The 60,609-nt window shown below is 32.1% G+C and overlaps 3 protein-coding genes across 3 annotated transcripts; 2 read left to right on the top strand and 1 right to left on the bottom strand.

The window, feature by feature from the left end:
- Positions 1–10,927: 10,927 nt before the first annotated feature.
- On the bottom strand, positions 10,928–24,749 carry LOC132739177 (alpha- and gamma-adaptin-binding protein p34-like). Its single transcript, XM_060726834.1, has 9 exons — positions 24,629–24,749; positions 22,908–23,098; positions 22,411–22,510; positions 21,735–21,830; positions 18,637–18,717; positions 17,350–17,706; positions 16,578–16,685; positions 15,457–15,506; positions 10,928–11,315 (listed from the first exon to the last, which is right to left on the bottom strand). Exons 1-9 carry the CDS (start codon positions 24,735–24,737, stop codon positions 11,244–11,246), a joined length of 1,164 nt encoding a protein of 387 aa, XP_060582817.1. The 5' UTR covers positions 24,738–24,749; the 3' UTR covers positions 10,928–11,243.
- A 37-nt stretch (positions 24,750–24,786) lies between these two features.
- Positions 24,787–44,687, top strand: LOC132739183 (IQ motif-containing protein H-like). Its single transcript, XM_060726848.1, has 3 exons — positions 24,787–24,944; positions 42,760–42,873; positions 44,517–44,687. Exons 1-3 carry the CDS (start codon positions 24,891–24,893, stop codon positions 44,685–44,687), a joined length of 339 nt encoding a protein of 112 aa, XP_060582831.1. The 5' UTR covers positions 24,787–24,890.
- Positions 44,688–45,249: 562 nt separating this feature from the next.
- On the top strand, positions 45,250–59,044 carry LOC132739167 (IQ domain-containing protein H-like). The gene is made up of 6 exons (XM_060726822.1): positions 45,250–45,390; positions 52,043–52,075; positions 53,864–53,941; positions 56,581–56,752; positions 57,213–57,445; positions 58,378–59,044. Exons 1-6 carry the CDS (start codon positions 45,334–45,336, stop codon positions 58,414–58,416), a joined length of 612 nt encoding a protein of 203 aa, XP_060582805.1. The 5' UTR covers positions 45,250–45,333; the 3' UTR covers positions 58,417–59,044.
- Positions 59,045–60,609: the final 1,565 nt, after the last annotated feature.

Below are 60,609 nucleotides of genomic sequence, written 5' to 3'. Positions count from 1 at the left end.
TTTTTTATACAATTTGTTAAGATATTAATGCGTTGCAGAATAATTTCCCAAACATAAACCAGGAGCATAATTATGCTCAGTCTGGTTTTTGGCCAACCTATCAACAGTCTCGTTGAAAATGGACAGTGTTTTGAGAATGTTGAAGGCTGTAAATGTTTAGAAGGAAAATATTACCTTTGAAATGGTAAAATACACAATCATATACAAATAATTATGTACAAATAATTATGTATAATTATGACAGGCAAGCTGATTTTATCACCAGTCAAATGAGTGCATATCAGAATCTTCACGGGTCAAAACCTGAGGACTCGGGTCAAACGAACACCCTACAACAGTCTCTTTTCTACATTCTTTCCATAGGAACTCGAGAACGGGACCGCAGATTGCGACGCATATTTTCGATCGTGTAACGGTTTTTAAAAACGTTTCTGCTACGTCTAAATATCTTTTAGTATTATCCGAGTATATGGCCTCAAAAAATATGTTATCAATTGAACCCAATCTGTCTCTTTTAAAACTGGTCAAATTTTACGGTATTATAAACAAGAGGTGTCGGTAGGACAACAACGCTCGACTATTCTTAGTGCTTGATAGTAAAAAAAAGCCTTGATTAAAAGGTAAAATTTTCTAAGTAAAGAAAAAGGCAAATTTTTTCTTTAAATCCATATTACAGTTATAGGCCTTGGAGAGAGTCCTATTATGCTCTCAAAGAAGAGTATAAAATTTCAACATGTTTCAAAGCCTTATGTCAATGAATTTTGAAAATATTTGAGGTATTACAAAAACTTTAACGTAAATTCTAAGTCGAAAAAGGGGGATAATTCTGTCAAAATGCTTGATAGAGTTACCTCCTCCTGTCTACATGTTGGGGTCATGATGGTGAATAAGTGTGCAAAGTTTCAAAGCCATATGTCAATGGACTTTGAAAATATTTGAGGTATTACAAAAACTTTAACATAAATTCAAAGTCGAAAAAGGGGCATAATTCTGTCAAAATGCTTGATAAAGTTACCTCCTCCTGTCTACAGGTTGGGGTAATGATGGTGAACAAGTGAGCACAGTTTCAAAGCCATATCAAGGGGCAGGACGTGAAGTGGTTGCACACTTTGTTCAAGCGAGCGAATTGGTTGCAAACTTGACAAAATGGCGAAAAACGGCGTGATTTTTTGAAACGGGTGAACGAATTTTTGCCAGGCAAGTGGGTTTCTTTGTTATTTTGAAGTTCATTAGTATGTCTATTCCATAATGCAATATATATGCCACACTCGGCTTAAGGTTTCAGCATCCTAGATTCTGTTTTGACGAAGTTATTGAAGATATAAACTGATCATGTAGATATTTTGAAATTTGACATATGATTGTTCTGGCCGGTTTTTCTCCTAATTTATTCAAATTTGGAAGTTTTGAACTGCATTTAACAATAACAAAATGTGTTTCTGTCAATGCTGTACAAACGGTTTAGTTCGCAAGTCCGAAGATAACGTTCAATACACAAAAATATCTTGTTCAAGCACATCTTTTTTCACTATATCATAAATTTGACTGATTTTTAAATTAGCAGATTATATCAAATTGAGATTAGATAATTAAAGACCACCCGCTCGCATAATATGAAAAGATCTTCAAAGGTCGGATAACTAATATGTAAAGCCGGTATGGATTCGGATTTATGCGCTGCAATATGCGGTCCTGTTCCAGAGTTCCTATGATTCTTTCGTGACCAGAGACCGTCGATTTGCAGCCTCTTCTTAGGTGGATCAACATAACAATTTTTTATTTTGTTAATTTGCTGTTAAAGTTTTAGTTAATTCACCTTTAGCAATTAAATATTATTTAAGATCACACAGCTGTCAAATTATAGGTAAGGCAAACACATTTAATTGCTTGATGGAGTTATAACATAATAAATATTTAGCATTTCTGTAATTGAGAATTCGTTGCTTTAGGATTGGGCCGCAACACATCTATTGACACTGAGGCTAAGGCTCCCACATTTACAATTTTTTGTAAACGTTTACACGATTCAGGGCTCTCAGTAGGGTCAGAATTTCACGAGTCAAAGACTCTTTGGCAAAAATTTTCATGAGTCAAATAATTTTTTTCTAGTGTCATTTGACTACATGTATCATTTTTATGTTACAAAAATAACTGTATTCGAGGTCATTTTTGGAGATTCCAAAGTCTAAATTGACAGAAAAAAATGCCTAATTATAAAATGGTCTATACCCCCGCCACCTAAAAAACAAAACAAAAAATCAAATAAAACAAAAACATGAATTGCTGTGTAAGAATAAAAACTAAGCAGCAGCTTTTCTGATTAAATGTATAAAAAAAAAAAAATATTCTGCTATATCATATTAATTTTAAATACCAAAATGTACCAGGAATATTTATAAGAAATTGCACAGGTACTTCAAGTAAATGAAAGACGTATTATAAACCTTCAGAAGCAATCAATAATTGACACCTCAAGTATGTAATTCTTATCAGTTGTGTAGAGCTATTTTTAGCGCTGTCAAATTGCAGCCACTGAATTGTCGTGCTTCAGTGCACAGGGTATAAAACAATTGCCGTGTGTAAAGCATTTTATACACATTCTTATACTGCCTTGTTGACATTTTTTATGAGTGTGATTTGAACACATGTAGGATTTGATAGATAATTAGGGGTGGATTTAAGGTAATTATTATTGCATAGCTGAAAATCCCATGTGGAAAATTGACTCTTGAGCAGATTTTATCACGTGTCAAATATGTGCATTTCCCGATTTTCACGAGTCAAAACCCGGATCCCCGTGTCAATCGAGAGCCCTGCGATTGCTAAGAACCGAAACGATACCGTTTAAACGATGATACTTCTATGTACTATACTACACCATGTATTCGAGTCGGCAAATGATGACATATTTTCTATTTTTAATACATGTACAAATAAATAATGTCCAGTGCTCATCAGGATTGTGTCGGCACACATTTTCTGCATTGTATCCCCATTTCGCTCTTTTGAAAGATCAAAGGAAAATCAACTTTACCAAAAATGTATTATGCCACAAGCGATTATTGCATGGTGATGCTGTGCGGAGGGTTATTAACACCCATTTTCCATTTTTACTTTGGAATAAACCAATTGGAATTGATAAAAGCCGTGATTACAGGCAATGATTAAGATATTTCGCAAGACAATATGGTCATTTCGATTAAACGGTAAAAAATATCGTAAACGTTTAGGAATGAAAATCGAAACGAATCCGTTTAAACGTTTAACAGTGGGGGCCTTAACTGAGGCCCAGGTACTTGGTTACTTTAAGAAAAATCAGTAACACTGTTTACGTAACCTTGTATTTTTTTAACATGGATGATGGAGTGGAATCAAAATTTTATCAAGCTTTCGAAAAGACATCGCCAAATCTTCTTTCTTATTCCAGCAGAAAACTTCATACTTAACCGTTTTAAAATAAAACTTATCATACATTACCCTGCTTAGGGACACTGATCTTTGACAAAGTCGGGAAAACATTTTCTGTGGGGTTGTCCAAAAAGTTAAATTTGAGACCGGTGTAGTCGTTCAATTTACACGCTCGTGAAAATTGGTAACTTCCGTTTATCATGGCAGCATTCATCAAATACAGAATTGGACTGATAAATAGAGCTGTCATTGTACTTCGAGACAATGATAATTTCCTTATGAAATGTTCATTCATGAGATTTAAGTTCACAGATTCAGTAGATAATGATTTATTTCTTGAAGACAAATTTGAAGAGGAAATAAGCCGTAAAACTCAAACTAAAAAACCATTGACAAAAAGGTAGCCAGTCAGTTTATACTCCACCAATCCTCACTCTTAACCATTCTTTATTTCTTGGACTGTTCTCTTATATGAAAATGGTGATTTACATTGGCCTCCACTTACCACTATAAAAATGATCTGTCCATAGGAGAATTGATTACTGAACATCCCCTCCCCAGTAAAATTAAGGCCCAATCTAAAGACATTCTTGAAAAGGGAAGACAAAAATGACATTTAGATCACCTTTACCACCCCATGTACTTATTAGAGAGTACAAATAAAAGATTTAATAGTATTGATATTTACTATTTAATAAACTTATGACCATTAGATTTATCCATTTTCAAATAAAAAAGTACTTTTTATAACAGAATTGAAATTGCAATTAAAATGGCATTTTGTTGGTCCAGTCTGGACTCTTGCTAAAATCTTGTTTATGTTTTCTGCCATAAGATCTTGACATTTTAGTGCTCTCATTTAAACTGCAATAGTATTTCATTCGCAGTAACAGTTCATTGTTATTTGTTACTAATCTGATTTATATTTCCAGTGAACTCTTGAAAAAACAAAGAACGTATGTAAAGAATAAAATTATTGTGAAGAAATTGGGGAAATTTTTCATGGGCCAAAAGGGAAACCTTAAATTCTGACTTGGGCAGCAAAGGTCGGCAGATTTCCAATACTTACAAAGAAAGATTCCAATATTATTGGACACCAGAAAATGCTTTAATCAGAGTTTTCCAAGTTCCTGTAATGCAATCAAAGCAATTTTACGGTAATGAACTTTTTACCTCCAAATAAAAGTTTTGGAGTAAAAGATGTTTATCTCAAACTGGATACAGTTGCAAAGAAAAAACGGGAAATTGATTGAAGGAAGCCCGGTGGATTCAAAAATTGGGGTAAAATGAATTGAAATCAGAGGAAAAAAATATGAAAAAGGGAGAGGTTAATTTGCAGAAGAATAGAATTTTAAAATTTATTTTTAACTGTTTAAAAAATGTTTTCTGAAACTAAAGATCGATTTAAAATTTCTCATCCCCATCTTTTCGGTTGTCCCAAAGTTGTTTTTCTGCAATGTTAACAGGTTTTAAGGGAAGATGATCCCCAGAAAGAAAGAGACCTATAGTAAAAAGGGTAGCCCTATTAAACTTTTGTTTTTAAACCATTTTTTTTAAAATTTTTTTAATTACTGATGATTGTGAAATATCTTTTGGGTAAAAAGTTTATATTTTTAAAAGGAAAAAAACGCTAAACTAATTTGCTTTTTTGTTTTGATGTGGGTTTTTGGCCGTTAACTCTTTTTCCCAAAATTGAAAAATTTAATTTGCTCACCCCATTTTGCCCCGAAGGGATTTTTTTTAATTTTGTGCAAAATGACCCAAAAAAATAAAAACCACTTTTAAAAACATTTTTTCCAAAATAAAAATTTTTAAAAAGGTTTAAAAAATTTTTTTTCTTTAAAAAATCAAAGGGTAATTCCCCTCTAATTTTTTTTGAAATTTTTTTCTGTTTTTAATTTTGCTAATATTTACTTTTTAAGGGAAAGGTAAAAAAATTTAAAATTTTTTAGGGGTTTTTTTGGCTTTGAGACTTAAGTGCAGCTCCTTAGATTAACAATATTTTCAAGGATTTGAACTTCTATATTTAATATAATTTTGAAATCTTCAACATTTCGATTCTTTTCTATCCAACCAGGTCACTGCTTGAAAGTGAGAAAATTAGTTATATAGTAAATGCCGCCGGATCTAAATCATTTCCCATACCAGAACCGCAAAATTTACAAAAAACTCTTCTAGATGTAGCAGAGGAAAGGAGACCAAAGACTAGAGGTATATTAAGTGCAATTCTTGACGACTATAAAAAAGACAAGGAATTTGTGAAAGAGAATAAAGAAACAAACTATATTGATTTTGAAGATCCCAAGTATATAGATTTGTTAAAAGACCTTTCACAGATAGCTTCTAAGGAATTCCAGGATTTACTTGAAGCAAGAACTCGTGAACAGTTTTCAGATCAAGACGATATTCAAGATACTGGTGGCATGTTTCTGGAGAACCACACTGATACGGAGTTAGTCCAATATAGAGATAACAAATTCACACAAAACTCCAAAATTTATACGGATAGGAGTCCAAATAAATTCAAAGATCGGTATCAAAAGTTTTCTAAAGATTCAAAGAATGTTAATGATAAGAGGGGAAAATACACACATAGTAAGGAAAATTCTTATGAACAAAGAAAGTTTAATAGAAAATATGAAAGGAAATGAAAAAAAAAATGCTAATGAAAGACAATTTTTCAACATTACTGTATTAACAAGTGTTATTGACTGGCAATTCTGCATATCTTTTGTTTTATTTTATTAAAGTTCAAAGGAAAATATTTTGGATTGTATGATGTGTTGCTTTCAATGAGTAACTGTTATTGTTTCATTTATTACCCTCTAAACCTCTTTGTACATATTGATCATACCTCATAGAAATGATCTTAATGGTTTCAGCTTGACCCGTTTTCTTCCAGGACCAAAAGTTTTAAGTGATTAACATTTTTCATCTATGCAGTCCATCCATGCTCTGTACAGTTGATTGGTATTTTTGTGCCCCACTAAAGGGTGGACAGTGGACATTTAAATTTGCCCTTGCCCATACTTACCTTGCATCCCTCCATTCCCATGCTGTGCCACATGTAGCTCTAAAACTGCTTGAGCTAGTCAACATTGGAGCGTTCACCTGTGGATTAATTCAATTTTGTTGAAGTTATTGCCCTTGACATAGTAAAAAATGGCAATATACTCGCAGCCTTGTCTGTTCATTGTGCTTTTCCAGAGCATAACTTGAAAACCCTTGGAGATAGTGTGTTTAAAACTTCACACAGTGGTAGAGGGCATTGAGGCAGAGTGCAGTGTCAAAGAAACATAACTCTGTTTTTGCCGTTTTTTAATTATCTCACCTTTTTAGAAAAATCTTGTAAGAGATATCAGCATGAAACTTTGTAGGTAGATAGATCTCAAAAGGTTATATGTGCAGCGGACAAGAACCGTAACTCTGCCTTGACTTATTTTGGAGTAATTGCCCTTTGTTCATTTTTACACTTTGAACATTGTCTGGAACATAACTCGGAAACCATAAATAGTATCAACAAGAAACTTTGTAGGTAGATAGATCTAATTGGGTAGATGTGCTGTTTACAAGAACCGTAAATCTGCCTTGCTAAGTTTTCGAGTTATTGCCCTTTGTTTATTTTTACACTTTGATTTTTGTCCGGGACAAAAACAACACTCCAGAGCAATTGACGTAAGCAAAAAATGAGCCATTGTAAAATGAACGCTACATACTTTAAAAAATGCTCCAGTAAATTGTTTTAGTCTACAGGATCTTCTTCACAGCAATATATGGCTCAAAGCTCTTACAGAAGGCTAATGATAGGAAAAGGCCTGCGTAAAATGGTCGATATTTGACCGGCCGATTAGTTCTTTAACTGTATAAAATCTAAGATATTAACGTAAAATGACTTTATATTCTAGTGCAAACCGTTAGTACAGCAATTGTTTTTATTCCTTTACAGATTCAATTTTGTATAAGTTTGGAGGGTCGTCCTAACATAAGCCCTAAACACAAGCAGTATATCCAGGAGTTTCTGGCATGGCATGGCTGTTTAAAAGCGCAAGTGGTTGAAATCAATAACCTTTACCACTCGGCCCACAGAGGCCCCAAAAAACCTCATTTGAGTCCCTTTAACAGCTCTACATGCATGTGCTAAATTGAGCTTAAAATAGGTACAAGATAATCATTTGTGTACAAAGAATATAACAAGAAACGAACATAATATTACTTTCCTTTTTATTCCACATTTATATAAAATAATAAGTTATATGTAAAAAAATGCATAAATAAAACTTCTATTTTATAGCTAGATATACATCGAGAATAAACTTGACCCTTAACCTGCTGAATTTGTGTAATGGAATTGCCCTAAGATTTTAATTTGGAACAGTCCCATTTCAAAGTTCAAGGGATTTCAGTACCAAAATACAAAATTGGACTACCAAACAGTATAAGAACCTGGATAGACTGCAGGGAAGTCCTGGCTGACCTCGCTCTACACTGGTGGCACAGGATATTCACTTCCGGTTCCAGCAGGTCAAAGGTTTGAAGTTGCACTAAGTTTTCAAAATGATAATATCACAGTTAAGATACCATGTGTGAAACTTTGCCATACAACATTATTGTAAGTTACTGAATACCTATGCAACTGAATAATTTAACATGAAATATTCAAAGATAAAACAACAAGAAAGAACAAGAGGGCCATGATGGCCCTGAGGTCGCTCACCTGTATATAGCCCCCCCGCCCCCCCCCGCCCCCCCCCCCACACCCATAAGAAGATGTTTCGTGCTAAACATCTAAGCTCTAGCTCATTGGGCTTTTTAAAAGAAGATTTTTTTAAGTTTTTACTATACACATATAGATAAAAACAAGGACACCCCTGGGGCCGGGCCAGTTTTGACCCCAGGGCTTTAATTGAACAAACTTTGTAGACACTCACTAGAAGATGTTTCATGCTTAATATCTAAACTCTAGCTATTTGGGTTTTTTCAAAGAAGATTTTAAGTTTTTGCTATACACATATAAGGAAAGTCAATGACCCCCGGGGCGGGGCCAATTTTGACCCAAGGGCTTTTATTTGAACAAACTTTGTAGACACTCACTAGAAGATGTTTCATGCTTAATATCTAAACTCTAGCTATTTGGGTTATTTCAAAGAAGATTTTTTAAGTTTTTGCTATACACATATAAGGAAAATCAATGACCCCCTGGGGCGGGGCCAATTTTGACCCACGGGCTTTTATTTGAACAAACTTGGTAGACAATTATTAGAACATGTTTGATGCTAAATATCTTAGCTCTAGCTCTTTGAGTTCTTTAAATGAAGATTTTTTAAGTTTTTACTATATGCATATAGGGAAAATCAATGACCCCCTGGGGTGGGGCCAATTTTGACCCCAGGGCTTTTATTTGAACAAACTTGGTAGACACCCATAAGAAGATGTTTCATGCTAAACATCTAAGCTCTAGCTCATTGGGCTTTTTAAAAGAAGATTTTTTTAAGTTTTTACTATACACATATAGTTAAAAACAATGAAACCCCTGGGGCGGGGCCAGTTTTGACCCCAGGGCTTTTATTTGAACAAACTTTGTAGACACTTACAAGAAGATGTTTCATGCTAAAAATCTAAACTCTAGCTATTTGGGTTTTTTCAAAGAAGATTTTTTTAAGTTTTTGCTATACACATATAAGGAAAATCAATGACCCCCGGGGCGGGGCCAATTTTGACCCCAGGTCTTTTATTTGAACAAACTTTGTAGACACTCACTTGAAGATGTTTGATGCTAAATATCTTAGCTCTAGCTATTTGGGTTTTTTCAAAAAAGATTTTTTAAGTTTTTGCTATACACATATAAGGAAAATCAATGACCCCCTGGGGCGGGGCAATTTTGTCCCCAGGGCTTTCATTTGAACAAACTTGGTAGACACTTATTAGAACATGTTTGATGCTAAATATCTTAGCTCTAGCTCTTTGAGTTCTTTAAAAGAAGATTTTTTTAGTTTTTACTATATGCATATAGGGAAAATCAATGACCCCTGGGGCGGGGCCAATTTTGACCCCAGGGCTTTTATTTGAACAAACTTGGTAGACACTCATTAGAACATGTTTCATGCTAAATATCTTAGCTCTAGCTCTTTGGGTTCTTTCAAAGAAGATTTTAAGTTTTTGCTATACACATATAAGGAAAATCAATGACCCCCGGGGTGGGGCCAATTTTGACCCAAGGGCTTTTATTTGAGCAAACTTTGTAGACACTCACTAGAAGATGTTTCATGCTTAATATCTAAACTCTAGCTATTTGGGTTTTTTCAAAGAAGATTTTTTAAGTTTTTGCTATACACATATAAGGAAAATCAATGACCCCCGGGGCTGGGCCAATTTTGACCCCAGGGCTTTTATTTGAACAAACTTGGTAGACACTTATTAGTACATGTTTGATGCTAAATATCTTAGCTCTAGCTCTTTGAGTTCTTTAAATGAAGATTTTTTAAGTTTTTACTATATGCATATAGGGAAAATCAATGACCCCCTGGGGCAGGGCCAACTTTGACCCCAGGGCTTTTATTTGAACAAACTTGGTAGACACTCATTAGAACATGTTTCATGCTAAATATCTTAGCTCTAGCTCTTTGGGTTCTTTAAAAGAAGATATTTTAAGTTTTTACTATATGCAATATAGGGAAAATCAATGACCCCCTGGGGCGGGGCCAATTTTGACCCCAAGGCTTTTATTTGAACAAACTTGGTAGACACTCACTAGAAGATGTTTCATGCCAAATATCTAAGCTCTAGCTCTTAGGCTTTTTTAAAAGAAGATATTTAAAGTTTTTTCTTTCGGTTGCCATGGCAACCAGAGTTCTGCATGGAATTAAATTCTTTGAACAATTTTTAAAGGTGAACACCAAAGGAACATTCCTGTGAAGTTTGGATGAAATTGGCCTAGTGGTTTATGAGGAGATGTCATTTAAAGTAAAAGTTTACGGACGCCGGCCGGACGCCGGACGAAAAGCAATCACAAAAGCTCACCCTGTCACTTTGTGACAGGTGAGCTAAAAAATTATTTGAATTTACCAAGCACAAAAATATATATCAGATCCAGGAATGTTTTACTACATTAAACAGATTGGCTTTTATTATTACATTCATTTTATTCAAGTTAATATAACAGAGAAATATTACCTTGGTCTTTGGACAAAACAAAACAACTTTTGATGTCATGTTTGTAAATTTCTAGATTTGAATGAATCTGACTTTTTGTCTGCAGCTTCATTATTATTACAAGACAAGGTGTATCACAACAATTCTGGTTATCCAAATTGTTGATGCTGTATTTATCCTTTATAATACAATAATGACAAAGTCATAATTCAATGTCAAGCTCACCTATTTCACTGAATGTTTATTTTTATTGTCCAGGTCACCTGTTTCATCTAAAAGTTAATTATTTACTGTCAAGGTCACATAATTATGTCACTGAATGTTTATTTTTTGTCAAGGTCACCTGTTTCATTGAAAGTTAATTATTTACTGAAAGTATTTCTCTTTTTTTTTTCAAGGTCACCTATTTCACTGAAAAATCACCCTTTCAAGGACAACTGCATTTACGTGTTCTTCACCAATGGTTCCACACCTATATTATCAAAAGACATTTTTTGAACTGCTGATGATACCTATTTTATTAAAAGGTTATTTTTTCACTGTCAATGACACCTGTTTCACTGAATGGTTATTCCTTACTGTAAGGTCACCTATATTTAAAAGAATGGTCATCCATCACTTTCAAGGTCACAATTCTCAAAGGAAGGTCAACCATCACTTTCAAGGTCCCAATTCTCAAAGGAAGGTCAACCATCACTGTCAAGGTCGCCAATTTCATCTTCATCACCTCCCATTGCTCTCCAGAATGCTATGGCAACCTAATAATAAATACAAAGGATTTATTAAATTCATACTTATTGCCAATTAAGAATTATGAATACAACTAAGAGCAGCGAGATAAGCAATTGTTTCTTTGTTCATCTGTTTTTTTTTTCTCACTAATTTTAACACAATATTATCTCTGCAGTCATTCCACCTAACAGACTATCCAGGATATTTACCACCCAATTACTCTGCAAGTGACCGCCTACCATGATTTCTTAATCTATAGTGCAAGACAAATGACCACAAGAGCACCGCTAGGCGGATCATTAAATGCCCGAAAGTACTTTTTCTTTAAGTAAGGATGAAGCATTTGTAAAACATGGGAATTAAATACAGTATTACCTCCTCAGGAACCTTCAGTTGTTTTCAAAGCACCACCACCAAGTTATTATCGTGTAAGTAAAAATGCTACAACAGATGAAGGAAAAGAAGCCAGGGTATAAAGCTGTTAATCCTATAAAATTTAACAGCTGTAGGTTGATTAATACTTGAGTTATTGAGCGAAAACTGTTTCCAGTTTTAAGAAAATAGTAACCTTGATCTTTGACCTTGTGACCCCAAAATCACTAAGGGTCTCCTATCCAATATGGACAATCATCCTATGAAGTTTGAATACTGTAGGCCAAATGGACCTTAAGTTATGCTCCAGAAACCATTTTCAGTAGCTAATAGTGACTTTGACCTTGTGACTCCAAAATCAATAGGGGTCTTCTATCCAATATGGACAATCATCCTATGAAGTTTGAATACTGTGGACCAAATGAAACTTAAGTTATGCTACGGAAACCATTTTCAGTTTTATGGTAATGATGACCTTGACCTTTGACCCCATAATCAATAGGGGTCTTCTACCAAATATGGACAATCATCCTATGAGGTTTGAAAACTGTGGGCCAAATGGAACTTAAGTTATGCTCCGGAAACCATTTTCAGTTTTAGGGTAATAGTGACCTTGTGACCCCAAAATCAATAGGGGTCTTCTACCCAATATGGAAAATCATCCTATGAAGTTTAAACTGTGGGCCAAATGGAACTTAATTTATGCTCCGGAAACCATTTTCAGTATTAAGCTAATGGTGACCTTGACCTTTGACCTTGTGACCCCAAAATCAATAGGGGTCTTCTACCCAATATGGACAATCATCCTACGGTGTTTGAATACTGTGGGCCAAATGGAACTTAAGTTATGCTCCCGAAACCATTTTCAGTTTTAGGGTAATAGTAACCTTGACCTTTGACCTTGTGACCCCAAAACCAATAGGGGTCTTCTACCCAATATGGGCAATCATCTTATGAAGTTTGAATTCTGTGGGCCAAACGGAACTTAAGTTATGCTCCGGAAACCAAATTGCTAACGGACAGACGGACGCCAGGTGGTATAACATAATATGCCCGAAATTCTTTCGGGCATATAATAAGACTTGATGTCAAAGATCAATTGTCAAGTATAAATTAAGCCTTGCATTAAAGATCAAACCAGCAGCTCCTGGAATTCCAATCCATTGCTCTCCCTAATGAGCTAAGTTGACAATCATGTCATATAAAGTCTATTGACTTTAAGTACCACATAATAATCCTTAAACTGTCAGACATTCCTTCATAAACCGGTTACATAATTATATTTTGCAACAAAAATTTGATATGGTATGACTACAGATACATGCTGATTTTTATTTTGGTTTGGTTTGGTTTTAAATTGCGAGTCCAACAAACACTTTAAAAAGGTGACATGGCAAATTTCCAGATTTTCTGGTGAAGGACTACCCCTGGTGCCCCTCTGAACATTATTCAAAGCAATAGTGGGCATCTGAATATAACCACAGATATTCTATAAATTAGCTGTATAAGGTCTTCTCATGAAAGAATTTAAAAACTCACACAGGTATTGAAACCGTAGCAGTGTAGGTAAAAGTGGTTTGAAATCAACAATCTTGACCGCTTGGACACTGAAGCACATGCTGATAATACGTCGCCTTAGTGCAGAAACAGGTTAACAGTATTAAACCATATAAGAAGTTAACCCATTCCTGCACTAAGGTGACAAGTACTGACATTTGAAAGTTACAGATACTTTCTTCAGAAATTTGACAATGCAATTCTTTTAATGAAAGGCAGGTTATTTGAGAAAATATATTTCACATCTACTATTTACTATTTTCAAAAGGGCTTTATTTGTTTATTTAGCTATAAGTAACGATAGTACTTTATATTAACAAGATATGTTTGTAAAACATGTATGCCCCCTATCAGCAGCCAATTAGTCATGTGATAAGGTTATTATGCATGACTTCTGACCCAGTGATCAAACAATTAATAAGGGTTATCAAGTATCTACTGGTCATGACCTTAACCTTTGACCCCTTGACCCAAAACTCTATAGGGGTCATCTGCTGGTCACGACCAATCATCATACAAAGTTTGAAGTTCCTAGGCCTAAGCGTTTTTAATTAATTGATCGGAAACCGTTTTTATCTTCAAGGTCAATGTGACCTTGACCTTTGACCCCTTGACCCCAAAATCAAAAGGTCATCTGCTGGTCATGACCAATCACCATACCAAGTTTGAAGTTCCTAGGCCTAAGCGTTCTTAAGTTATTGATCAGAAACCTTTTTTACTTACAAGGTCAATGTGACCTTGACCTTTGACCCCTTGACCCAAAACTCAATAGGGGTCATCTGCTGGTCACGACCAATTATCATACAAAGTTTGAAGTTCCTAGGCCTAAGCTTTTTTAGTTAATTGATCGGAAACCGTTTTTACCTACAAGGTCAATGTGACCTTGACCTTTGACCCCTTGACCCCATAATCAATAGGTCATCTGCTGGTCATGAACAATCACCATACCAAGTTCGAAGTTCCTAGGCCTCAGGGTTCTTAAGTTATTGATTTCAAAGCATATGACCTACAAGGTCAATGTGACCTTGCCCTTTGACCCCTTAACCCCAAAATCAATAGGGGTCATCTGCTGGTCATGACCAATCACCATACCAAGTTTGAAGTTCCTAGGCCTTAGGGTTCTTTAGTTATTTATAGGAAACAATTTTTACTTACAAGATCAATGCGACCTTGACCTTTGACCCCTTAACCCCAAAATTAATAGAGGTCATCGGCTGGTCATGACCAATCACCATACCAAGTTTGAAGTTCCTATGCCTTAGGGTTCTTTCGTTATTGATCAGAAACCGTTTTTACCCAATAGGTCAATGTGACCTTGACCTTTGACCCCTTGACCCCAAAATCAATAGGGGTCATCTAATGATCATGATCAATCACCATACCAAGTTTGAAGTTCCTAGGCCTTAAAGTTCTTAAGTTATTGATCGGAAACCGTTTTTGCTTTCAAGGTCAATGTGACCTTGACCTTTGACCCCTTGACCCCAAAGTCAATAGGGGTCATCTACTGATCATGACCAATCACCATACCAAGTTTGAAGTTCCTAGGCCTTAAGGTTCTTTAAGTATTGATCGGAAACCGTTTTTACTTACAACGTCAATGTGACCTTGACCTTTGACCCCTTGACCCCAAAATCAATAGGGGTCATCTACTGATCATGACCAATCACCATACCAAGTTTGAAGTTCCTAGGCCTTAAGGTTCTTTAGTTATTGATCGGAAACCGTTTTTGCTTACAAGGTCAATGTGACCTTGACCTTTGACCCCTTGACCCCAAAATCAATAGGGGTCATCTACTGATCATGACCAATCACCATACCAAGTTTGAAGTTCCTAGGCCTTAAGGTTCTTTAGTTATTGATCAGAAACCGTTTTTGCTTACAAGGTCAATGTGAGCGTGACCTTTGACCCCTTGACCCCAAAATCAATAGGGGTCATCTACTGATCATGACCAATCAACATACCAAGTTTGAAGTTCCTAGGCCTTAAGGTTCTTAAGTTATTGATCGGAAACCGTTTTTGCTTACAAGGTCAATGTGACCTTGACCTTTGACCCCTTGACCCCAAAATCAATAGGGGTCATCTACTGGTCATGACCAATCACCATACCAAGTTTGAAGTTCCTAGGCCTAAGGGTTCTTTAGTTATCACTCGGAAACCATTTGGTCTACGGACCGACGGACCGACAAGTGCAAAGCAATATACCCCCTTTTCTTCGAAATGGGGGCATAATTACTTACATTTTCTGCATATTTTTTTCTTTCTTGTAATGGAAGATTATTGGCCTTTTCTGCAAATATAAAATAATACAATTAAATTTCTAATGTAATAAAATGTTCAATGTTAAGAAAAGCAATTTGAGCCACGTCACGACAAAACCAACATAATGGGTTTGTGACCAGCATGGATCCAGACCAGCCTGCGCATCCACGCAGTCTGATCAGGATCCATGCTGTTCGCTTACAAACCCTATAACAAGTAGAGAAACTGATAGCGAACAGCATGGATCCTGATCAGACTGCGGGGCTGCGCAGGCTGGTCTGGATCCATGCTGGTCGCAAACGCACTATGTTGGTTTTGTCATGACACGGCTCATTTGTTAGATGTGACAATCAATATACACGTAATGCCGATGTTAATAATAAACTCGGGATTTCAGACCCTAATGGACATCAGCTTTTCATTTCTTTTCTAGAAAATTTAAGATGAAGCATATCCATGCCATCTAATCATTGACAGCTATGTTCACTCATCAGTCAGACCTTACTTTGAAAATTACCTAAAAATGATGAATGCTCCATTTTAGATATAAATAGCATGTTAAGGATAAAAGTTATTTCCTTATATTTTTTTTTTTCAATAATTTTATTGACAGATTATGTTTGGTATAATACTAAAATACCAGATCTATACTGTACAATGTATATAATAGTAAAATGAGAACCCTTGAAAAACTAAGTGTCCACGAATGTGTGAGCTGAGGTAGATATGTATGTACTATCACCCTCAAATGAATCTGATATTTATGTACTATCACCCTCAAATGAATCTGATATTTATGTACTATCACCCTCAAATGAATCTGATATTTATTTACTATCACCCTCAAATGAAACTGATATTTATGTACTATCACCCTCAAATGAATCTGATATTTATGTACTATCACCCTCAAATGAATCTGATATTTATGTACTATCACCCTCAAATGAATCTGATATTTATGTACTATCACCCTCAAATGAATCTGATATTTATATACTATCATCTACAAATGAATCTGATATTTATGTACTATCCCCTCAATTCAAATCAAACATTTTAGATTTCTTAGATTAGAAACAGTCACAGATCAGATTACCTTTCATATGTGCAAATTTTTCAAAAAGTTTCTCGAAAGATTCCCCTCCAGGGTCTTCACTGCCAAGTGCCTCAAATAACGCCATATCCTCTGATGGTAACAGTGAATCTAAATAGTCAAAAGAAAAGACATAACAATATTGCACTTCACTTCAAATCTGATTATGTCTACTTGCATATAAGACATGTCTGCAAACACTATGCCATCATTAAACATCCATGATTGAATATACAGCAAAGTTTTGGTGAAATTTAATTAAGTTGAAAATTTGACCTTGAAGGTCATTAAGGGTTCAATGTCATATTTCATTGTGTTAAAATTAAGTTTGATATCTTGTATCTTTAAGATCAGCTAATTAGATTAGAAATCACATTTAGTTGATAACTTACGTGTTAGGGAGAAGTTGTTAATCACTGTTTAATTATTCAGAAAAACTGGTTAAAAGTGAACCAGTTATTCAGATATGACCTAAAATGATTTAAAATGGGCATTAAAACTAAAACTATAAGCTGTAATTTGACCACCTGAAACTTCAACAGGTATTTGATTAACTTAAACTTTCATTACCCTGGCAGGATGAAAAGGGGCTGAGGTAACAATGACTGGTGCAAAATTTTAGACCTGCGCAAACTAATTAATCATTTTAGACTAAATTATTGTACAATATTGACAAAATACAGTCAAATAAACCATTTTTTTTTATTAAAAAAAAACCCAACAAATAAAAGCTATAAATAACAACAGTAATTATTCAAATGATCTATATCTTTACCTAATCTTTCCTCTTTAGACTGAGTCTTTGCTTTTTTCTTAGATTTTTCCTTTTTACTATTACCACATGCTCCTTCAGTATTTTCATCAGTTTTTTCATCACTAACATCCATTTTATTATTATCACAGTTATTTTTAACTTTTTCTTCTGTCACATGACCGTCACATGATACCGACTGGTTCTCAGAATTGTCTGTTTTTGAATTTTCAGAACACAGTCTATCATTTTGAATGGTTTCATTTTCAGAATCTTTGCTATTGTTACTGTCACATAGATTTTTGTCATTGTTTAATTGCTTTGCTTCATGCTCTTCCTTCATTAGTTGTCTCATAAATGGACTCGCCACATGTTGTTCGTCTGAAATGAAACATACCCTAATTTAACTCTTTACTACCTATTTGAAAAAATGGACTTGCCCTGATTTAAATTTTGAACAGTCCATTTTTATTTAAAGGAGGTTTCAGTATCTAAAAAGCAAAAACTGGGCAGCATACAGACAGTATAGTCTTTCACTAGCTCTATCTAATATTATTATTATTTATTTCTATTTTTTTTTTAGGCAAACTAATTGTTTATATCTGTGCTAGCCAGTGTTTTGCTTTTGTAAATAGGTTGTAAGTTTTTTTCCTCGTCTTTTGTTAAACTATTATTTTTTATAACGATTTACACACCAATACTATTGTCCTTTATCATTTAACTAAATGTCTTTTAATAGCAACAAAGATTAATTACGGAGTACTTACTTATGAATATAATACATAATCATTAAAAAAAAAGCCTTTAATGTTGAAATAATTATAAAAAAAATTTAATTTCAATAAAAATTTGTAAACCCGACTGACATAAATTTGTCCAAAATTCTTGTAGAAACAAAACAGACATAAAAGTGTTTATAAGTCTATGTATATTTCTTTTAAACAGCTGTTTTTGACAAAACACACCATAATATACAAACTTATATAATTGCTCTATATACAGTATAACTAAAATATTTACAATACAAACTCAATACTCTCACCACTGTAGGTTCAAGCCAGTCATCGCTGGAAACTACATGTGAGAAACTTACCCAGCTAGCTTAAGGAATGTTGGTGGTTCTACTCAGGTGCCCATTTGTGCCTGAAATAATGTATGTACAAATGGAACCAGAGGTCTGCCTCCATCAGTAAAGCTGGAAAATTGCCATACCGTGTTGCTGTGATGACCCCCCCCCCCAAAAAAAAAAAGAAGAATATAATTCCGACAAACTAACTCCATAATAATAACTAAGTATGAAATAAGTATTACCTTTGAGATTTAGATTTGGCCACGTGTGAGCATGTAGAGATTGCACAATCCTCTTAATACCTGTAGTCTCCAGGAAATCATCTGAAAATCAATCAATCAATGTCAATCGTAAAATATATATTGCAGGGGAGAACTGTTTCCTGATGTTGTAAGAACCCATAGTTCAACCCTTTTGCTACTTCTGTATTAATATTTTAATAATATACTGTTAAAAATGTGTACCAAAAGAGCAATAAAATATGTTTAAATCAACAAAAAAAAAATCTTAAAATATAATAATCTTCCAATATGTTAGCTAAATAAACAAAATTAAAGACATACAGTTGTCACCAGGTATAGTGAACTTGGATATAGCTTACACTTCCATAGACAGAAAACACTTGCTAGGTCCCAATTATGTACATATGAGCCGCATCATGACAAAACCAACATAATGGGTTTGCGACCAGCATGGATCCAGACCAGCATGATCATCCACGCAGTCTGATCAGAATCCATGCTGTTCGCTATCAGTTTCTCTACTTGTAATAGGGTTGGTAAGCAAACAGCATTGATCCTGATCAGACTGCGCGGATGCGCAGGCTGGTCTGGATCCATGCTGGTCGCAAACCCATTATGTTGGTTTTGTCATGACACGGCTCATATCTACTTCTAGTCATTCTTTGCCACAATACTTGCATTAAATATAACATGCAACATTATTTTTTGGGGCGTCCGTGGCTGAGTGGTTAAAGTCGTTGACAAACCACTTGCCCCCTCACCACTGTTGGTTCGAATCCTGACAGGGCCTTTGGATTCTTTCATGTGAGGAAGCTATCCAGCTAGCTTACAGAACGTTGGTGGTTCTACTCAGATACCTGTTCATGCCTGAAATAATGCAAGGAAGGGCATCTGAGGTCTGTCTCCACCAGTTAAGCTGCAATGTTGCCATATGACCTATACTGTGTCACTGTCGATGTGACTAAAACCCAATCAAACAAACATTATTTATTTTAGCAATTTCCTATAACGGGTTCTGTGTATATACATGTATAAAATATATAGTAAATGTTAATGTCACAATTTATCTTTGTCCCCAAAGGTTGTTTATTATGATTTGATGTCACACCTGTTGGAAAGATGCTTTTGCAAAACATGTTTTACAAAATTCCACAATAAAGGGCTTTTTTTTTTCATTCCCAAATGGCTGATTTTTTTAAATAAAATCTGCAATTTTACCTTTACCATACTGAATATCTTAAATAGAATGATACACTTTTCAATCTGGACAAAACCATTGATCATTTTCATGGAAAATTTTAAAATATGTATTGACTAATAGTGCAGACCATGATCAGACAGCATGGATGTGCCAGCTGATTTTGGCTCGCAGTGGATGCATTGGGAAATTTAGTTGCCCCTGTAGCAGGCAAGGAGTTAAACAAGAGTGCCGCTAGGCAGAGCATTATATGCCCGGAAGTATTTTTTTTAGCAAGGATGAAGCATTTGTAAGACATGGGAATTAAATAAAGTATTACCTCCTTCAAAAAGCAATCCTCCTTTATAGCTGAAGAACCTTCATATATATACAGTTGCTGTTTCCAAAGCACCACCATCAAGTTGTTATCTTGTAAGTAAAAATGCTACGACGGATGGACGGAAAGACGCCAGGGGTATAACATAATATAAGCAAATTTTTTAGGGCATATAATTAATGTACTCAATATAAGTGATCATCCTATGAAGTTTGACAGTTGTAAAACTCTTAATAATATTAAGGTCATTTGATATTGACCTTTGACCTTGTGACCCTAATATAGATCATTTGACCTTGTGATCCCAAAATAGGGGTCTTCAACCCAATATTGACAATCATCCTATGAAGTTTGAACACTGTTGGCCAAATGGAACTTAAGTTATGTCCAGAAACCACAATTTTCAGTGTAAAGATCATTGTGACCCTGACCTTTGACCTTATGACCCTAAAATCAATAGGGGTCATGTATTGGACATGGCTGTTCATCCTATAAAATTTTACAGCTGTAGGTTGATTAATACTTAAGTTATTGAGCGGAAACTGTTTTCAGTTTTAAGGTAATAGTGACCTTGACCTTTGACCTTGTGACCCTCAAATCAATAGGGGTCTTCTACCCAATATGGACAATCATCCTATGAAGTTTGAATATTATGGGCCAACTGGAACTTAAGTTATGCTCCAGAAACTGTTTTCAGTTTTAAGGTCATAGTGACCTTGACCTTTGACCCCCAAATCATTAAGGGTTTTCTACCCAATATGGACAATCATCCTCTGGAGTCTGAATATTGTGGGCCAAATGGAACTTAAGTTATGCTCCGGAAACTGTTTCCAGTTTTAAGGCAATAGTAACCTTGACCTTTGACCTCAAAATCAATGTGGGTCTTCCACCCAATATGGACAATCATCCTATGAAGTTTGAATATTGTGGGCCAAATGGAAGTTAAGTTATGCTCCGGAAACTGTTTTCAGTTTTAAGGTAATAGTGACCTTGACCTTTGACCTTGTGACCACAAAATCAATAGGGGTTTTCTATCCAATATGGACAATCATCCTATGAAAAAAGTTTGAATATTGTGGGCCAAATGGAACTTAAGTTATGCTCTGGAAACTGTTTTCAGTTTTAAGGTAATAGTGACCTTGACCTTTGACCTTGTGACCCCAAAATCAATAGGGGTCTTTTACCCAATATAGACAATCATCCTTTGAAGTTTGAATATTGTGAGCCAATAGAACTTAAGTTATGCTCTGGAAACTGTTTTCAGTTTTAAGGTAATAGTGACCTTGACCTTTGACCTTGTGACCCTAAAACCATTAGTGGTCTTCTACCCAAAATGGACAATCATCCTGTGAAGTTTGAATATTGTGGGTAAAATGGAACTTAAGTTATGCTCCGAAACCAAATTGCTAACGGACGGACAGACAGACGGATGCCAAGGGGTATGACATAATATGCCCAAAATTCTTTCGGGCACATGAAAATTGAACGACAACTTTAAAAGTTACATTAGTAGACATATATGCATAGTTTCAACTTTTCTATAAGAGAGATATATAGAGATATGTAAACATATACTGCATTTACCTTCAGTTTCACTGTCACTCTCAGTTTCAGGATTCAACTCAACCAGTTCAAACCCATTATCTATACACCATGTCTGTGCTTCAAGTCGACCAACAGCTGACAAAATAATTATTATAACCATTTCATTATTTCATATATACTTATTCTATATACAATTGACTGAAATCTTTCATTGCTTTAGTTATTACAGAAAAACAACTAATTTTAATAATTAAAACAAGAAAAGAAGCTGAACGGAAACAGACAACAAATCAACCAAACGTAACACAAGTGAGCCCAACTGCATAAGGAATTTTCTCAAATCCAAGTATTTTAAAAAACACTATAATAAATTAAATAATATTTGATTTTTCCGCAACAACAGATTGAGCAAGTGACCAGAAATATTGCATAAAGGTTATTGTTCTTAATCTTTATCAAATGGTACAAATATTTCAAAAGTAAAAAAAAATCCAATCTCAGTGGAGTCCCTTTAAGTTTTGGGATTTTTGTTTTGTTTTTTTGTTATCTCTAATTTGGTATTTGACTGTTATGACAAATCACATACATCATAATAAAATTATGATCATAATAACAATAATAATCTAATTATCTTATAAGATGGTCAAGTTTTACAGATCTGATAAACCATTCTTTCGAAGACAACATAGACACAAAGGTAACACTAAATATTTACCAGAATCATCCAAGCATCTGTCACATACTAACATCTTAATCTCTGGATCTATCTCCTTTAGATAAGCATTCCATAGTTTTACTGATTCAAAACTTTCTTTCTGCAACAAAAAATATCTAAGTTAGTAATATATAAGTTAAATTTGAGATTGAAATTAAAACTGTATTGTTCAAACTTCATCTATGATGTTATTTGTTACTACAGAACAACAGATATCACAGTACTATTTTAATAATGCATATAACTACATGTACACATATATTATAAAGAAACAGGTCTATTGTGACTACTGTCATTAAGTATCCTGCTCACTTAACAGCACATACCATGTATAGGAATAACACTGAATGGCCTTCTATTTTCTAACTGTAAATAATAACCCAGGAATCTCATTTAATAAGGTACCCTTTTTCATTATTGGTTATTTCTGGGTTACACAACATGATTCAACAAAACTATCTAAATTTGATACTTTTATCTCCTTCAAGTTTGTTTACCTTTTCAGCATTGAAGAAGACCACAAAAGCATTTACTGACTCTGCAAACTGCTTATCTCCTATGGTCCTCTTCTTTGTCATACATAGTCGTACATCAGCTGTATAATATTTAGTATTAATACTCCAGTCATAACTTAATATATCCTCGATCACCTTCTTCCCTTCTGGTAAACACTCAACCTCTAGGATTTCTGAAAATAAAACAACTTGATGTAACAGAAATTTAGGTGAAAAGATGTCAAGTGTCATGTTTGTCTTGTTGTTAAAAGCTCATTGGCATACCAACACAATTTAGAACATTTTAAGCTAAAACATGAAACAAGGTTGTGCCTAACAAACTTAAAGCAACACCTTTACCTGGAGGCTGGAGCTAAGGGTTGCATTGACTTATTTGAACATTACTCGCCTCTTACCATCATGAAGGAATAAACAGTGGCTGCAGTTCTGATGCCCCAATACTTTAAGGCAAAAATGGTGAATTTAAACTTATTATGAAGTGTCGGTCGGTCTATTTACCCCTAGACTACCCCAAGACTACCCAAAGACACCCCTAGACTAATCCAAGACACCCCAATACTACCCCAAGACACCACAAGACCACCCCAAGACACTTTTACTGACATGTAAATACAATACGGTGTTTACGGGAGGTAACTATGCAATTTCACATACATTGAATTATCTCCCTTCATTTATTTCCCTGTATTTTTTTGTAAGATTATAAATAGATTCTTTTTTGTGCAAAATAGTTTACAACAATGAAATAATGCCAAGGTTGCGGGGTTTTGGTGTAGTGCAAGTTTAATTCTGCGGCAATGTCATTTTATGAGTGACACATTTTTGATGCCTGATTATTAAATCGATCAAATTCTGTTATATATTTTTTTAATTTCATCTGCCCCACATTTCGTTAGATTAACATAGTCTTATTGTTTCAGTAAAATTGATTTTAATCAAAATATTTTTTTCTTTAAAGAGCATACAGTATATTTTAAATATTTTAGTGATGAAAAAAAGCCCGTATACATAATTAACAATATTTAATGTATTGAACAGTAATTACAAGATGACAGGTAAATAATCAGCCGTCGTATATAATAAAACTTTCCCAATTTACACAATATGTAAGTTTTTTTGGGTAGTCCTGGGACTAAAAAATGTGTATATTTCTGTCCCAGATTAGTCTTGGGGTATATACCGACCCATGAAGTGTTACTGTTAAGTAACTCACCAACTTTTCATACTTTGGTTGGAAATGTCAAAAATTAATTTACATTATCATGGAGCTAAATATACATATCTGTAGCATTATGGATATGAAACTCCTAGGTGTGAACTTGCTTGGACCTGAAATAACCTTAGTTTGACTTATATTTGTCAAATTTATCTTTAACAAAACAAATTATGGTTAAAATTATAAAAAAATTTCCTCGCTATGATAAATAATTCGAAAGATCTTATTGGTTTAAACATATTTATTTAAGCTCGATTGCGAAACAAGTTCTTGCAACTTATATTAATCACTTTCGAGTCCGCTTCCTGGAACCAACCAGTACTGGTGTCATATGAAGAAACATGGTCGTGACCCGGGTAGGGCTCGAACCCATGATCTCTGGGTTGAGAGGCAGACACCTTAACCACTAGGCCACCTCTCCCGAAAGATCTTATGAAACAAATAAAGTATTAATTCTTTTGATAACATATTTTAATGTGAGGTCAACCTTTAAGAAGGTTTCCAACAGAATATTCAGAACATGAAGTAAATAAAATGCAAGGGGTGGCCATTTTTTTAACCGGAAGTGCATAAAACGTCATCAAATTATGTACCATTCCGGATTGTTTCGGATATTTTCGTAATGAATAAGCCCGAGGATATCCGAAAGCTGTTTACTGTTGCTGAGGAACCTAAATGGCTGCAGATTAGTGATGACAAGTTGATACACTGATTTATGCACGTGAATGAATTGATTTAAATTGAGAAAAATGATGACGGATATAGAACATCGACCTGAGGATGTTGGGCAAATATTGATAAAGGCAAGACATTTATTGACATTTAAAACAACATTTAAATCATAAATTCTTGTCAGTAACAGTGCATTGCCATATGCTTTCAATTCATTTGAAGGTTTGTTTTGTCATGTTATTAAGTTTTAAACATTTGCATTTTATTATCGCCCTTTGTAAAGTCCCTGCTTTACTGAGTATATCAGTTGTTAAAATCCCTGCCCAAAATTTACAATAACAATCAAAACAGAAACCACCACAACATATTGAAGCAGCTACATGTAGGAGACTAAGAGTAGGGAGACAAGTAAAACAAAATGACATCACATCCCTCCAGCTATCCCGCCCTTCCCTGGATGTTTGTTGTTGGCAGTTACAATAAGTCATTGAAATTTAGATACATAGGATAAATTGTTAGATGCTGTCCACAGTGTTTCCACTACTCTGCATTTCTTGTGTTTTTGATGCAATAATTATATCACGAATGATGCATTGAAAAACGCAAAGCGCATTTTCTTTGACGCAGTCATAATCTGCCTTACATGTAATTAGATGCATTTTCATTAAGTTATTTCTCCTATTATAAGCACCATCCCGTTAAAATCGGCAATTAATGTTTGAGTTTCCGAAATGGCCATCTGCGGGTATGTATAAATTGCTAACCTATTCTGTGTCGTTATCGGCACAACATTTAACCGTTCTACAATAAGTCACGGTATCCGGGATTTAGACATGCATGGTCTGGGTGTAAATGGACATTTGTGCATGCAGACGCTTTTCTCACAATGGCAAGCACACCACAAAAGATAGAGGCTTATGTCAGTGACTAGATAACAATGAATGCTATCAACATCTCTGCTTTAGTGGCCAAAAATATCAAAGTTTCTGCAATAAACAGACATATGACAGGTTAAATGTTTTAATGCAAATAAGATTTGGTTTTCATTTGCAACCGCAAAAAGTGAGAAATTGAAGTTAACATATGAAATCAAACAATTATGAGATTTACTTTTGTATTTTTTACTTTCTCAAAATTTGACCCATAATAATTTCAAGTGACCCCCATATTTTCATACAGAGGGTCACAAATGACCCCAAAAAATCTAGTCTGGCAGAAACACTGTCCAATGTGTTAAATGGCAGCTGCTCTAACCCCATCCCTGTAATTCCTCAGGTATCCCCCAAGGCTCAGGTCCATGACCCCTCCTGATTCTTGCCTATATAAATGACCTTCCACAAAACTTGAATTCCCAGGTCCGCTTGTTTGCAGATGATACTGCATAACTGCAATATACATTGCTCTGATATCTAGACTACAAACCGGTCACCCTCCAAATGAACTTAATTGGTTAGAAAAGTGGGAGTAGGAGTGGGATATGGAATTTAACCCCTCCAAGTGTCAAGTTATCAACGTCACAAAAGGGAAACATCCTTTCCCAACACAATATTATCTCATGGAGTCCAATTAGAATCAGTTACCTCAGCTAAATACCTAGGCATGGATATATCAGAAAACCTTACATGGGATGCCCATATAAACAGGACATCCAAGAAAGCAAACCAAACCTTAGGATTCCTACGCAGAAACATAAATGTTTAATTCCAATCCATTCAGTACATTGCTTTCCAGACTTTAGTCAGACCCTAGCTTGAATATGATTCCAAGGTATGGTCTCCCCAATACAAATAGATCAAATTGATAATGTCAAAAGAAGATCAGCCTGATGGGTCAAGCTAGATTATGGTCAGACTTCACTCAATTAAACTTCTGAAACTCAGGTACTCAGATGTATATATGCTACATGTAGGTTATCCCTTTTCTATAAGATTCACCATGGTCTGGTTGCTATCCCCATAGAAGAATATGTGACACCCCTCTCCCTGAACATCACACCATGGCCATTCCCTGTGTTATAGGTTATTCACAGTAACTTCAGACTGTTATTTTTCTATTCTAGGACAGTATGCCACTAATGAACCACCTAATCCCTGCAGTCACCTACTCCCTACCTCAGAGCAGTTCATTGCAGCCAATTAGCTTGCATTGAACATGTCTCACCCTAGTTTTCCAGACCATGTTTTTAACATTTTTAATATTCTTTTATCCTCTTTTAAATCAACTCTGTTTAACTTTCTTGCGATTTCGACACGCAGACATGTCTATGTCCCCGCGAGGGGTTTGACATTAGTGGAAGATAGATATGAAATTATTCTGTTTAACTTTCTTGCGATTTCGACGCGCAGACATGTCTATGTCCCCGCGAGGGGTTTGACATTAGTGGAAGATAGATATGAAACTATTCTGTTTAACTTTCTTGCGATTTCGACGTGCAGACATGTCTATGTCCCCGCGAGGGGTTTGACATTAGTGGAAGATAGATATGAAATTATTCTGTTTAACTTTCTTGCGATTTCGACGTGCAGACATGTCTATGTCCCCGCGAGGGGTTTGACATTAGTGGAAGATAGATATGAAATTATTCTGTTTAACTTTCTTGCGATTTCGACGTGCAGACATGTCTATGTCCCCGCGAGGGGTTTGACATTAGTGGAAGATAGATATGAAATTATTCTGTTTAACTTTCTTGCGATTTCGACGTGCAGACATGTCTATGTCCCCGCGAGGGGTTTGACATTAGTGGAAGATAGATATGAAATTATTCTGTTTAACTTTCTTGCGATTTCGACGTGCAGACATGTCTATGTCCCCGCGAGGGGTTTGACATTTAAGTGGAAGATAGATTGATGGATATGATAAACCATACTGGCATGCAAGTAATTACAGCACAAAAGAAGCACATTGTACTTATATTTTGCATACAATCCATTTACATTTGTCAACTGTTGAGTGTTTCTTTGATCAATTGAAATCCCATTGTGCAGACAACATGATACTGAATTCATGTTAGGTAGTAGATAAACAAATTCTGAGATTTTAAAGAACTGTATCAGTTATCATATGTGTTATCCAAACAGGACCTTGTGAATACCAAAGCTTCCGGGTTGTGGCAGGTGTGCACAGAAATTCTGCCATATGATGACCCTTTAAGTTTTGTTGTTCTGCAACAATACCTATGATCTGTGGACAGAATGGAAAAATAAACTAATAGTCTATGAAAACTTCACCTAAAATTTCTCCTATTTAGCTTGAGTATAAATGAATTGATTTCTTTAAGGTGTAATTAATCATGCCCAAACAGTGGCTTAATGATATGTAAATCATGTTTGAGTGGGTGTATTAAATTTTTATATTATAACTGAAGTTTTTGTTTGGAAACTACATTGTATCATATACCAGTATGAACTTTTCTTTAAAGATCATAATGTGAAGTTATTAATTTTGAGTTTTTGAAAATAATGTAATAGTAGATGAATACCTTTCATTCATTATATAATATTCAAAACCTACGTCTGACTGCCTAAAGCACCTTAAAGCATAATCTCATTTTCCTGTCCCTTAAAGTTATTATGTAATCTTTGTGTCACTTGAAGAATGTTGTATTTTTAATTCTTGCATTATTTTTTTTTACAGAAGTGTATAACATCCAGTCCTATAAATATGACGTTGCTTTTTTTAAGATACATTATATGAAACTTCTTGCAAAGCCCAATATGTCAATAAAACTGTCACAAGTGCTTAATGTTTAAATTTTGGACTAAGTAACTGTTGGACCACCTTCTATGATATTCTAGGGTTTTTTTCTTCAGCATTTCATTAAAGAAATTTTGAACATTCTACTGTCGCTGACATATTTTTAAGTTATAAATATTTTTAACAGGTTATATGGCCCACTCACAGTATAAATGGTTATAAGCTTATATTACCGGGGCTAATGAGTGAGGGTTAATTGTAATATTCAAAGCAAAGTTGCATTTAACAACTGTTTTTATAAGGTCATATAAACTTACAGAAATGAAATAGATAGCTTATTTCTTTTTCATATTTTTACCAGTTGGTGAAATTTAGACTTTCTACAGCTAGGTCCCTTAATTTGCTCATTTCATCTGAGCACAGCTTTGCCCTATGATTTTTTTTTACTGTAATAGCCGTGGTATCCCTACTTTTCAACATTAAAAGAAAATAAATATTAAAAAATTGATACAGTAAATTCTCTCTATTAAGACCACTTACGGGACTGACTCAAAGTGGTCTTAATAGTGAATTGGTCTTAATAGTGAATAAGTCACTTTAATAGCTGACGAAGTCCAACTTAACTTAATGTATACCTTGTATAGTTTTATGCACATGGCAAATGTACTTGATTAAATGAGTAAAAAGAAACACATATTTTTTTTAAACAAAAAACATTTTTAATGCATGATAATTATAAATATGATACATCATTAACATAATGAAAATATTAATTTACAGCTAGTGTGTTAAGTCTCCCCTTTAGAAGAAAAATATGAGGTATAAAATATGACTCTCATTATGATTTATACATTAATTTCATATCGAAATAAAGCACACATGAACCACAGGCAATCGTTGTGTGGCTTGGATAGTGTACATGTACATGCATCTTATAGTAATTATGGATGAAATTTTTAAAAACAAATTTCCTTTGTTGATTTATTGAAAATAAGATATTTTAAAAACATTTTGAATGAAAAAATATTTTAGTGAAAAAAAAAGTTATAAAAAATAAGTGGGCGTGGTCATGTACATGTATACTATCCAAGCCACACAACGATTGCCTGTGACATGAACTGAAAATTTGGTGTAATTTTCAATTTTTACCATACTTGCTATACAATGTGATGCACAACAACCAATTTTAAATGCTATTTACCTGTTTATTACATCCTAATTACGCTGACAAATTAATCGTTTCTCACACCATAGGTGCTTAGATTAATTAGCCAGAAGTGGTTTAAACTGATCATGTTGACGCTTGAATGCTAAAGATACATCGTAAAGCAAGCGTCTAATCAATTGATACATATTAATGACCTCGTTTGACCCGGTGTATTTGTTTACGCCAGAGGGAAGATTACGACAATTAATGGGGGGGCAATAAACACAAAGTGATGTCTGGCCATTATGTTGCATGGTCGTTATACAGGTTAATGTTTTGATAAGAAATACACACAAATGTCTGACAGAAGTGGTCGTTATGCCGGATTAGAGACGTGGTCGGTATACTGGTCATTTTTCTCAAAGAATAAAGAAGGAATGAAGAAAAATGTAAATGCTTCACAGTTAGCAGGTAACTCGGGAGGTACTTCTAGTACATCTGGGTTTTCTTTTCGTTAGGAACTTTGAAAAACATAAAACTCCTGTATATAATTTAAATGTTCCAGTTCGTAACAGTTTTGTTCCAGTTACAGACGTTCCAGTTACAGACGTTCCAGTTATCGATGTTCCTGTTATTGATACCAGTTATTCAAATTATGAACATGAAGATACTTTGTCTTCACGTTTTGATATTCATAATGTAACATTAGAATCGGGTGATTCAATTATAAGTTACTCGGCTACAGATGAATCTAATTCAGACATTAGTGATTATGAAACTGAAAGCTCTTTTGTACTTAGTGAGGATACTATTTCTTGTGAAGATGCCCGTAATATTGGTAATATTGAAGCATCTATTGATATTTTTAATATATATTACACAAATGCTGACAGTTTACTCAACAAGCGTGATGAACTTGAAGTTGAGATTGAATTAACTAAACCAAATATCATCATTATTACTGAGGTCTTCCCTAAACTTGGACTTTCTACTGATATTGACAATGCTGAATTAAAAATTACAGGTTATGACATTATTAAAAGTGTAATCAAGGAAAAATCAAGAGGTGTATGTATTTACTACAAGAACAACATGTCTGTACAGGATATTTCCGTTTTAAATGTTTATCCTTATGAGGAATCATGTTGGTGCTCTGTGATGCTGAATTCTAATGTTAATTTGTTACTGGGTGCTGTTTATAGAAGCCCTACAAGTACAGATCTTAATAATAGCAAAATATGTGACTTAATAGACTATGCATGTAATTTATCACATGATTATTTACTTGTTGTTGGTGATTTTAATCTACCATCTATCTCTTGGGAGGACTGGATTACTCCACACAATGTTCATCACATAGATTTTAAATTTATAGAATGTCTTCGTGATAATTTCCTTTCACAATTGGTAGAGGAACCAACTCGATATCGGCATGGACAGGCCTCCAATATTCTTGACTTGGTTTTGGTTGACAAACCTGAGTGTGTGACTGAAATACAATTTAAAAACAATTTGGGGGCAAGTGATCATGTTGCTTTAAATATAGTTTTGAATTTGAATCCTGTTGAAAACAAAAACTTGGTTCCCAGAAGAAACTTCTTTAAAGGAGACTACTCTGCTATTTCTTCCGACCTTGAACTAGTTCAGTGGGATGATATTAATGATTTGTCTGTAAACGACAGTTATGAATTTTTCACCAAGAATATTAATATGGCTATTGATAATCATATTCCTCTAAAAAAGAATAATAGTTCCAGAAAAAAGAAGAAATGGTTGAACAATGACTGTATTCTGAAAGTTAAAATTAAACACAAGGCTTGGATGAGATATCTTCATGTTAGATCATATGAAAATTATAAGAATTACTGTAAAGCAAGGAATATTTGCACTAAAACTATTAGAAATGCTAGGCGGAAATTTGAAAGTGATATTATATTCGATATGAAGGTCAACCCGAAAGGTTTTTGGGCGTATGTAAGAAATCAAATTAAGTGTAAGACTGGAATTTATGACTTGAAAGATGAAAATAATGATTTTGTGAAAAATAACCTAGGTAAAGCTGAACTTTTGAATGATTTCTTTATGTCTGTATTCATTAATGAGCCAGGAGGTAACTTACCAAATTTTGACTTGAAGTATCATGGTAGTCCTATTTCTGAACTTGTAGTTGATAAAGACACTGTTTTTCAAAGACTTCGTCATCTTAATGTCTCCAAATCCATGGGCAATGACGGTCTTCATCCTTATTTATTACGAGAATCTGCAGCTGTTTTATGTGATCCTTTATGTAGGATAATGAATAAAACCTTTAAGAATGGTGATTTACCAGATGCTTGGAAAGAAGCTAATGTTAAAGCTTTGTACAAAAGCAAGGGTGATAAATGTGATCCTTCAAATTATCGCCCTATCTCTCTTACTTCAATAACATGTAAAATGTGTGAAAAAACTGTTCGTGACACCCTAATGCAACACATGAATATAAATAACCTTTTCTCGGATGACCAATTTGGCTTCAGAAACAAAAGGAATTGTATTCTTCAACTTCTGACTGTTTTAGAAGATTGGACTAAAGCTTTTGATGACAGTTGTCAAGTAGACTCAATTTATTTGGACATTAAAAAAGCTTTTGATACTATACCTCACAATCGTTTACTTTTGAAGTTAAAGAACTATGGTATTGACAATCCCATACTGAATTGGATACAAAATTTTCTCACTAATAGGAGACAAAGGGTTTGTGTTGAAGATAGTTTTTCTACTTGGTCTAATATCACGTCAGGAGTTCCGCAAGGTTCGGTCCTTGGTCCAGTTTTATTTATCATTTACATAAATGATTTGCCTGAAGTTGTTCAGTCTACATGTAAATTATTTGCTGATGATAGCAAATTATACAGGAAGATTTATTCTCAAAACGATCAGTTGTTACTTCAACAAGACTTACTACGTTTATGTGACTGGTCAGAGGACTGGCTGCTTCAATTTTCCATTCCTAAATGTAAATCAATGCAGATTGGTAACGTCAAGCTTCCATATATCTACGAAATGAAAGACTCTAATAGTCAAAATATCTCTTTACCTAAAGTTGATAGTGAGAAGGATCTCGGCATCACATTCCAAGATAATCTTAAATTTGATCAACATGTCTTAAATACTGTAAACCGTACAAAGAAATTAACGGGTTTAATAAAGAGAAGTTTTTCCTGCATGACAATACCTATGTTCTTGACTGTTTACAAAAGTCTGATAAGATCAATTGTTGACTATGGATCTTCTGTTTATTTTCCATCTACAAAGAAAAACATTCAATTGATTGAAAATATTCAAAGAAGGGCAACTAGAATTATTCCATCATTGAAAGGTTTGTCCTATGAACAAAGACTTGTTAGGCTTAATTTGCCAACACTTTTATATCGTAGACAACGATTTGACCTCATTCAAATTTATAAAATAATTAATGGGTTTGATAATGTTGACCCGGATAAATTTTTTGTGTTCAATGATAACTGTACACGTGGACATATATTCCAACTATTTAAACCAAGTGTGAATAAAACACTAAGGAAAAATTCATTTCCTATTAGATGCATTGACCAGTGGAATAACCTAGATGAAAACATTGTTCTCAGTGAAAGTGTTTTGACATTTAAAACTTTACTCGACCGGAGCTGGCAAAGTCAAAGATTTAATACAAGTGACATTTACTGAAGTTAACTTGATAATACTGTATAGGAGGAGCTTACAAGCCATCTTGGCTTAAATGCTCAGAAGAAGGAGAAGGTAAAGGTAAAGGTAAAGGCAAATATTTTGTACTTTTAAAAAGTGCCCGTAATAACGGCGTGGTCCTATTTGTGGCGTGGTCGTTAGGTGGCATTTTACTGTACTCTAGAAAATTTATTCAGTTGTATTTTCATTTCTCTGTTATTTGTTTTTCATTAATTGATTTGTAATAGTAATTACTAATAAATGGTTTCAAATTGTGAAACAACATGGTTCCTGCAGTGTACTACTTGCTGACCTGTAAGTATTAAGTACTTATTTTGAGAGTTTCCCTTAAATTGGTGATTGGTTTTGTCTAGATTGAAAGATGGACAAGTCCATTTAAGCTATTTTAGGTTGGTAAGGGTTTACTAGAACATGTTTTTGAATTTTGCTTGGATCAGTATGAGGTTTCAAATGGAAGCGCCAAGTTTGATCCTTTCTTGGTAAAGTAAATGACTGCAATAATAATTACTTAATTATAAAGATGCTCTAAGCACCTTATGCAAAGGTTAAGTTACTAATGAAATAATATTCAGGAATATTTCTGTCAATATACATGTATTATTTCAATTTCTTTAATATTATATAATTGTCATTTTAAATAACTAGATAGGTGATATAAAAAACAACAACAAATAATAGATTGTTGAGTGATAATATTTTATAAAAAAAAAAGAAGAAAAAAAGGAACATATTTGTACATATTGACTCTAGCAACCAGCTGATTAAAGGTACTCATAATTTTTCTTTATCTTCAATTTGTTATTCAACATTTGCATGGTTTGTACTTCAAAAACACTTGAAAGGCTTTTTGCCACCAGTATTTGTATGAACTATGTACACAGTGTACAAACATGATTGATCGAAATCAAGTCTTCATTTTGTTTTTTTTTCACTTTGCCGTAACAGTTATCTTCAAATATTAAGTTTTCAAAATATATGACATGCAAATAGTTAGAAGTGCTTAATGTCTCTTAGGCAATTGATTTTATAGAACTGTATTGATTTTTCTGGCCTAGGTTAATTTTCTTGCAGGTCTGGATTTTAAACGCGGAACTCGGATAAGATCGAGATAAGAAATAGAAAAATAGTTACGTAAGAAATTTCGTTCCGTGAAAAAAATGGTCGCACTCGGATTTGTGAAGATTTTTTTTATTTTAGACGCTGTGTATTGATAGATCCTATGACAGTGCTGGAATATTTAATTTGAAATTTTCTATGTTAATGAAAATACGTTAACGAGGGATCACGAGGACTTTTTTATTTTTGGCTGTGTCACGATAAAAAAAGCTCAGTATTTACGACTGGATTACAGAATCAACCTGTCTTTTTATTACTTTATCAGTTGTATTGTGAATCATAGTGATAAGAAATATTTGAAATAGTTTTTAAAAATTGTTTAAAAAAGGGGTTTAAGGTTTTTAAAAATGAAAAAAATTTAAAATGCATGTAAATTAAAGATTAGGCTCAAAGGGGTTTTTTAGGGTTTTGTTTTCTTTATAAAAATTTTAACAAAAAAACGGGGTTTTTAAAAATGGTTGGGGAAAATTTTTTCATTTTTTTTCCTTTTTTTTTGAAATTTAAAATGTGCTTTTTTAAAAAACCTTTTTTTTATGTTTTCCAAATTTAGCAAAAAATTGAAACCTTTAAAACCCCTTTTTAAAATTTTTTTTTTTGTTAAAAATCTTTTAAAAGGGAAAAGCTCATTTTTTAATTTTTTTTTTTGGCTGTTTGATTTCCAATAAAAAAAAATATAATCTTTTTTAAAAAATGTTTTTGGGGGCACATCAGGAAAATGGGCTTTTTTTTAACACATCAAAAAGAATTAAAGATTTTATGTTATTTTATTTAGAACTGTTTTTTAATTCAGAAAGATAAAAAAAACCTGAGTGTTTTGTAAAAGGGGTTAAAAAGGAATTTTTATTTCAATTTTTTAAAAACCAAAAAGGCCCAATTTCAGAATGATAGTTTTAAATTAAGAAAAATTTTTAAAAATTTCAAAATAATTTTTTAAATTTTTGAATAAATAAATTAAAAATTTTCCCAAAAACAAAATTAAAATAGGGAATAAAAATGCACTTTTAAAAAAAGGAATAATTTAAAATTTTACTTAAAAAAATTTAAATAAAATAAAGTCAGGAAACCCAATTGTTTTTGGGTTTGGGGAAAAATTTATACCCAAAAAAAATAATTTTATTTTTTGAAAAAAGGGCTTTTTTTAATTTAAATTGTTTTTTTAACAATTTTTTTTATAAAAAATGAAAATTTTAAAATTTATTCTTTGAAAAAAAATTTTTCATAATTTAAAAAAATGACTAGAAAAATTAAAGCCGATTTTTAAAATTTAAACCCAAATTGCTAATGTTTTTACATAAACTGTAAATTTATAAAAATAAAATTTTTAAATACAGGGGGCGATCTTTTAAAAAGGGGGGTTTTATATTTGCAAAATCTTTTAATAAAGAAATTGTGAAAATTATTAATAAAAAATTTAAATCAAAAAACCCGAAAAAAATTATTTTTTTTTTATATACGGGTATAAAAACCCTTAAAAAAAGGCTAAAGTTACGGGATAAATATTCCCCCAATAAAAAAGCATGTTTTTAAAAAAATTTTTTTTCCCAAAGATTTCATGTAAGGGGCGGGCAAAAAAGGGAAAAAGTTTAAAGTAAAAACCCAACCCCCATCTTTTAAAGGGGGGTTTAAAAAAAACCCTTTTTTCCCAAAATTCCAAAAAGTCCCCAAAATCATTTTTTCTTGGTTTTAAAAGGGAAATTTCCATTTTAAAATTTAATTTGGTTTACTATGAAAAAATTTTTAATTTTTAAAAAATTATTCAATTAGGTTTACACTATAAAAATTTTTCCAATAAAGGGGGGGTTAAATTTTTTTGTTTTATATTTTTGGGTTTAAAAAAAGGGATGATGAATTGGAATATTTTTTTTTATTTTTAAAAATTATTTTTTTATTATTTTATTATTTTTTATTATTAAAAATAAAAAATAATGAATTAATTTAAAAATGTTTTAATTTAAATAATAACTTTTTTTAAAGGGGAAAATTACCCACAGTAAGCAAGCCCAGTCTTCCCAGTTAGGACCCCTAAAGGGATACATTTTTAAAAAAAACTGCCCAGATTGCTTTGGGAAAAAGAAATTTTTTTTTACTCTTCAGAAACTGTTCCCCTAAGCATACTTTATTAAAGTAATTTGTCAGTCTGTGTAAGATTAATTAAAAATATTTAAAATCATGCAAAGAAAAATTCATAGGGCCACACAAAATATATATGTTTATATTATTCAGAAAAAATCAATGACAGATTTCTGCAAAAATATTTGTATAAAGTTAATATTATTTGTACAACACTATTTGTTTGCTTTAAAATTTATTAACAAAGTTTGTCTAAGTAATTTCTCACTATTTGAATAAATATATATTCTGGCACGATAATATGGGATTAAAAGAAGTTCATGAATAAAGAAATATAAACTAACCTTTACGTTGGATGATTTTTATGAACTAAAGTTAGGTGGTTATGTCATTAATGATGTCATATACAAGTTTGAAATGTCAGCATAGTCTGTAAAAGGTAGTGGCAATTGTGATGACCTATTGATCTTAAAAAACTGCAAGTATTAAATTGCTACAAGGCAATGGTTCTGGCCTGGGCTTTTTTTGTCACTACCAACAAACTGTGAGTGTGGGTTTTCAAACCCACAGTGGGTTTTTAAAGGGGGAAGTGAAAATTTCATTTTAGCAACCTTTTACCAAATTTGGCCACAAGTAGAGCAAAAATTCATCATTAAACTCATCTTTGCTATTTTTTGGCTGCTTGTCCATATGAATTTTGGGTTTTAAAATTAGGAAACCGTAGTCCATACAAAACCCAACATAATGGGTTTTGGGGGTTTGACCAGCATTCCTTGATCAGGAATCCATGCTGTTGCTTACAAAAACCCTACAGAAGTAGAAAACTGATAGCGAACAGCATGGATCCTGATCAGACTGCGGCGGATGCGGGAGGCTGGTCTGGAAACCATGCTGGCGCAAAACCCACTATTTTTTGGTTTTGTTTTATGAGCGGGTCAATTTTTTAGATTGGGGAAAACCCTAAAAATTTAAAAAAAGGAGAGTTTTCCCCAAAATTTCATTTAAAACCAAATTTTTGGGAAAAGTGGGCCCAAAATTTAATTTAAAAAGCATTTTGGTAAACATTAATTTTTAAACATTTATTTTCCCCAAAAAATTTGGGAGGGAAAATTTTTTTGAAAATTTTTTTAATAGAAGTGAAAACTTCCCTTATTGATACAAAATTTACTAAGGTTTTTTCAAAATTTTTAAAAAAAGGGTTTAAACAGAAACTGGACAAAACAAAAATTTGGTGGGAAATTTTTTATTTTAAAATTACCGACTTTTTGTGTTTAATTTTGGGGAAAATTTTTAAAGTAAATTGGGATCTTAAAAATTTGAATTTTAAGTTTGGGGGAAAACAAAAAAATTTTTAAAAAAGTTTTTTTTAAATAATAAAAACAAAATTTAAAACAATTTTATTAAATATTAATAATATTAAAATTAAAAAAATTTTTGTATTAAAAAACAAAAGTTTGTTTTGTTATATAAAATTTTTTCAACAATTTGGGAAAAAAAAAATAAAATTTTGGGAATTTTTTCAAAATTATCCCTGAGGAGTTTTTAAAATATTTTAAAATTCAGGTTTCATTGTTAATTATTAAAACTAAATTTGGGAAAAGTGAAAAAAGTGTTTTTTCCCTCCAGGGATATTAATAAAATTTTACCGAGAATTTGACAATTTTTTGTAAAATAATTAAAAGTTAAAAATTTTTTTGAAATTTTCTAAAGTTGGAAAAAGTTATTTTAAAAAATTTTTGTTTAAAACCGGGTTTGGGGTTAATTTATCAAATAAACAGAAATTTTAATTTTAAAATTTTTGGTTTAAAGGGTAAGAAAAATGTCGTAAGCAAGAAAGGCTGCCCTTTTTTCTTTGAACGCCCTTACAGGGGGAGATTACAAAGGAAAAAAAAATTTTCCGGGATTCAAAGTTTTCCCAAAAATTAAAATAGGTTTAAATTAAAGGCCCTCAAAAAGTACTTTAAAATTTTTTAAATTGGTTTAAAAAAAATTTTGTTTTGTTGGGTGTAAAAATTTTAAATTTTTAAAAAAAATAATTTATAATTATCAAATTTCTCAAAAATTTAAAAAAATTTATTTTAATAAAAGGGGATTGTTTTTTTAAAATTTTATTTTTTTTAAAATTTTTAAAGTTTTAAAATGGTTTTTTAAATTCTCATGACTTTTTAACATTAGTTAAATTTTTTTGGTTTTTTTCATTTATTTTCATTTTTTTATAGAAAACAAAAAATGGTGCCATTGTTTATGTTTTTTGTACATTTTTGAAAATTTTTCACTTGTTCCTTTTTTCATTTTAAAGACAAAATGTTTCGTTTTTCTTTTTCCCAAATCCCAGTGAGGTTTAAAAGTGGTTTACTTTTTTTCAGTGCCCTGTTTAAAGGCACACTTTTAAATGGTTTACTGTTTTAGTTCCCCCTTTTAATTTCCCGAATGTAAAGAGGTTTATTTTTCAGTTCCCCTTTTAATTTGGGACACTTTTTAAAAGAGTTCCCCCTGTTTTAAAAGGGAACTGTTAAAGTTTACTGTAGTTTTCCCTTTTTTTTAATTTCAATTTTTAAAAAGGGTTTTTTGTTTAGTCCCCTTTTTATTGGACATTTTAAGGTGGTTTTCTGTTAGTTTCCCTGTTTTAATTTTCAACTGTAAAAAGGTTTTTTAAATTTCCCTTTTTAAAGGACATTTTTTTAAAATGGTTTATTTTTAAAAACCCTGTTTTTTGGCAACTTGTTGTTTTACTGTTAGTGTTCCCTTTTTTGGCAATTTTTTAAAATGTTTAAATGTTTTTGGGGTCCCTTTTTTATTGGCACATTTTAAAGGGGGTTTTATGTTTTTGTTTTTTTTCAATTTATAAGTGGGTTTTTTTGTCAATTTCCCCGTTTATTGGCCCCAATTTTTTAAAGTGTTCACCCGTTCAAAAACCCTGTTTTGGGTTACTTTTAAAATTTGGTTTTTGTTTGGGGCCTTTTAATTTCAGTAAATTTTTTTCCCGGGCCCCTGTTACCCCTGTAAAATTGGTTTTTTGTTTAGGGGCCAATGTTAATTTGGGTACTGTTTAAAGGGTTTCCCTGTGTTAATTCTACTTTTAAAAGTTTTAAATGTTCAGTTCCCGTTATTGGCAACCTTAAAATTGGGTTTTTTGTTTAGGTTCCCCTGGGTTTTGGCCTAATGTAAAAATCTTTAGAAATGCCACTGTTTATTTTACATTTTTATTTAAATGGTCATTTTTCAGTTTTTTTCCAAATTTATAGCATTTAAATTGTTACCCAAATTGGTTAAAAAGAAGTTAAAAATTTGATTCCTGAATTTTCTGTTAGGTTTTCCCCTTTTTGGAAACCATTAAAATTTTTCATTGTTTTCCCCCAAAAATTTTTTAAATTTAAAAGAAAAATGAAAATTATTTTAAATGCCCCCTTTTTTTAAATTATATATAAAAATTTTTTCCGCCAAGGGTCAAAAAAATTTTTAAAAAAAATTTTCCCCAATGAACTCAATGTTTTAAAAATTTCCGGGGCAAAAATTTTTTTTTAAAAAATTTTGAAAAAAAAGGTTTTCCCTAACCCTTTTTTTTTCCCCAAGGGGCCAACTATTTTTAACTTTTCCCAAGGTTTTCACAAAATTTTTGGAAAAATTTACAATTTTGGGGAAAAAAATGTCCTTTTACCCAATTTTTCAAGAATGTTTTTTAGTTTTTTTAAAATTTTGGCCTTTTTATAATTCCTTTTTAAGATGCAATAGTCTATGCATTGTTAAAAAAAAGTTCATGAAAAAAAAAATCCCAAAAATAATTTAACTAAAATTGGTAAAAAAAACTTTTCTGTTTATTGGAAAAAGAAATTAAATTTTAATAAAAGCATGTTTTATTAAGTGTAAGAATTTTTTAAATTTCATTGATGGTTTGTAAACAAAAATACTAATAAAACATTTCCCCTTTAAGGGAAAAACCTCTCATTTGAAATTTGGAAAGGGCTTTTTTTTGATATTTAAAATTTTGTTTTGTTTTAAAATTTAATAAAAATTTTTAAATGCCCTAACATGTTTCGTAGTATTTTTTTTTTTTGTTTTTAAAATTTACAATCCAAAAACTTGAGATTTTTTTAAATTTAAGAATTGTTTCTCATTTAAACTAAAAATATTTTTCCCGGGTTGTATATGATTAAAAAATTTTTTAAATTTTGATTCAGCCCAGATGTATATACTTTGTAGGATTTCTTTTTAAAAAATTTTTCATTTCACTTCCCAATAAACAGTGTTTTTAATATTTGGTTAAAAAACATGGGTTTTGTGACAGTTTCCTGCTTTTAATATTAAAAATGTTTTGTGATTTTGTTTTAAAGCATTTGTTTTTTTTTTCGTCTTTTTAAAAAATTCACACCAGTGACCCACTTTTTTTAAGCCAATTTTTTTATTTGTTTTTAAAAAATTTACCCTATTCGCATGAAATTTCCCTTTAAAAAAAAAGTGATTTAAAAATCTTTTTACAGAGTTTACAGAGTACATATTGTAGATAAAAGATACACATTTTGAATTAAAGCCAGATTTAAAGTAAAGCATAATGTTGGACATAGTACCATTCAGTAAAACTCTACATGATGTTCTTAAATACCTTTGGTAAATAGATTTTTCAATAGGCTGAATTAATTAGAATAAAAAAAAATTCATACAATTTGAATTATTTAACTTATAATCATGCATATAATCTTTTTTTGTTGTAAGTTAATGCGCGGTGCAAAAAAAAAAAAGAGAAATATATCTGTTATAAATCTATGCCTGGCTCAATTTGTTGTTGAGAACCTGAAAATTATTTTTTGAAATAATGCCACTTTAGCAGTTTTGTATGGGATTTCTGAATCTAATACTTAAAAATGTAATGTGGTGGCATTGCCAAGTGGTTAATGAGTCAGACTAGTAATCTAAGGATTGCTTGAAGAGTTGGTTCAAACCCCATCAGTGGCAAAACCTTTTTTCCTTGAACAAGAACTTTATATTTTTTAAAAACTCTGTTGCAGCTCCGGAACGAAAAAAAGGGTGTTTCCCAAAAAACGTTATGCTTCCAACACGTTTGAAGGGAAAAAAATTCAAATATAAAATTAAAAATGAAAAAAAGGCCCCAAAAAAAATTATTAAATAAAAAAAGGGTTTCCCCACTGGTCCAATTGCTAAATGGTTAAAAATTGCCCACTTTGAACAAAAAGGTCGTCACCATTTTGGGTTAATATCCCCGGGGCTTTTTTTTTATGGAAGGGTCATTTAAGATATTGGGGATTTAAATTAAATTTTTTGTCTTGACTTAAATTTAAATTTGGGATTATAAAAAATTTTGTACCCTTTTCATTAAGGAAAAGCTTTTTTATGTTTAAAGTTTTAAACTTAATTGATTTTTTATGACTGCCTGAAATAGAATTATGGCCTGAATCAATATTGACAATATTTCAAACTATTATAAATATTGTCATTAAAACATTCTATATAAAGTAAGTATAATAGTTAAATATTTTTGTTATTGATCATATTGGATATTAGCATTTTGGCTCATTATTGCAAGAACTGAATATTCAAAAAAGCAATTTTGAATTTTGAAAAATGAAATTTTAACAGAATTGATTCTATTTGTATAAATTTTTCATTATGCAACAACAGTCATGTTGAATAGAATTGTTATAACAAATAGATTTCTTTAATATATTTAATATAACTGACAATTGGTTTTTATCTTGGTATTACATGTATTATATTAATAAGATCTTTAATAACACTTAATCATTATTACTGAAAATAGTGTAAAATTCTTAAAGACCATCCAAGTCAATTAACTTTTTAATATGATTGTGATATAGTCTTATTTGTTTGTGATACTATATTATATAGCCAACTGTACAGGGCCGACTGTGTGAGGATAAAAGACTTTGGAAAGGGAAATCACTCTAGCACAATAAAATAAAAAAAACAAAGACTTGGTCTGTTCATAAGAGATAACAGAAAGTTGAAATAACTGCTGAATCTTCAAAAAAGTTTTATGAACTGTTTCAAATTCAAAGGAATACAAACCCATTATTTTCAGAAAGGTATTAAATGAGAGGTACATAAATCATCACTTTGCAGAATCTGAAATTTCAGATATTTTGGGAAAACCTCCAAGATTTTTTTTTGGTAATAAAAATGAAAACACAATGTGTGAATATTTGTATCATTTACTTTTGCAGGTACAAGATGATATCAGACAGTTGAGGGAGAATCTAACAAACAAAGGTGATGGCAAAGGTATTACTATTGAGGAGTTGGAAAATGCCCTCAACAAAACAGAACAAGGTCTTCAGGTAAATATTTTGATAATGAAAGAGATTAATGTTTTGACTGCTTGCTGTAAGTGATAATGATATGTTAAATGTAATGGTTCAAGCCAGTTATTATTCACTTATCATGTCAGTTTGCTCCTCTGTGCCATCAGGTCAGTTTGTACGAATCTGTGCTATTAGGCCAGTTTGTACTTTTTTGCCATAAGGTCAGTTTGTACTTTTTTGCCATTGGGCCAGTTTGCACTTCTATGTTATTTGGCCAGTTTGTTCCTCTTTACCTACAGACTTGTTTGCTCTTCTAAGCCGATTGGCCAGGTTTCACTTCTAAGCCAACAAATCAGTTATTTTTCAGCAGTGCCATTAGGCCAGTTTGTTCTTTTTTGCCATTAGACCAGTTTGCACTTCTGCGCTATTAGGCCAATTTGTACTTTTTTGCCACTAGGCCAGTTTGTACTTCTGTGCCATTAGGCCAGTTTGTTCTTTTTTTGCCATCAGGTCAAATGAACATGATGTATTAATTTTTGTAAACTAATTGCAAGCAGTAAAAACTGTAAGAAATAAATTAATATTCAAAAATATTATCTTTGTTTCACTATAATTTTCATGATATTTGGTAATTTTTTATACTTGTATAATGGGTAATAATACCATATTGCAGGTACTCTGACTTAAGGTAGATTTTAACATGTTATAATAATGTAATTGAAAAAGTCATTTTTAAAACCTTGAAGTTTTAATTCATGCTATACAAAAGGCATCATTTAATTTATAAATTAATAATTTGCTGACAGGCCAAATTCATATCAGGGGACTGTAATTGGGCTTATACCAGGTAAAAAATCAATCCTGAATTGAAGGAAGTTATTTTCGTATGATTACTAATGTACAAAAGCAATGGTCACAGGCTAGGAAACCTAAAGTCATTTATATTTGATCAAATTTCCAAAGATAATTGGAGCAGTTATTCTGTAGTCCATTTTTTCTATGTTCTAAAGCCTTTTTAATGATTTATGAATTTAATGGTTTTGGGCAAAAGTTTTGGGGTGAGGCAAGGTTGTGAATTTTGTGTCAGCTTTTTTTTCAGGTTAACCCCATTACAAAAAAATTTTTAGCCTTTGAAATTTTTTTGAAAAAAAAATATGGGAACAAAATTTTATTCACCCCCGGGGGATTTTCCACAAAAAAAATTGGTTAAATTTTTTCTGAAGTCAGTATTTCCAAAACTAATGCCCCCGAAAAGGGTTAAAACTTTCACACACTTTTATTTAGAACATAATAGGGGGGCACTGGCCAAAGGCCTATCACTCCCAAAAAAGGGGTTTTGGGCAGGGAATTTTTGGGCCCCCTTAACCCTTTTAAAACCCGAGAAAAAGTCAAATCTTTTGCCCATCATCAGGGGCCCGTTATTTTGAAGATTTCTCTTTTTGTGGACTGTCAAAATGAACATGAAATTCATCTTTTATTTCTAAAATCTGAATTGTTCTATTTATATCAGAAATGCATCATTTAAATCTTAAAAAAGATAAAAAAACTTAAATCTTAGAAAAGTTAAAAGATAAAAGCAACACTGTTTTTCAATAACGAAGTTTCATTAAAATGAAAGCAGCAATGTATTTCAAAATGATATAATATTATACATCTGGGTAATTCACCTTTTTTTTCAGCAAAAAGCAGAGCAGATGCTTAGCCAGCTTAACAACCAGGTGCAGACCCTGCCAAGTGCTGATGCTATCCAGGCACCTGGGTTTATGGCCCTTGAGTCAACATGGGACCTCAAACGACAGACCCGTGGTCAACAGAGAATAGACATGAGCCAGTCATATGTACCAAGGTAAAAAAATTTTTGATGTATTTGTGCTATTTTTTTACATAGAGAATATTGAATGAGTGTAAGTTCAATACTGAATTTTATTGAACAAGTTGAATAAAATTATATAAATTATTATTGCAAGCCTCTGGCGAGCATGATATTATTTTATTTAAAGAGTTCAATAAATTCTTTAACGAACCTACACAAATATGATATTCTATTCATCACATATCCAAAATAAAAAGTGTTTTAAGTGAAAATGAATCAACTTTTTCAATGATGCGCCTATTGTGTAAAGCTAAAAAATTAAACCCCTTTTACATTTGTTTTTTATAACCAAAAAAGAAACCTGTCAAAATATAAAGCACTTGGACTTTAAAACGGTTTTAAAATTTGGGGTTGCAAAATGGGGAGGGTATGGGGATAAATAATTTTTAAATATTTCTGTTTTTTGTTTTTTTGAAAATTTTCTTTTAAATTTTTTCTCCGGGTTTTTTTTTCAAGAGACAAAAATGAGACAGCCCCCAAACCCTTTAAAGGTTGCCCTCCCGGCCTTTACGTAAAGGGGGGCCTTCCGGGAACTTCAAGGCTTGAGCCCAGGACAACAGAGCAAGCAGACACTGGCTTTAAGGGCTGTATACAACCCACATAGTCAACAAAATAGACCGGTGATGAATGAAAATTTTGGAATAATGCTCCCTTTGATACCACAGACAAAAGAAAAGAAGGTATAATTCTTATTTTAAACTGGTTTTAATCTTCAGTCGATTTGAATGAACCCTCAAAGTGTGACCCTTCCTGAGACACATTAAATAATTGTTTTTGTTTTTGTTTTTAGCATTAAAGACTTGTTCCCTATAAGTAACAAATAAGTAACTGTTTTTTTCACTGAAATTTCTATTTTCCATTTTCTGTATCAAATCTACAGTGTATAAGCAAGTAATTTCCATGGCAGCATGATGAATTTCAGTAAAAATTTTCCATAGGCTAAGCATTTGGATAAAATTTTGCTTATTAAATTTAAAATATCAATATACGATAGTTTTAAAAGAATTTTCCTTCAACATAGCAGTACAGTAAAATATTTTGAAAAAATAAAGAGAATAGAAAAAAACTTTGAAGTCTATCCTTTGCAACAGCAACATAGCTGGTTGTTCTAAAATTGATCTTTTAAATCTTACAACACCATAGCAACAAAGTCAATAGTTATAAAATTGATTGTTTCAGACTAATCTTTACATTAGCAATATAAAACATGTAGTTCTAAAAATGTTCTTTAAAGACTTAACTTTTATCATAGCAACAAAGTAAATTGTTCTAAAAATAAACTTTGACCATTTTACTTTAACATAGCAACATAGTTAATTGTTCTAAAAATAAACTTTGAAGATTTTACTACACCAAAGCAATGTATTCAATTGTTCTAAAAATAAACTTTGTAGACTTTTCATCTTCACCAGTGCAGCATTGTTAATTGTTCTAAAAATTAACCTTGCAGACTAGACTTTCCTTTATCATAGCAACATAGTAAATTGCTCTAAATATAAACTTTAAATACTTCACTTCACCATAGTAACATATTCAATTGTTCTAAAAATAACTTTGAAGACTTTTCATTTCCATAGCAACATAGTTCATTAGTCTAAAAATAACTTGAAGACTTTCATTTAGTATAGCAACATAGGTTTCTGTACTACAAATATACTTTGGAGGCCTTTATCATGGTAACGTAGTAAATTGTTCTAAAAATTGTTTTTGAGAGCTGAAATATATCATAACAATAGTAAATTTGTGCTATAATTACTTTTGAATACTTTACTTTATCATAGCAGCGTAGTTAATTGTTCTAAAGATAAATTTTTCAGGCTTTACGTCAACAAAGCAACATAATTAATTGTTCTAAAATTAACTTTTGAAGGCTTTTCTTATTCATAGCAACATAGTAAGTTGTGCTAAAAATATTTTTTTTCAGACTTAACTTTATGATAGCAACAGAGTTAATTGTTCTAAAAAATTAACTTTGAAGCTTTTCCTTCACCATAGCAACATAGTTAATTGTTTTATAAATATCATCAAAGCAACATAGAAAATTCTTCTAAAATAGTTTTTGAAAACTTAACTTTATCATAGCAACATAGTTAATTGTTTTTAAAATAGAATTTGAAGACTTTCCATCACCATAGTAACATAGTTAATTGTTCTAAAAATAAACTTTGAAGACTTTACTTTATCATAGCAACATAATTAATTGTTCTAAAAATAAACTTTGAAGACTTTACTTTATCATAACAACATAATTAATTGTTCTAAAAATAAACATTGAAGACTTTCTTTCACCATAGTAACATAGTAAATTGTTCTAAAAATAAACTTTTACAATTTTTACTTTATTATAGCAACATAGTAATTTGCTCTAAGAATAAACTTTGAAGACTTTACTTTATCATAGCAATATAATTAATTGTTCTAAAAATAAACTTTGAAGACTTTTTAGCTCGACTTTTCTATGAAAAGGGGAGCTATCCTACTCGCCCCGGCGTCGGCGTCGGCGTCACACCTTGGTTAAGTTTTTCGTACCACCCCACTTTATTTCAGAAGTATTACAAGTATGGCTTTGAAACTTACCATACTTGTTCACCATCATAACCTCCATCTACAGACAAGAGTACATAACTCTGTCAAGGTTTTTGACAGAATTATGGCCCTTTTTTGACTTAGAAAGTGTATTGAGCTTGGTTAAGTTTTTTGTACCACCTCACTTTATTTCAAAACCATTGGAGGTATTGCTTTGAAACTGACCATACTTGTTTACCATCACGACCTTCATCAACAGACAAGAGGACATAACTCTGTCAAGGTTTTTGACAGAATTATGCCCCTTTTTGACTTAGAAAATACATTGAATATGGGTAAAATCCACTTATTGCCTTAACCCTTTGAGATATTGCTTTGAAACTTTTAATGCTACTTCACATCATTACCCCCATCTGTACGCAAGAGAAGGTAACTCTGTCAAGGATTTGTTTTAAAAATTAAGGCCTTTTATCGACTTAGAATCTTGGTTAAGTTTTTAGTACCAGTCCACTTTTTGACTGAACTGTTTGAGATATTAATTTGAAAGTTGGAATACTTGTTTACAATCATGATTCCCAAACATGTCCAGGAGAAGGTAATTCTGTCAAAGATTTTATTTGAATTATGGCCCTTAACTGTCAATGTTTTGTATTATAGGCAAGCACTAAAAAACTTAAAAAATCTAAAAAAATTCATTCCTATCCACTTGTTCACTTTACCATAAAAGGCTCAACTCAGTTTTTTTTTCTTTCTTACCAGCCCTCTTTTGACTTAAACATTTCAAACTTTGCTGCAGTGTTCAAGGGTATCACACAATTCAGTAAAATAATTCTTCACTAAATATCTTAATGCTCATGGCCATTGTTCACTTTAAAAATACAGAGATTCTTGTATTGCCTTTTACTGCAAAAACTTTTTTTATTGGCAAGCAATAAAAAAGTCGAGCGCGCTGTCTTACGGACAGCTCTTGTTTAGTATAGCAACATAGTCATTTGTTCTAAAAATAAACTTTGAACACTTTCTTTCATCATAGCAACATAGTTACTTGTTCTAAAAATAAACTTTGAAGACATACTGTAGTATAGCAACATAGTTAATAATTTGTTCTAAAAATAAACTTTGAAGACTTTTCTTTACTATGGCAACATATTCAATTGTTCTAAAAATAAACTTTGAAGACTTTCTTTAGTAAAGCAACATAGTAATTTGTTCTAAAAATAAACTTTGAAGACTTTATTTTTCTTTTCTTTATCAAATAGCATCATAGTAAAGTGTTCTAAAATTAAACTTTGAAGATTTTCCTTCACCATAGCAACAGAGTAAAGTGTTCTAAAATTAAACTTTGAAGACTTTCCTTCACCATAGCAACAGAGTAAAATGTTCTAAAAATAAACTTTGAAGCCTTTACTTTATCAAATAACATCATAGTAAAATGTTCTAAAAATAAACTTTGAAGACTTTCCTTCACTATTGCAACAGAGTAAATTGTTTTAAAAATAAACTTTGAAGACCAACACTTTTTGCATCACATCAGTAAATTGCTATAAAATGAATTTTTGATGCTTTTCTTTACCATAGCAACATGATCAATTGTTCTATAAACGAATTTTAAATGCCTTCTTCACCATACTAACATAGTAAATTGTATAAATAAAAAGGATTTTTAATGCTTTCTTGCCATAGCAACAAGGTTTATTGTTCTATAAATGAATTTTTAACAATTTCTTGCCATAGCAACAAGGTTAATTGTTCTTAAAATGAATTTTTAATGCTTTCTTGCCATAGCAACAAGGTTAATTATTCTTTAAATGAATTTTTAATGCTTTCTTGCCATAGCAACAAGGTTAATTGTTCTTTAAATGAATTTTGAATGCTTTCTTGCCATAGCAACAAGGTTTATTGTTCTATTAATGAATTTTTAACCATTTATTGCTGTAGCAACAAGGTTTATTATTCTTTAAATGAATTTTTAACCATTTCTTGCCGTAGCAACAAGGTTTATTGTTCTATACATGAATTTTTAACCATTTATTGCCGTAGCAACAAGGTTTATTGTTCTTTAAATGAATTTTTAACGCTTTCTTGCCATAGCAATAAGGTTAATTGTTCTATAAATGAATTTTTAATGCTTTCTTGCCATAGCAACAAGGTTAATTGTTCTATAAATGAATTTTTAATGCTCTCTTGCCATAGCAACAAGGTTAATTGGTCTATAAATGAATTTTTAATGCTTTCTTGCCATAGCAACAAGGTAAATTGTTCTATAAATGAATTTTTAATACTTTCTTGCTATAGCAACAAGGTTTAGTGTTCTATAAATGAATTCTAAATGCTCTCTTGCCATAACAACAAGGTTAATTGTTCTATAAATGAATTTTAAATGCTTTCTAGCCATAGCAACAAGGTTAATTGTTCTATAAATGAATTCTAAATGCTTTCTTGCAGTAGCAACAAGGTTTATTGTTCTATAAATGAATTTGTAATGCTTTCTTGCCGTAGCAACAAGGTGAATTGTTCTATAAATGAATTTTTAATGCTTTCTTGCCGTAGCAACAAGGTTAATTGTTCTATAAATGAATTCTAAATGCTTTCTTGCCATAGCAACAAGGTTTATTGTTCTATAAAAGAATTTTAAATGCTTTCTAGCCATAGCAACAAGGTTTATTGTTCTATAAATGAATTCTAAATGCTTTCTTGCAGTAGCAACAAGGTTTATTGTTCTATAAATTAATTTTTAATGCTTTCTTGCCGTAGCAACAAGGTAAATTGTTCTATAAATGAATTTTTAATGCTTTCTTGCCATAGCAACAAGGTTAATTGTTCTATAAATGAATTCTAAATGCTTTCTTGCCATAGCAACAAGGTTTATTGTTCTATAAATGAATTTTTAATGCTTTCTTGCCATAACAACAAGGTTAATTGTTCTATAAATGAAATCTTAATGCTTTCTTGCCATAGCAACAAGGCTTATTGTTCTATAAATATTTTTTTTATGCTTTCTTGCCATAGCAACAAGGTTTATTGTTCTATACATGAATTTTAATGCTTTTTTGTCGTAGCAACAACGTTAATTGTTCTATAAATGAATTTTTATTGCTTTCTTGTCATAGCAACAAGGTTAATTGTTCTATAAATGAAATCTAAATGCTTTCTTGCCATAGCAACAAGGTTTATTGTTCTATAAATGAATTTGTAACGATTTCTTGCCATAGCAACAAGGTTAATTGTTCTTTAAATGAATTTTTAATGCTTTCTTGCCATAGCAACAAGGTTAATTGTTCTTTAAATGAATTTATAATGCTTTCTTGCCATAGCAACAAGGTTAATTGTTCTTTAAATGAATTTTTAATGCTTTCTTGCCATAGCAACAAGGTTAATTGTTCTTTAAATGAATTTTGAATGCTTTCTTGCCATAGCAACAAGGTTTATTGTTCTATTAATGAATTTTTAACCATTTATTGCCGTAGCAACAAGGTTAATTGTTCTTTAAATGAATTTTTAACCATTTCTTGCCGTAGCAACAAGGATTATTGTTCTATAAATGAATTTTTAACCATTTATTGCCGTAGCAACAAGGTTTATTGTTCTTTAAATGAATTTTAACGCTTTCTTGCCATAGCAACAAGGTTAATTGTTCTATAAATGAATTTTTAATGCTTTCTTGCCATAGCAACAAGGTTAATTGTTCTTTAAATGAATTTTTAATGCTCTCTTGCCATAGCAACAAGGTTAATTGCTCTATAAATGAATTTTTAATGCTTTCTTGCCATAGCAACAAGGTAAATTGTTCTATAAATGAATTTTAAATGCTTTCTTGCCATAGCAACAAGGTTAAGTGTTCTATAAATGAATTCTAAATGCTTTCTTGCCATAGCAACAAGGTTAATTGTTCTATAAATGAATTTTAAATGCTTTCTAGCCATAGCAACAAGGTTAATTGTTCTATAAATGAATTCTAAATGCTTTCTTGCAGTAGCAACAAGGTTTATTGTTCTATAAATGAATTTTTAATGCTTTCTTGCCGTAGCAACAAGGTAAATTGTTCTATAAATGAATTTTTAATGCTTTCTTGCCGTAGCAACAAGGTTAAGTGTTTTATAAATGAATTCTAAATGCTTTCTTGCCATAGCAACAAGGTTAATTGTTCTATAAATGAATTCTAAATGCTTTCTAGCCATAGCAACAAGGTTTATTGTTCTATAAATTAATTTTTAATGCTTTCTTGCCGTAGCAACAAGGTAAATTGTTCTATAAATGAATTTTTAATACTTTCTTGCTGTAGCAACAAGGTTAATTGTTCTATAAATGAATTCTAAATGCTTTCTTGACATAGCAAGAAGGTTTATTGTTCTATAAATGAATTTTTAATGCTTTCTTGCCATAACAACAAGGTTAATTGTTCTATAAATTAAATCTAAATGCTTTCTTGCCATAGCAACAAGGTTTATTGTTCTATAAATGATTTTTTAATGCTTTCTTGCCATAGCAACAAGGTGAATTGTTCTATAAATGAATTTTTAATGCTTTCTTGCCATAGCAACAAGGTTTATTGTTCTATAAATGAATTCTTAATGCTTTCTTGCCATAGCAACAAGGTTAAATGTTCTATAATTAAATTTTGAACACTGTTCTAAACAATAGGAGAATAGTTAATTGCACCGAATATGAACTGTGTATTCTTTCCTAAACAGAATATGATGACTGTGTATTTTAATGATTTAATAAAATAAATTTTCATAAGTTGGATTTAGGTGATCAAGATAATTGAGGGATAAAGAAGATTGTTTTTGTATTTGATGTTTTCAGAAGTCTTCCCAGCGAGATCTACGTTTACCTGTGGTACTTGTTCATTTATAAATGTACAATGTATGTAACAGCTGAGCCATAGAGTAATCTCCCTTGTTTCTAAATTTAATTAATGTTTTTTTAGACAATAACACATTGCTTGATTAATATTACAGGTCATGTACAGAGTGAACCATTTCAAAGATGACTGCCAAAAAAGGCAACCATTAATTGTGGTTAAGATTTTAACAAAAAGGGTTTGATTTTATGGGTATAGTAAAATATTGATAAATTTTTGGTCATAAAGAACATAATTTTATGATGTATCATCTTTAGTCCAAAGGTCCATAGAGGTGATCCAGAATTGCCAGGAGGTGCCTTCCAAAAACTGGAATATTTTTTTGCTGGTTCAGGCTACCTTGAAGAAAATTCTTGGTCTTTTACCTGCAGTTAAGCAGAACAGTTGTTATTACCTGTATAATGACATATTTCCTCAAACAATATAAAAATATAACATATACAAACATAGAAGTCAAATTTTAATATTCTATGGGTCAGCTGAATGTATGTTTGCAAAAACAAATTGATTGCTGTGTATTTTTGCTATATATGATATGATGTTCAGGGTATATGGATAAAAATTTTAACTTTTCTTGTTGATGTGGGTTGTATGTGACTGTTTTTGAAGCAAAGCAAAATTTAGCATTCTGTTTATTCTTCATTTTTGCTCCACTACTCTATACACTACATTGAATTAGGTTTTGGAGTGTCTGTAAGGATATAATTTTAATGAGAAAAACAATTTTTTGCAGAATTTGTGACCATTTTTCAAGGAGGCAAATCATTTACATTAAGTTATAATCTGATTTCATGAATTTGATCCATTGCATTCCATTGATAGAAAATGACAGAAAAAATATTTGTATATCGTTGCGGTTTTTTTTAATGTAGAAATTCCAAAATATTTATGTGATATTTTGCAAGACATGAAATATTTCTTAATTATTCATTTATAAACAGACCAGTGAAGTCAAATTAGCTCACCATTCATATGCTTTAATAATGTAATTTAAGGTTATTTTTGTGGCACTGTATGTGTGGTTGACTTGATTTTCATTTCTTGGCTTTTGATTAAAATGATTAATAAAAGAATGGTGAAAAAAGGCTTTTTAAAATGTTAAACAGATCAACTAATTATTTGAAAATTAAAGTGATATGTGACAGCATTGTTTGTATTAAAACATGTGTTTGAAAGCATTTGTATTAAAACAGTGTATGGTATACAGGGTTACTGTGTGTGCACGTGTTCTTTTAGCAGATGTGATAAATGGCTGTAAATTCTTTTTATATAATAAAATGCCTCCTGCCTATTTTAACTTATAATACTAGTGAATTTCAAAGTAAGGTTTTGCCATATGAACTTGAAAGTGTTGTTTTGCCATATAAACTTGAAACCATATAAACTTGAAAATATTGAAATTTTGAAATGATTGAAATTTGAAGTAATGTCAAAATCTTAGCGTTTTGAGTTGCAAAGATATTGTTATGTCATATTGTTTTTTTAAACCTCTTAAGTTATAGATAAAAATATAAGTTAATAAGGGCAAACACCCTTGTTAAATTTTAGTATACAAGTGAAAATGAAACATTAATAATTTTCATTGAAGAAAAAAATTGTATATGTGAAAATAAATTATCTATAGATGTCCTTTAAGAAATTCTTTCAAAATTATTTAATGTAAAAAAGATATATTTATACATTTTTTATCGACAGAATATCTTGTTGAACCACATAAATTGTGTTATCCATAGAGGTTTGAACACATGACTCTTACATTTCAGCCACCTCCTAAGCCAATCATGGGCAGTACAATAGAGCCTCTAGCTGTCTTGCCAAAGGCCAACAGGGTGGATGCACAGGTATGTCTTAACCCTTAACTTGCTGAATTTGTGAAATGGACTTGTTTTTTATGCTCCCCGAAAAATTTCGGGGGAGCATATAGTCGGCGCCTTGTCCGTCTGTCCGTCCGTCCGTCTGTCCGTCCATTTTCTTGTCCGGAGCATAACTTGAAAACCCTTGGAGATCATTTGTTTAAACTTCATACAGTGGTAGAGGGCATTGAGGGGGAGTGCAGTGTCAAAGAACCATAACTCTATTTGCCCGGTTTTTGAATTATCTCCCCTTATAGAAAAATCTTGTCTGGGGCATAACTGTAAAACTATAAGAGATATAAACATGAAACTTTGTAGGTGAATAGATCTCAATGGGTAGATGTGCAGTGCATAAGAACAATAATTCTTTTTGTCCTTATTTTGGAGTTATTGCCCTTTGTTAATTTCAACACTTTGAACTTTGTCCGGAACATAACTCTAAAATTATAAGAGATATCAAGATGAAACAATGTAGGTAGATAGATCTCATTGAGTAGAAGTGCAGTGCAAAAGAACCATAACTCTGTTAAGCCTCATTTTTGAATTATCTCCCCTTATAGAAAAATCTTGTCCGGGGCATAACTCTAAAACTATAAGAGATATCAACATGAAACTTTGTAGGTTAATAGATCTCAGTGGGTAGATGTGCAGTTCATAAGAACAATAACTCTTTTTGTCCTAATTTTGGAGTTCTTGCCCTTTGTTAAGTTCAACATTTTGAACTTTGTCTGGAACATAACTATAAAACTATAAGAGATATCAAGATGAAACATTGTAGGTAGATAGATCTCATTGAGTAGAAGTGCAGTGTAAAAGAACCATAACTCTGTTAAGCCTCATTTTTGAATTATCTCCCTTATAGAAAAATCTTGTCCGGGGCATAACTCTAAAACTATAAGAGATATCAACATGAAACTTTGTAGGTGGATAGATCTCAGTGGGTAGATGTGCAGTGCATAAGAACAATAACTCTTTTTGTCCTAATTTTGGAGTTCTTGCCCTTTGTTAATTTCAACACTTTGAACTTTGTCCGGAACATAACTATAAAACTATAAGAGATATCAAGATGAAACATTGTAGGTAGATAGATCTCATTGAGTAGAAGTGCAGTGCAAAAGAACCATAACTCTGTTAAGCCTCATTTTTGAATTATCTCCCCTTATAGAAAAATCTTGTCTGGGGCATAACTCTAAAACTATAAGAGATATCAACATGAAACTTTGTAGGTGAATAGATCTCAATGGGTAGATGTGCAGTGCATAAGAACAATAACTTTTTTTGTCCTAATTTTGGAGTTATTGCCCTTTGTTAATTTTAACACTGAATTTTGTCCGGAACATAACTCTAAAATTATAAGAGATATCAAGATGAAACATTGTAGGTAGATAGATCTCATTGAGTAGAAGTGCAGTGCAAAAAAACCATAACTCTGTTAAGCCTCATTTTTGAATTATCTCCCCTTTTAGAAAAATCTTGTACTGGACATAGCTATAAAACTATAAGAGATATCAACATGAAACTTTGTAGGTAGATGTATCTCAATGGGTAGATGTGCAGTGCACGAGAATCATAACTCTGCCTTGCCTAATTCTGGAGTTATTGCCATTTGTTTATTTTTGCTTTTTGAAGTTGTCCGGAACATAACTCGGAAACCATAAGAGATATCAACAAGAAACTTTGTAAGTTGATAGATAACAGTGATTAGAAGTGCAGTGCAAAGAACAGTAACTCTGCCTTTCCTAATTTTGGAATTATTGCACTTTGAACTTTTTCCAGGGACATAACTCTGAAACTACAAGAGGTGTACTTTCCTGTGTCCAAAACCTATTCGGGGAGCATCACCCGGCTCAAACCGGGCTCTTGTTTTAATATATTGAACAGTCCAGGCAAAAATTTAGGGATTTCAATATAGAAATGCAAAAATTGAGCCGTTCATTGATGGCAAAAGCTAATAACTTAAGGTTTCAGCTGATAAATATTGGACCTGCACGAACCAAAAGGGGTAAACCTTTGTTGCCAGTAAAGAGCCAAGCTAGCCTGCTCATCATTGCGATTTAACTAGGTTCTATACTTTTGGCTCAGACAAACATGAAATATTCATCTAGTTATCCCAAAAAATGATAATGGATAGTTCCAAAATAGAAGCTGGACAAGTCCATCTAAGAAATTCAGGAAGTTGAAAGTTAAGGATTAAATACTGTAGTAATGTTGAGTGGAAACATGATACAAAGGTCAATCTAAATGCAAAGTTAGTCTACATATACCAAAGACGGAAACAGTTAATTGAAAAGTGTGATAACCAAAGTAAACCAGATTAGAAATTAAGGATATTGCTTTCCCTGTTAAAAGAGAATGATAAATTAAAAACAGATAGACAACTTTAGCCAGTGAAATGCTATAATATTACTTAGTTGTTGGACCATTGTCTGAAATTTTGCAGTGTATTCGCAAGTTTTGTTGTAAATTAGTCTGATTTTTAAAATAAAAATGATAAAACTCTATAGATTCCTTATTGTTGACCAGCTTTCGGTTTCTATTTATACCCATTATGTTCTTTTGATGACTCTCTTACTTTATAGAACCTTCAATGAGACATGTCTTAAAAAGCATTTTTCATTATATTTCAGCTTGCCCCACCTCCTATCACAGAGGATGATGCCAGGAAGGGTATTCTCAGTTTGATAGAGAGAGGTCTTATCCCACCAGCAGCACAGTTGACCCTTGACCCATCCCCTGTGAAGAATAGAATGGTCCTACTTCACCACCCTGAGGATAAAAATAAACCACCCTGTACCCCAGGTAATAATATCATCCTAATGTAAAATTCTATAATAAGGTTGCCATAGCAAAATCTTAAGACAAGATTTTGCCATGGCAACCATATCTTAAGATTTTGCCATGGCAAAATCTGAAAACATGGTTGTCATGGCAAAATCTTAAAGATAGGGTTGCTAAGACAGACAAGTTCAGATTTTTGTCTTCTAGTTTAATATTGTTATGGCAACTGTACATTAGAATGTCACAATGACAAACATTCATTATGATGTTGCCATGGCAATATTCTGAAGTATGATTGCTATGGCAACATCATAAGATATTGATCCCATGGAGACCATGGTTACTAAATGAAAGAGAGAAAAAAACAACAGAAAACCTTATTTTTGGCACTGTATTACAAATGTATAACTAAATTACTAACATGGAGGTGCTGTGAAGTGAAGTGAAAATATGAAGTACATGTACATTTATTTATTTTTAGAAGTAGCACCTACATTAGCTGGAGTAAAGCTGGACCTGGTAACCAAGAACTACGAGTCTGTCAGTGAAACAATGGCTAGAATGCCTGTGATACCACCCCACCCACAATCTGTAGGAAGTTTGGGTATGAGCAGGACAACGTCTGGCAAGACCCGTACCACGTCTGCTGCATCTAGTCAGAAGGCAAAGACTCCGGCTACTATGAAAACTTATGAGATGCCTATTCAGCCATTGGTGGGTATTTTGAATATGCTTTCGCTGGGCCTTGATATGTTTTACATATGCATATTTTCATTTCTGGGCCCTAATATGTTTCACATATGCTTACTGTAATTTCTGGACCTTCATATGTTTTCTATATGCATACATTTATTGTTATTGCTGGGCCATAATATGTTTTACATATGCATATTGTCATTCCTTGGCCTAATTTTGCTTTGGTGAATATGATAACAAAACTGACTTTTTGTGCTTCCTTTAATTTTAGTAAAGTATGTGATTATTAATTATGTAGCTTAACAAAAATAAGTTATTTCTTAATAAATGAGTGTATATTCAATTGTTAAAAACCTTGTTTAAAAATCTTTTTTAATCTTTAATTCCTTTTAATGTCAAGTGTTGTGTTTCTATAATTATTATATCTATAATTTCTATCATTAATGTCTTAAATGTCTAAAATTATGTCTATAAATTTGTTATATCTATTAATACATGACAGGATAAACATCACTTTTATTAAATCTCTGAAACAGATTAATTTCAAAGATTGATAAAGCTCCTGTCTGCTATGTCTATAATTTAGGTCTATATTTATTTTTCATTTAGTATATTCAGATAATATATTTAATGGCTTAAAAAGTAGACTGATTTCAAGGTTCGAAATACATTATAAATAACACCTTTTTTAATAATATATCCAATAGTAAAATATGTCTATAATAGACTGATAAAATTTATGTCTATAAATCACATCTATCTTTATTGTAAAGGAAATTTATGTCTTTTATGTCTTTAAAACAGGTCTTATCTTTATGAAACCTTTTCTATTGTGAAAATTTTCTTCTTCTACAATATCTTTGCAATTTTTTAATTGGTTTTTATAATTACAATGAATTTATGACCAAATACAGAATGATATTTATACATGTTTTTAATATCATCTGTAGAAACAAAACCTGTCAGATCTAGTTCTTGTGGTAAGCTAGTCCTAAGTTTAATTTCATTTCCCTTTTATAATTGTTCATATAACATTCACAATATTTGGATATTTTCCCACATTATTTTACATTACCCACTTCACATATCCTATTACAATGTTTGCTTAATGTATATTATCAAATGTTAAAGACCCATATCCCTTTCACTTAATCATTTCATATATATGTGCATATATTCCTATGTATTTATTAACCGCCTCTGTGGTCGAGGGGTTAGAGTCGATGACTTCTAATCCAGTTACCTCTCTGGCGTGGGTTCGATCCGCGGGAGATGCTTTGGTAGTTTAGCACGGAGGAAGGTAGTCTTAGTACTGGTGTAACTCTCCAGGAACGATGGTTAGGAAACTACCTGCCTATATGACTGAAATACTGTTGGGAAAAGGCGTAAAATGAAACAAACAAACAATGTATTTATTATTTATTGTTAAACTGACCCATACAGCTTGCTAGTGCTCACCTATACATGTACTGAGTCCAGAGAAAAAGTTTAATTTGTCTAATGCAGTCTGTCAAGATAAAAGAGCTTAAATTTTGCACTCATAATGTTATCAATCTTTTTATTGACGATATTAGATCGAATAATGCAAGCTCTGCCACAGTTTAGATTATTAGGCAGTTTTCAATCTACAGAGCTAAAATTTACTAGTTTGAGTCCTATTATGTGGCAATCAACTCAGTGAGGATTTGGTTCATGACAATATACATGTATATCTAGTGGTATTTGTTCTCAATAACTGTTTCACATAATTGATATGTAAAAATTGGCAGTTACATGGGTTGAAAAAAAAGGATTTTTGCTAGATAGTCTTGGAATATTGAAATATGACTGAAATACTGTATAAGTGGTCTTATCAAAATAAGAAAGATTGAAACTTTAATGTTTAAATACATATTTCATCCTTCATGAAAATGACCAGTTTTTTTGCAACTTGAATTAAAGACAAGGTCCAAATAGTCCAATGTGAAAATTTAATACTCAAATAAATCCATATTTGTTGATAACAGTTAATATTTATTAAACAATGTTTTCTAAAAACACTGTACAAGCTATTTTTATTTCATAATTATATGAATACAGTTTGAGCTAGTAAGTATGGAAACAAATAGAATGTAGTTATTTTAGGCACTAAATGCCTAAATATAGGGTAATGTATCTGTCAGATGGCTATAGGGTCCTGATGCCTAGTATGACCACATTGGTAAAAGTTCTAACAGTGCTTTCAGAAATGTTAACTGTAATAAGACAGTACAATTGACAGTGGATCTTTAGATAGAAAAAAAAGATAACCCTCCTATTGATTTTAATAGACCAGTTTCAAATACTTGAACCTGACTGGCCGATTTTGAATTTGAAATTCAAAATTGACTAATGAATGAGTTCAATTTTAAGACTGGTACTCAAACCTATTTCAAAAATCTTGAACCTTGGTAATTCTGTTCCATCCTGTTCCTTTGGGGTATTTTTATGTCTCCAAAATTCTTTTGGATCTTTAAACCTTGAATTATCTGTAATGCTTGGTACCTTATTGTATGTCTCAGTAACTAACAGATGCTAGTAACAGGTAATTTCTAATTCAGAACAATTTTTTATTTCCTTTCACTTGTTGCAGCTTAATAAGTATATTATTATACTCATTCACAAGCTAAAGATTTGTAATGAAATACCAACTAATTATGATTGATTTATAAACATCATAAGTAACAGAGGATTATATTTTATTGCTATTAATTGTTATAATATTTATTTATTATATTGATTAACTATACAATAATATTAATGATTTATCAAATTTTTCAAGATAAAGCTTGTCTTACAGCTTTTGGATGAGTATAATTCAGTCAAAATATGTTGTGTACCTGTGTTTTGAAAATGTGACAGATGAATGGAATTGGCATGGCAGGAATATACAAAGATTATTGACAGCGATAGTGGGTGCCCATGGCTTAGTGGTTGAGGTTATTGACTTGAAACCACTAGCTGCTCACCACTGTGGGTTCTAGTGCCTCCAGGGACAGGGACAAAAGACTGTGGGGAAGCTTTCCATCTATATCATAGAATGGTGGTTGTTATACCTTTGTGCCTGTCTGTGCCTGAAATATTATGTACAGAAGGGCACCAAAGATATCCTTCACCAGTCAAGGTGGAAAGTCACCTTATGACTTTTTCATTGTTAGTGCATT

This window comes from Ruditapes philippinarum, unplaced genomic scaffold, assembly GCF_026571515.1.
Source record: "Ruditapes philippinarum isolate M1 unplaced genomic scaffold, ASM2657151v2 ctg11324_1_1_1_1, whole genome shotgun sequence".
Classification (NCBI taxonomy): Eukaryota; Metazoa; Mollusca; class Bivalvia; order Venerida; family Veneridae; genus Ruditapes; species Ruditapes philippinarum.
The sequence above is the reverse complement of the archived record's forward strand: the minus strand, read 5'-3'. Positions and strand labels throughout refer to the sequence as shown.

Bases quoted from the DNA above. Each gene is read 5' to 3' on its own strand.
- LOC132739177 (XM_060726834.1), bottom strand. From the start codon at position 24,737: ATGGTACATAATTTGATGACGTTTTATGCACTTCCGGTTAAAAAAATG. The intron at 17,707-18,636 runs GTAATACTTATT...GTTTCATTTCAG, and splicing joins GCCAAATCTAAATCTCAAAG to ACGAACAACATGTGGCGAGT. The intron at 15,507-16,577 runs GTAATCTGATCT...TTATATTTGCAG, and splicing joins AAAATTTGCACATATGAAAG to AAAAGGCCAATAATCTTCCA.
- LOC132739183 (XM_060726848.1), top strand. From the start codon at position 24,891: ATGATGACGGATATAGAACATCGACCTGAGGATGTTGGGCAAATATTG. The intron at 24,945-42,759 runs GCAAGACATTTA...TTACTTTTGCAG, and splicing joins TTGGGCAAATATTGATAAAG to GTACAAGATGATATCAGACA. The intron at 42,874-44,516 runs GTAAATATTTTG...CTTTTTTTTCAG, and splicing joins AAACAGAACAAGGTCTTCAG to CAAAAAGCAGAGCAGATGCT.
- LOC132739167 (XM_060726822.1), top strand. From the start codon at position 45,334: ATGAATGAAAATTTTGGAATAATGCTCCCTTTGATACCACAGACAAAA. The intron at 53,942-56,580 runs GTATGTCTTAAC...ATTATATTTCAG, and splicing joins CCAACAGGGTGGATGCACAG to CTTGCCCCACCTCCTATCAC. The intron at 56,753-57,212 runs GTAATAATATCA...ATTTATTTTTAG, and splicing joins TAAACCACCCTGTACCCCAG to AAGTAGCACCTACATTAGCT.